The following is a 72,089-nucleotide window of genomic DNA, read 5'->3' on the forward strand; positions in this document are numbered from 1 at the left end:
GGAGCTCGCATGCTCGCGTGTGGTGCCAGGGGTGCCACCGTCTGTCAGGAGTTGCCCCAAGTGCTGGCAATCCATGCTACGCCACTGAGTTCCACCACCTCTTTTCCCAGAAAAGAAGCCCTGGCTGTGAGAGACTTTGTGTAGTGAGAAATGAATATAGTGATGAAATAGTCACAGATTTTCCCAGTGGCAATTACATTGCTGAGAGATTGTTCACACTATGTGTCCGGAAGCAAAACAGTAATCTCTCATGAAAAATCCAATAAAGATTTTCTACTAGTGCACAGTGCTCCAGTCACCCCCACCAGCACTGTTCTGCACACAGCCTCCGGTTCAGCTGGCTGAAGAGTTTACAAAATCTTGGGCAATGAATAGTCCCAGGTCTTCAAGCCAGTTAAAAGTGGAGAGAGATCTGTGCTCCCAAGTTCTCCCTGACTCAAGGAAGGAGGAGGAGGTGAAGCTGGGGACTCAGAGCCAAGCTACAAGTGATGAATTACACTTGCCTGGCAAGTGAACAGACTCATGTGCATTCCTCCCTGTTCACTTGCCCTCCACTTGATCAAGTGGAGCACAAGTGAATGGCAAGTGAACAGGGAGGAATACACGTGAGTCTGTTCACTTGCCAAGCAAGTGTAATTTGTCACTTGTAGCTTGGCTCTCGGGGCCAAGCTACACATGACGAATGACACTTGAACGGCAAGTGGATTGAGTGGAGGGCAAGTGAACAGGGAGAAATACACTTGCCATTCAAGTGTCATTCGTCATGTGTAGCTTGGCCCTCAGTGTCTCTTAAATAAGCCATTGGGAAACTCTGGCTTTTACTGACCAGTAGTTCTAAAAATGCAGTACTGATCTGGGTAACAAGGCTCTCGCTTAGTGTGCCTTGCCCCACCAATAACTGGAGACAGAAGTCAAAAATCTACTTCTTTGATGAAGGATGATGATAAAGAATAGCATTTGCCCCCTTAGTCGGAATGAGAGACAGACACAAAGTTCTGGGTTCTAAAATGGGCCGCTTTATTAAAATGTCAACAGCAAAAACATCAACTACGGCAAGGGCCTAACTAGCGGTACAGGTCAGGCCCTGGGGTCACTCTTGGACCCCGCCCTGCCCTGTCTGGGCGAGCACCCGCTGCCCCGGGTGCAAGCCATCCACTGAATGGCTGGGACCCGGCCTGGCCAGGCGGAGTGGTTCACCCCTGTAAAGCTCCCCCATCCAGCGGCAGCGGGGGGAGACTGGATTGTCCAGGGGTTCCCCACACAGGGCGTCTGACTTCGCAGCTGGGCTGTATGGCAGCCAGCCGCTCCTGAAAGACCCCGATTCCCCACCAATGGGGAGGTGCCAAGGGTGCTCACCGGCCCGCTACAGATTTTCCCTAACTGAAATCCTGCCACCGCAGAGGCCAAGCCTCTGCTTAGGCCTCGGCACCCCACAGATGGCTTAAAGCCAACCTAAGCCCTTGCCGCAGATCGTTCAGAAAAATGCTGTTACCTCTGGAAGAGAGGTGCATGCCATCCCCTCTGTAGAGGTCAACAGACTCGGCCCGAATCTGCAGATGGGGCAAGTAAATTCCTGACCCCCTCATCATCGCCTTGAAAAGGGCTCTGTTGGCCATCCATCTAGCCCTTTCTATAGCACTGTGGTCCAATGCCTCCCGCCACACCCGACGTGGAAGAATTGCCAACCAAAAGATCAAAGTGCTGGGCCACCTCTTCCGAATCTCTAGGAAGTCATCCCGCACTTGCCAAGAAAGGGCCATGCCCTTCATCAAACCTAGATCATTGCCCTCCAAGTGGACAACCAGGATGTGAGGCAGAGGGGCACTCCTCCCCTCAAACAAGAGCGGCAGCAACCCAGCCCAGCGCAGGCCTCTTCTGCCCTGCCACTCAACAGTAGCCCACCGGCTGAGTCCAAGCTGGGACCCGATCCGTGTCCTCTTCTCTTGGTGCGCAGCCCTGAAGACCATGCTATGGCCACAGATGAGGATCCGCACCCTCTCCTGACGAGCCACAGCACCTGCAAGAAAAACATGTCAGGACGATTGGCCGCCCCCCAGGGGCCTAATGAATGCTTTAAAAGCGCCAGAACGCCATCTTCCAACCCTCTGAATATCAGGTCCAGAGTAACCCATCGCTGCAGCCGTAGAGGCAGCACCAATTCTAAAAGAGTGGGTCCCGAACCTGACCCCGCCCAAACCCAGTTTCTGCAGAGCCCTGCCCGTGACTGTCCAAAACTGATATTTTGTCAACGGGGCACCATCACCGTGGCAAAAAAGAACACCAGGTGCTTCTCCACGTGCACTCACGTATCGCCTTAATGCTGCCACCGGGCATAAATCTATAAGAGCACATTGGCCTAAGACCACATCAACACCCTTCTGCTGCTGGTCCGTTTTGGAGCACCGTATCCTGAGGACCACCTTTTCCCCATCAAATTTAACATCCGCCATCGTAAGGGCATGGCCAGAGTCGTCCTTAAGGAACTGGGGAACAAGCTCGCTGACTCTGAGAGCTCCGAAAAATACAGTCAGGGATGCAGCGTGAAACAGCAGCTCCTCAAAAGGAGAGTGACAGACCACACACCACACAGATTTTAAACCCTGTAGGATGCCTGGTGAGATGGGCTGCCTATCATCCCTCGGGGTAGCCAATTCACGAGACCAACCCTCCAACATTTTCTGTATTCGGAAATCGCCAATGGTATCCAAAAACCCACGGGTTTTGGAGGCAAAAGCCAGGGCAGCAAGCTGGCTACGGATATACTTGACCCCGTGCCCCTTACCTTTCTGAGCTACACAGAAATGCGCTATGTGTTCAACGGGGATAGGCCACAATTACCGGAGACCTACCTCCAGCCTGAACGCAGCAAACTGCCTGACAGCCCAGTCGTATGCCCTCCCTGTACTAGGGGCAATGGCTAATTGGATGGCCCTGGAGGCCTCGGATTCCCAATCCTCCACATGTCCTCTGGCACCGGGGCTGGCAGCAAATCGGCCTCGGGGGCAAGCTGTTGAAACCGGTCCATCTGCAGACGAGATAAGGCATCTGCCATCTCATTGTTTACCCCAGGGATATGTGACAAAATGAGAAATACACGGGAGGAACAAAAATTACTGTTGTTGTAAACTCGATATCACAAGTATTTACAATGGCATTATGCTCCAAAGCTTATAAAGGTTACAATAAATCATGCATAACACAGTTACCACAGGCAGATCCTATCTGCAAATGAAATATATACAACAAAATACAATATGCTCCGTGGATTCTTAAAGGTACAGGATGTCTCAGAAATGAAAATATGCAAAGTGGATGTTCCACAGGTAGATTCTTCGATAGTTCAACAGGAATAATCAGATCACACACGATCCGGGGCCGGCTAATTACCGCAGATTTCGTGCCCTTGCTTCCTCAGGGGCGTGATTCTTGAAGATGACGTTAATTCTAAAAATAAAAATATCTCTCTAATAAGAACTCTCTCCCATTTTGCTACATGCCAGACGGCAGGTCTTGTATATTTGATACAATGTACATGCCCCCTTGAATATGTTGGCTGCACGAGTAGACCCCTTAAGACTCACATATCTGAACATTCATCACATATAAGGAGTAGAAACATTGAAGCTCCATTGGTTCAACATTTTTTGGAAAAAGATCATAATGACACTTCCTTTCGGGTGGCAGTTTTGGAAACTATGAAGCAGGAGAGATCTGATATAACTGCCTTATTCTAGAAATGTACGCTAAGGAATAACGCCATACATGCAACAGATGTTGGGGATAGGTTGCACTAGATTTCAGGTCAGTGCACATGTGTGCATATTGTTAAATTTTATTCTATATGAAGCTTTCCATGAGAGAGTTCTTATTAGAGAGATATTTTTATTTTTAGAATTAACGTCATCTTCAAGAATCACGCCCCTGAGGAAGCAAGGGCACGAAATCTGCGGTAATTAGCCGGCCCCGGATCGGGTGTGATCTTATTATTCCTGTTGAACTATCGAAGAATCTACCTGTGGAACATCCACTTTGCATGTTTTCATTTCTGAGACATCCTGTACCTTTAAGAATCCACGGAGCATATTGTACTTTGTTGTATATATTTCATTTGCAGATAGGATCTGCCTGTGGTAACTGTGTTATGCATGATTTATTGTAACCTTTATAAGCTTTGGAGCGTAATGCCATTGTAAATACTTGTGATATCGAGTTTACAACAACAGTAATTTTTGTTCCTCCCGTGTATTTCTCATTTTGTCACATACTGTTTCCAGGAGTTGCCTATTTTTGTTACATATGTACCCAGGGATATGCCTGGCTGAAAACAATATATTAAGGTGCAAGCACCTTAAGGTGAAGGTTCGGAGCAACTTCATGACACGGGGCTATTTCGAAGAAAGGGAGTTCACAACCTGAACCACTGCCAATTATCGCACCAAAAGTGCACAGAGTGGTTGGCGAGTTCCTCGCCCCAAAGGTAAACTGTCACTAAGATTGGGAAGAACTCCAGAAACATTAAATCCTTCTGGAGGCCTGCTTCCACCCGCTCTCTGGGCCAAGAGGCCGCACACCAGTGACCCCTGAAATCCCAAAACCTATGGAACCTGAAGCATCAGAGGAGACCTGAAGGTCCCCTTCCAATAACAGCTCCTGTCTCCAAAAGGAGACACCATTAAAGCCCCTCAATAATTGGAGCCAAATCTCTAGATCCTCCCGCATTTCATCAGAAATGCGCATCCTATGATGGGGAAGCCTCAGGGTCCCCATTGCATCACAGAGATGCCGGAGAAAGGCTCTGCCAGGAGCCACCACCTTGCAGGCAAAATTAAGGTGGCCAACTACCTGCTGGAGCTCTAACAAGGACACCTTGCGCTTCCCCAGTTGGGTCCGCAATCGTGCCTCCAACTCGAGGAGCTTATCAACTGGCAGCCTGGAAGTCTGCTGCACAGTATCTAATTCAACCCCTAGGAAGGTCAGGACAGTAGATGGGCCCTCCGTCTTCTCATGCGCAAGGGGAACTCCCAACTCATCCACTAGGCAAACAAAATCCGCCAAAAGCTGAGCACACTGACCCGTCCCAGTGGGCCCAACCAGGATAAAGTCATCTAAATAGTGGGCCGTGTCACGGCAGTGCTGCCGGTGCTGCAAAGCCCACTCCAAAAATGTGCTAAAGAGCTCGAAAACCGCGCACGAGATGGAGCACCCCATGGAGAGGACCCTGTCCATATAAAACTGACCCTCAAAGGCAAACCCGAGGAGCTCAAAGTCCTCTGGGTGAACAGGGAGAAGATGGAATGCCGACTTGATGTTGTATTTCGCCATCTCAGCTCCCTGGCCACAACGTCTAACAACCCTGACAGCTTGGTCAAAAGACGTGTAACGTACAGAGCACAAGTGCTCTGGAATCGTGTCATTCACGGAGCCACCCCTGGGGTAAGACAGATGGTGAATCAGCCTAAATTTGCCAGCTGCCTTTTTCGGCACTACCCCCACGGGGGAGACCCGCAAATGAGGCACTGGAGGGGAGGGGAAAGGGCCCAAAACCCTGCCCTCATCACATTCTACTACGTCCTCCATGCCAACCACAGAACGCAAATTGGATGACATGAAGGAAGTTCTAGGCCCCTGAAAAGGAATATGAAAACCCACCGTGAAACTCTCCAACAAAAACTGGGCGTCCGCCCGCCTAGGGTAACCTGCCAACATGGCTTCAAGTATCCTCACTTTTATTGGGCTGGGGCCCTTTTCCAGGACCTTGCTGCCCACCGGGACCACCCTCTTTCTTCCCAAACAGTTTCTGTCTCTTAAGAGCGTGTGGCCCCCTATAGATCGGGCATTCGTGTCCATAATGGCAGTTCTTTCGGCTGCAGGGACCCCGCGAGGTAAATTCAAAGCAAAGCAGCTGGGGCTGAACCGACTGCCCCGCAAAGGTGCTGGGGCCAGAAGCACCATAGGAAGAACCCAGCGAACCCGATGAGGATCGCTGCATGATGTGCCCGCTGTCTGAATGATCCCCGCCACTGGATTTTGCCGGCGTCATCAGCTGCAACCATAAGTGCTGATGAATTTGATCCCACAGTAATGCTGGGTTAAGGGTGGCTCTCATCCTGAACTCTTCGTCGTACTGCAGCCAAGCTGCACCGGCGAATTCAGTATGAGCTCTGTATATGATGTCCATATACTGAAACAGCGGGGCCGCCCTCCAAGGTTGTACCCTTGCTATTACTCCCGCATAGATTAGAAAACCTGGCAGCCAATTGGCCCAGGTCCTGTCTATCTTGCGGCGCTTAAGGTGCTCCTTAACCCTGTCTTCCATGTCCTCTTTATCCTTCTTCTCCAGGTCCCTGAAGAGAACGGTAAAGACATCTATGTATTCCCCACGCAAAATCTTCTCCCTTGTTGCTGGGGTAAAGTGTTCGCCGAGGGGCATGGCCGTATCACCAAATGGCAGGGCCCTGAAAGGCATCACCCCATAATTAGACCAAGATGTCCCAAAATAGGTTCCCCAAGGTGGCACAAGCCCCATTCCCATCTGGGACTGAGCAGGAGAAGAAACCCAACCTGGGGACCCGGGCACCTGCCCTGGTAACTGACCTGGCAATTGTGCCCAGTCAGCAGCTCTACCAATGGTCGCTGACCCTCCTGAGGGGCCCACTTGCGTATATGCGGAGTGTTGTGTAGCCTGGCTCGCTTGAGGCCAGGGCCACGAGCCAGTGTGTGGGAGCCAATTTAACTTACCCTCATTCTCAGGAGGCTGCACCACCAGAGCGACTTGCCCCGCCTCATCTGGCCAGTTCCCTTCCATCACAGGCGCTGATGACTCCTCTGTTTCTTCTTCAATGATGAGACCACTATCCGACGCTGTCTGAACCGAAGCACTGCCGCCGGAAGTCCCCTCCAAAGCAGCTAAACGAGAAAGAATATCATTAATGGATGCTGCTTTAGACGCTGCATGCACAGGCCTTTTATTCGCAGGACCAGCCACTGGGGCAGCCACAGCCCTAGCCTGTTCCAAAATGGCAATCCTGGCCAAAATATCACGCCTCATGGGGCCCCCCTCCTCCTCATCTGAAGACAGGGCTACCGCTGTCCTCTTGGGGGGGCGTGGGGCAGGCTGTTTGCCCTTAGAATTGCCTACACCCTTCTTCGGCCCCATCTTTCACTAGCTAACCACTAAGGCACACAATCACCTAATCCTAACCACAGACTAAAAACAACACCCCGTGACATGGGTGAGGCTGAGAGAGCTCTAGTGGGCTGTGGCCAATCCTAAGTCACCCAACTACCTCAAGAGGAGGAGTGGGAATCAAACTCGGCTCTCCAGATTAAGGTGCCACGCTTTCCAACCCCACACCCAATTGGCTATGCCGGGAACCCCAAGACTAAGACGAGCCTGTGTACCCTGAGCCAGCTCTCAATAGCAGAGCGATCGATTAAGACAGTAATCAATATAAGGGCCCAACCTGGCGGCAGCCCACCACACTGTCCACAACACAAAATGGCCGCCTCTGACTAACACCTAGGATGGCCGCCAATGCCCTCCAACGGCCAAATTATCCCCAGAGGCTGCTACCTACAATCACCCACCAGCTGCCTAATACCCCCCACTAGTGGCAAAAAAAGGGGGGATGGCTGAACGGGGGATATCCGGGCCAACAAGGTGGGGGGGGGGAACAGGCAAGCGAGCAGCGTCCCAACCAGGCTGTCAAGCCAGGCCCGCAGATGCGGCGCAGTAACGTCTGCAGAACAAACTGGCACAATGAAAAGCCCTCACTTAACACACCGCGCCACTAAAGCACCACGGTGTCAGGTGCCGTAGCGGCTGCCAGCAAATGGAACCCGGCCAGGGCTCAGTGCAGGTCCAGCAAATGCATCACACCAGCCGTGGGGCGGGAAACGCATGGGAATGAAACCCGCAGGGACATGCCCGCAAGCCAAGAACCGCTTGTGCGCCGGGGCCCAAGGGCCACGCATGGCACCCGTCCCCGGGCTGGAACCGGCACACTCTGAAGCCTCCCCCCTCCCGCAAACTATAACCACTTTGACCCCGGCCGACGCACGGCCGGGCAAAGGGGAAAACGGGCGGGAAAACAACTCCCCCCCCCTCGAAGCGAGCCTACACGGCTCGGTACAGAGGCGAAAATGTGCAGCCGCTCAAACAAAGTGGTGCGGTGCAAAAAGCGGCTCGGGAGATCGGCTGACCAATTCTCCTCACAAACCAAGACGAGCAGTCCTCCCTCGCAGAACCGAGCCCAACTCTCAAGCCCGAACAGGCTCAAATGCTAGAGTACTCCTGGGCCTCGTGCCGGGGAAGCAACACCTGGGTCTTGCTCCCACCGAGCACGAGGCGAGACTGAGCTCTGGGGGCGGAGAGGCGAGCTACCACCACGAAGCTCCGCCCCCAGCCGCTAAGCCCCATATGAAGGGCTCGTCACTCTGCCTCCATCCATCCAGGGAGGCAAACAACTGCCACCAGCCTAAGTGGCTTAAGCCACTGGCTGGGATGGCAGGATTCTCTTTGCAAAAGCTGCAACAGTTGTGGGGATAAACTCCTTTTAAGTTTGCTGTGCAATGCAGCCTCCCTTCCATGTATCCCTGGGCTTCATGGGAGAAGCTCATACTGGTTCTGCTCTCATGCTGGTGTGATCTCCTCCCCATTTGGTCCAAAGTTTACCCATTACTCAAAAGGAATCATGCTTCAGTGGCATCTGTGCCACAGATATAGAGTGAAAAGGGCAGTAATACATGGGTAAGCAAAACCTTGTCCTAAACTAGATGGCAAGGATAGATCTGTTCACTTTGAATATACTGCCAATCTCTGCTTTCACTGCACTGTGATCATTGCTTGGACCCATCTGTGATGGGGCAGGATGACTTTAATCAGCCACATGGAGATTGAAACCTCTTTGCCTGAATTACAGCAATGCATTAATCACTATATCACCATGCAGCTTGATAACAGAATGCTTCTTTAAAATGTCCATTCTTTGCAGGGCACGGTTCTCAGTCTCTGACAGCCAAAATAGACATTACTTTTTTTACAGGTTCGCCATGAAGCCAACTCATGTTCTGCACAGTCACACAGCAACTCTAGGGAATGGCTTCTATTTTTTTTTAAAAGGGGGCATCACAAACAGGCTTGGAAAGCTGCTGTTGAGGGAGAGAAAGCTCCAGCCTTTCCTCCAACCTTTTTTCTCTGTGCAAATCCAGCGTAGGGGAGGGGTAGGGGTGCCAGACCCCCGCCCTCACCCCCCACACCCCGGCCCCACTTACCTGGCCAACTGGGGGGGGTGCACACCCTCTGTGCGCGCTCCCCTGTGGATCTGCATGCACCCGCGGATCAGGCCCATTTTGAGGCGCTCCGCAGCGCCTCAAAATGGGCCCATTTTGGCCCAGAGTGGGCCAATTTTGAGCTGCTGTGGAACGCGGGAGCACTCCTGTGCGCCACAGCACCCCAAAACAGGCCCGATCCATGCCAAAACAGCTGTGAATCGGGCCCGTTTTGGCACGGATTGGGCCTGTTTTGGGGTGCTGTGGCGCGCAGGAGCACTCCTGCGCTCCACAGCAGCTCAAAATGGGCCCACTCTGTGCTAAAATGGGCCCGTTTTGAGGTGCTGCGGAGCGCAGGAGCACTCCTGCACTCTGCAGCGCCTCAAAATGGACCTGATCCGTGGGCACGTTTTGGGCCACTGCGGAGTGCAGGAGCATTCCTGTGCTCCACAGCAGCCCCCAACGCGAGCCCCTATGGAACGTGGGGGCACTGTGGGGGGCAGTGTGATGACATCACTTCCCAGAAGTGCCTTCATCGCGCTTTGTGGGAGCGTTCGCGCACACGCCCCCTCCCCATCAAAAGAGAGGTAAGAGCTAGCCCCCGATCCCGCACTGGGAGATTGAGGGGGCCTGGCAACCCTAGGGAGGGGGGAGGATTTTCCCATTTCTGCTGATGCACGTGCGTGCACACACAACCCCACAGGGAGCAGCAGAAATGGGGAATGTCTCCCCTCCACACTGTTTTTGCCTGGGGAAAAGGCAGGAGCTTTTAAGACGTCTATGCAGGGTAGCCCATCTCCATAACTAAATAGACCACAAAGGGAGTCTAGAGGCCTAGAATAAAACAACCTTGGAGAGGGGAATAAAATAATAGTTACACAGTTTGCCATCTGTAGATTAGAAGAGCCATCTAACACATACTAATGCATACAATATACCATGGCCCAGGTACAGGGAGTATCTGAGAATGGCAGGAATATATAACTTCACCGAGGTTGGCAACATTATTTGAGGATAGTTACACTGGAAGAAATTCAGATGTATGAGAAACTTGTAATCATTGATTCTACATAGACTTTGTTAATACAAAAAATAGCAAGAATGGACTAGCTATTGTTATATGTTTCAGGAAGATATTTCAAATGTGGATAATCTTGTTTGGTATATGAAAGCATAAAGATAAAATGTTAGCCAAGAATTTGAGTATCAGAAGCAGCTATTGTTAAGAAAAGGTTCTGAATAAATATGACAAGCTAAACTAATCATGAGCTTCTTCTTTGGAGACGCTCCTTGTCCATGACCCTCATATCTTCGGGTAAGATACTTTTTTGGACTCATGTAATTGCTCTTCTTTAATGATCTACTAAGTTATAATTGATGGTATAATTTTCTATTGTTTGAGTTGATATCAAGAATATTGAATACTTATTTTGTAATAATAAAGACTTAAAATGGAAGCAGAGACTCCATAATTGTATTACTTGTGTACAGTACTCGGTAATGAACCTAGGACGTTATCTGTGGTGTACCTCTTGCCAGGACTTAAATGATTTGCTACAAGAAAGCTAACTAGACACTCAAGGCTTCTTTTTGGCACACCTGTATCTAAATCAGGCCTGACCAGCCTCATCCAGATCACTGTCTAATGTTGTTTTTTAAAGCCACAGGGAAAAACCAATGCAAGTGAAAGTTACCCCTTCCAACTATGGAAGTGGATACAGGAGTTTCCCTGTCTGTAATCGGTGATGCCACTTATAACTGCTTATGGCCAAAGAGTACAGGGCCACAGTTCAGAGCAGTGAAAACGTTACAGATACAGGACAACAAGTCCCAGTGAGAAGTATTATCAATGTAGAAGCGATGTTGGAAACCAAAAATTATGTTTGCCTTTATTGATGATGAAAGGAAAGGGCCCTGGTCTTACAGCTATGACCCCTCCCCATGTTAATGTGAGAAGTATCATGTGTAAAAGTGAACACTTTTATGATTAGGATGTTTCCTGTGTTAGACCCTATGATATCAAGCTAAATGGCCAGGTGAATGCACATTGGAGTATTAGCCTATACCGGCAGCTAGTGGTGTTGAGAAATTAATAGCTTCACCAGAACTGTAGGCAATAATTGCAATAGATGCTCTTTCCAGCAAACCAGTCTTAAACAGTGAAGCTGGCAAATGGGGATATGAATGCTTGTTTAATTAGTACGATGCCCTTTCCTCATTCTGGCATGAAGGAGAATCACATCCTTTCACTGCAGGGCTTTTGTTCTATGTGCTCTCTCTACTAGGTAGGCCAATGGCCAGAAATAATGTTTGTTACATGGCTATCATTTCAGCTGTTTTTGCAGTAACATCAGGGCTTTTTTTCTGCCAGAACACAGTGGGACGCAGTTCTGGGACCTCTCGAAAGTAATCACGTGGTGCCTGGGGAGGGGCTGCCTCTACTGCCACTCCCTCAAGTGCTTATCCCCAGCTGGAGGCAGAAGGGAGCCTCCCCGCCTATGAGGGCACGCCGGGCAGCGAAGCAGCAGGCGTGGCCAGTTGGCACAGGAGATTTCGGCAGTTTCCACACGGCTTACCTTTGCTCGTAACGACCCGTAAGATAACGCAAAAAATGCGGAAGATCGTGTTTTCTCGCGCAAGATTTGCGCGACATCATGCGATGTCATGCAAAACTCGTGCGAGAAAATGCGATCTTCTGTGCTTTTTGCGCAATCTTAGGGGTCGTTATGAGCAAAGGTAAGCCGTGTGGAAACGGCCTTCCTGTCCTGGGCGTGGAGACCAGGCACGGGCGCTTCCCCTTCCCAGCGCTCCTCCACTCCAGCCCTGCACCCAGGCAACCCAAGCTCATGGGCTTCCTTGGACCAGAGCGCAACTGACAAGCGCCCTGTGCTTTGTGGGTCTCTCGTGGCTGCGCTGGGCTTTCCATTGTGTGTGGTCCTACCCTGGAGTCGAGCGGAGCATTGCCGTGGGGCAGTGTTGCACTTTTTGTACTCTTGGGCTCTTTGAAAGGGAAGGAAACACCCCTCAGTAATCTAGCACGGGTGGAAGTAGAAATGCTCCAAAGCAACGGATTTTTTAAAAAGCAGACAGCTTTTTACACAGCTGAGGAGGAGAGGGTTTTCATCAAAGTATCATGCCATAGAGTTAAGGTTGCCAGCTCCAGATTGGGAGATTCTTGGAGATATGGAGGGGAACCTGGAGAGGGTGGGATTTAGGGAGGACAGGGACTTCAGTAAGGTATAATGACATAGAGTTATGGTTGCCAGCTCCAGGTTGGGAAATTCCTGGAGATTTGAGGGGTGGAGCATGGAGAGGACAGAATTTGGGAAAGGAATGGACCACAGCAGGGTATAATGCCATGGAGTCCACCCTCCAAAACAGCCATTTTCTCCAGGGGAACTGATCTCTATGGCCTGGAGATCAGTTGTAATTCCAGGAGATCTCCAGCCACCACCTGGAGGCTGGCAACCCTACAAGGAGAGTCTGCACTGCATCCGTGGGAGGCCACCCATGTCATCTCCTATTTCTGGGCACTGAAAACAGCCACACTTGACCTCTTAGGCAGAAGGCAGGCACCTATTCATTTAATATGAGAGTAATTTCCAGTCTCATTTCCCGGAGGTTGTACCCATGTGCAACTTGTGACTCCAGACACAGGTTTGAATAAACCTGCAGATGACGGCCAATGACAGCCATCTTTACTGACCTTGCCGTGCTAAGAATAAACTGCACTTAAGAATTGTTTTGCCATTTCTGTTGAGGGACTTTGGTGGCTTTGACTGTGGCTCCTGATGAAATCATGGCTAGATGAAACAAGCTAAATGAATTAATCTTGCTGGCTGCTTGTTGGGCCGACCCGGGACCGGGCTGGTTCCTGGGATACATCTGCCTAAGATCCTCTCTACACCAGAACTGCTTTAGAAGACCACTGTCCACCTTATTGTTTTCACATTGTCTACTGCTACATAGCGGACGACTTCTGGACTACACGGACGTCTGAATTTTGGAAAGTACTTGAGAATTCACAGATTGATGGACTAACTATACTTTCAGCGCTGTGATTTTGGTCTTGGGAGGCTTGGTCTAGTGAAATTGACTAAGACTGGTCTCTGTGCTTTTTCCACTGAGATGGTTACTTGTAGTTATACTTAAAGCTATATTTCACTGTTTCATTGTTTAGAATTATACTATTTTTCATTTTTGGTATTTATAGTGGTTTCACTGAATTATTGGTCCCTGGGCTATTTGTGTGTTGGTTTGAGTTCACCGTGGATAGACAAAAAGTTCTATAACATCATTGCCCTGTGATTGTCCTTCTGTGCATATTCTGGTCACCTCTGATCAAAATGTTACTTTCATAGGTACATGTGAAAAACTTTTAAAGCAAGTTTTGCTAACTATTCCTGTTTCATTCTCTTCCAGAATATCTTTGTATATTGTTTCAAGCAGCAGTTTTTGATCAAATTGTGCAAATTACTTTGCACAAGTTTCTTGTTTTTTAGATATCTGTGAAGAGGGATCCCCAAGACTGGACTTTGAACTCTAGGCCGGTTTAATCACAAATTGCTTAATCTCTCTCTTGTTTCTATATACTTACCCAAGGGTCTTCTAATAACTGTGTCCCAGTTTTAACTACAACTTAGCAAATCACCTTCTCAGCATATAGACCTCTTCTTACATTTGGAAATCTTCCTCTTTCTTAAGAATAACCTCTGAGCTTTTACTTCCTTAACCGAGTTTTAATTTGGTTCCAGGATAGGATTCATAGGCTTTAAATTCAGAGGCTCCCATGCTTCATAGATCAGGCCAGAGCTGCTGGTATTCAAGCATGTCTTAAAGCTACATGATCTGCTGTCCCAGGTGCCCAAGGACAGACTGGAGAGATAATGGCAAGAGAAGGGCACTCTGCACAAGATGAGAAAAATTGCTCCAGCAAATGCAGGGTATGGGACACACAAGGGCCGATGCCCATTTTTGAATCAGGTTCCAGAAATGACACAAGAAAACTGTGGCTACTAATAGGCACTAGATCTCATGCCTCCATTTTCTTGGCTTTAAATGGATCAATTTTTTATAGTAGTGGTTTTGCATATTCATTTGCCTGGGCTTGTAAAGAATTACTTCCTGATGACCTGTACATTGGTTAGTCACGGTGACAAAGTCACACAACAGAGGCTTACCCACAAAACATTTCCTCGCCTATAGCTGTATTGACCTAAGATAGCAAACCACTTAACAAACAATGTTTTTTATGGCTGACCTGATGATTTTTTCTTTACCTTGTCTATGTTTGTCTCACAAGTGTGTTTGTCAAACAAAGGGCTTAACTGCCCTCTTGTATTTTTTGGCCTCCATGGATGCATATTTTAATAGCTGTACTTTCTAGTGATGGCTAGCACAAAACCTAATACAAAACCTATCAAAAACTCTTCACATTTTCTTGTCATATAGCAGAAGTGTTGTAGCATATAAATAAATACTGGGTAATCCTGCTTGTTGTCACAACAAAAAACTAACCTCACATAAATAAGTTTTGTACTTCCACTGAGAATCACCAAGAGGCTGTTACAATAAGTGATAACTGAAAATACTAGGTACCACCAGGGGTCATTTCATAGAAAAAGAGCTTGAGGAACTCATTAGCATAACTCATTAGCATACATATCCCCACGCCTTTTGCCATCACCGGAAGTGTGTCGTTGGTAAAACTGATTTTCATATGCCACACACCCTGGCATCACCTATTCTGGCTGTTTTGGACCCAATCCTGGCCATTCAGGGCCGAAATTGGGCTCAAAACGGCAAAAAGGGGCTGAAAATGGCTGAAAAGGGGCCCCAAATGGTCAGGCGGGGCCACCTGACATCTGACCTCTTTGGGGAACTGCCAAAACTGCGTTCCTGTGTGTTCCCCCTCGAAATGAGCCCTGGGTACCACAATAAAATTTTGGGGTACCATGGTACCCTAGAGCCAGGCATTTGCTGAGCCCTGGTTTAATATGACATCATAGGGGGCATTTCACAGTAGTCTTGGGCTAAAATCCATGTGTCACTGAAGTAAGAGGCAAGATTAATTTATTTCAGTGGTTTAGGGTTGCCCTGATCATCATAACTCAATAGTTAGTTATGGCATGCAATAACAGAGAGCCTCCTTCACTCTGATCTCCTCAAAGTAGTCCCCAAAGCTGTTGTGACTGATGAATAGATTTCTGTTTGCCTGGTAGGTAGTCCTCTCGCTTCACTCTGGCTCTGAACTCTTGAGATACCTGGAAGATGGCCCTGGCCTGGCCATCCTTGCAAGGAAAATAGATTTAGTGGACTTCAATTTAAAATTAGGAGGTTGATTTGTTGTTATTTAAGTGATGACTTTTACAGAAGGCAGCTCTGTCTGTGTCGTTCATATTAAATCTTGTTCTTCTTGCCAAAAGAGCTACTCTCATTAGTAAAACCAATCTTGCACAGGTTGTTAGATCTTCGGAAGCTGAAGTGTTTGCCCTTCACAAGGACTTTAATCAGTGCTGTTTAACTATCTCGTGAAAACTTGGACCATTGCCTTCCTATTTCATAAATTTTCAATCAGCCCACAGGGGAACTGTTAAAACACCCTGGAACATCCTATTCACAGATAGGGTGAGCATTATTCACCAAAGCCATCTGGAAAAGACACAGAAGGAAATTCAGGTCCGATTGCTGAATGTTTCCCCACAAGGGTGCCATAGATGCTGAGTTTTAAGAGGCGCCACTAGGCTCAGCAGGGCAAGCAGGTGCTCTGTTCCTTTGCTTGCATATATGCTACAGATGTTCAGTTCACTGGGCCAGAAAATAAGTGCTTAGGATGGGCTAGTAACAACGGTAACATTAGTGCCATGCTATAAAATAAGAAGCTACGCCAGTGTTGAAGGAAAGTTATATTATTAATATATCCAGCAGGTATTTTGGCATGTATGTTTAGGATTGATTATTCATTTGCCAAGACTCAGATTTAGAAAAGCGGAAGTGAGACAAACTCAAAGTTCAGTATGGCATTTAATTGATGGTACAGAGTAGGGTGTGCCCTGAGAAATTTTCTGTTTTGGTTTCATTCAGAGGGTTCCTAATCCGGACTAATTCCATCCCATTATTGGTTCGTTTTGCGTGGGCCGGTACTAGCTCAGATCTGATCCATTTGTGTGTGTTTGTTTTCATGAGTTTTGGCCCATTACATGAGTGCAAGGTGGGGGGGGGGCGTTAGCCACACATGCACAAATGCATGTTGTTCTTCTCAAGTGAGTTGGGGAAAATGAGGCTCTGGAGCAGCTGTTTTTGCACTTAATAGCATCAAAACCATTTGGAAAACACTCCTCCCTCCAAATCATTGACTGACCCATTGGGTTTGAGCAAACACATGACTGCAATGGGGATCAGTCATGGACCCTGGAGAATGCTTGGGGGTGGGAAAGGCATCAAGGCAAGTGTCGGGGCTGCGCATGCACACACTGTTTTTTACAGGGGAAGGGCTAGGGAAAAGAGGCTTTATTCATGTTTAATCAAGCAAAAGCTGCACATTCACCCCTCCTAGAACAAAGTCCAATGAGTTTCTCCTTCAGCTCAAAACACACGCAATAATAACGGATCCCAAAGGGTGTACACAATGGTGGGAAACTGGCTGGCAAGCAGTGGTGACAGCCTAGCAGCCCAGCACCCACGCAAGACAGTGCTTTATTGCCAACCAGCACAGTGAATTTTTTTTACTCCTGTTTTATGATATTGGCAATAAATCACCTTTGCGTCCTGCTGTTGCTTGCTGATGCCGTGGTTTCCTGTGCTTTGTAGTTGCATTCCTATGATAAGGAGTGTCCCCCCTCCAATGGAGTTAAATTGAATGGATGTTTCCAAAGCCTATGGGCATACAGGTGGGGTGTGTGTGTCAGTGCTCATCTCCTTCAATGACCCGATTGGCAGGGAAACTGCCTGGGACAAATGCACTCATGATGAGTCATGTGCACCACACACATCCCCATTTCTGCCAACAGGATTAACGCTAAGGGTGGCTCAGTCCCTCCTCTTGGGATGGCTGTGTGCAGACTTGCCATAAGGAAAACAAGATGCTGTGGGCTGCTACCCACACTGCCTGCCTGGCCTGCCTGTGCTGCTGCTGTAGGAACCGAAACGAAACACACAAACTTTTTGGTGTAGGGAATCATTGCAGTCTTGTTTCCTTATTTTGTTCTGCTGTTCCAGAAGCTGCTTTAAAGGACTGAACCAGTGATTCATGTGTGTATATTTGGCTCATTTGTTCTGTTATTCACAACCCTAGTACAGAGTTGGGTCATACTTGGACTCTTTAAATTGGGCCTAACATTTGAAAGCAAAAGGTAGAAGAGACTATTCTAATTCTGGCCATACATGTTTATGGGTTGTTGAGCAACAGTTGTGACACCATCCTCAACTGGTACTTATTTATACATCCTGGCACTAAATTAGTATGAGAAAGAAAAGGAGCAAGAAAAAGCCCATCATCATAATAAATCTCTGGAAAGAGAGAAAGGAAGAAACTAAAGATAGGAAAGTATAATGCGGTTTTCTTCCCTTCCATTTCATTCCCTTCTCCCTTTCCCATCTCTGCACTTTAGGCATCCTTTTATCTACCCCTATTCTTTATTATAAATATGTCTATTTCTCTACCTTTTTGCACTGCTGTGTCTATGGTGCTTCTCTGCTGTGTGTCACTGTGATATTTGTAATAAGAGGCCTATGAAAAGTTCTTTCAAACAGATCATAGAGAGGAAAAAGAATAAAAAGACTGTGGTGCTTATTCACCAGTGAAGGAGATGATATTGACAAGACCTCAAAGGAGAGAGGCATTCATCCCTCTGCAAAATTGATTTTGTGATATAATGCAAATTAAAAAACACTTTGATATTTTTATATCAGCCAGTCCAACCATGCAAACCCCTCCAGAAGCATTAAAGAGACAAGAGATGCTTCCTCCTGGGGATAAGTACTATGTAATTTTCTATTAATAAAATTCCTATTAATAAAACTGAAGATACTGGGGAAAAATCATCACATTACTGAGCTATGGGGTGATTTCAGTGTGATGCTAGCAAGGCAAAAGACCTCACCTGTGGTACTTCACATTTGCATAATGTTTTCTTTAAACTAGCTTGCTATCTGTGCCAAGCAGCTACACATGCTTAGTGAACACACCTGAAATCTGTGGTCTGGGCTGGTGCGGTGCTGTTGTGTTCATTCAGCACAAATGGCTGCTTTGCATGGGGAGCAGCCTAGTTAAAATGTGAATTTGCCAAGTCTATTGGGTATGATCTTTGACGAATAGGGAGCTTGTCTTCTGCTGTCCTGGCACAAATAAATTATCTATGATGAAGTCATTTGTTATTCATATAACAGGGAATGGCCCCGTCAGTCTCTATGAGTCTTGATAAAGACATCCCTTTTTCTTCACTGTGTTAGTCTAATATGATGCAGTAGACAGAGCAGTAATTCCCAAACTGTGTGCCAAAGCCAATGAATGCATAGTGAGAGGGGCTGAAGTCGTGTTTAAAAAAATTAAGCCACTATAGTGAATGCATATGCAAGCCATTTCCAGGATCAGGGAGTTCTGTGTAGCACTGATTCTTCCTCTCTCTGTTGGGGCATCGACAGTGAAATTGTACCGAGGGAAGGAGTTGAGACATACTGGGATTCCTTGATAATGCCCATGCCACAGCTGACAGCTAGACTGAAATCCCAGAAGCGTCACAATTGTCCAGAAAGCAGGGGCAAAAGGGAGGTTGGTGTGTCCAGAAACAATGTTAGCTGACTATCCCCACTGTGGCTTGGAGAATCTCTGCCCATTGTTGATCCAAACAATGCCTATATCTATTTGAATTCGGGATCATAAATATGCCTTCCAAGGAGGCACAGTTGCCAAAAGAGACCTCTTTTAAAAGGAAAAGTCAGTTATCTGGACTATTCGTGCTTAATCTGTTCTAGCAAAGAGAGGAACCATTCCAGATAGAATGCTTGTTCTGACATAAAAAAACTGGATTCAAGACAGACATTTTCAAAATATTTACTTGAAGGAATGTACATATGCATGTCTACAAAACACAGCAGCCAGAGTTCTCTCTTTATACATCTGTTTGCATCTTCCCCTCCCCTCAAGCCCCCACTAAGATTCCACTTCTTATACAGTCTTCATTTTAGAAGATTGTCTCAGTTTTTTTCAGTGTTATTCCATAACAACCAGACACTTCTAGCCTCGATTCTCCACAAAGAATATGTAATTAAAACAAAGAACGCTTCTTAGTGACATCCAGAAAGGAAAATAAAATAACATGCAAGCCACTCTGTTGTTCACAAGGATAGAAGTATCAGAAGAACCAAAATCAAAGGTCACTAAATTGGCATCTATCCATCACAAACTGGAGTATGCCTCCAATTTTAATCCAGAAAAAGATCTTCCCTAGGTATCAGTGTGGTGTAGTGGTTAGAGTATCAAGGAGACCCAGATTCAAACCCCCAGTTAGCCAAAAAGCTCCCTAGGTGTTCTTGGTCAGTTATTTCTCAGCATAATCTACCTCACAGAGTTGTTATGAGAATGAAAATAGTGAAAGGAGACTCATAGCACCTGGTGCATCTTGGAGGAAGGGTGAGATAAAATGTATATTTCAGACAAATAAAAAAAACAGGAAACAGTAGTGTTAGACAAGATCAGAGAGATTGTTATTCAAATCATTGCTCAGTCATGATCTCAGTGTATTGTTTTGGGCCAATATCCATCTCTTTAATTTCCGGCAGAGAGCTGCTATTATGATTTAAATGGGATAACCTGATGTATAGTGCTCATGTGATACTACGAGGTACAGCTGATGGTTAGAGTTGGCATTAAGGCCAAATTGATGGTGTCCCTGAGTCTTCCAATTTAAAGCGACTTAAAGTGTGAGGGCCACATCCTGATCAGGTCCACACAGCACAGTAGGCTGAGGCATTCTTATTCTCCCCTCTCATTACAACTGCTGAAATGGCTTGACATACACACACATGCTGTTGGTGTTTTGTTATTTGAAAAGGCAGTGAGGGGGAAGCAGGAATGTCAGCCTGGTGCTACAGGACCGATCAGAAACACTGTTTTTGTTTAACTGTAGTATTGGTTGACAGGAGAGGGGAATCATTATAATTCTGAAAGTACATTTCCAACCCGCTCTCTAGAGTACTCCTTTCAGCCCTAAGCAGATACCTGCAGTAACCAGTATGAAAGCTGCTACAAAAGGAAGAAAAGACTTATCATCATATCAGAACAGTTCATAAAAGCAGAATGAGAAAGTTATTAGTGGCAGGCAGCTGTGGTGGTGGCGCTGGCAGGGAGTAAGAAGAAATCACAGTCAAGATTCGGAATAAAATATCATTCAAGATAAGAGAGCTCCTTTAATGTGAAACTAAATTATAAGAAATATAGGCAACTCATATCTTAACAGTTCTGGTCTGCTATGGTTAATATAGATATTGATTGGTAAATGACAGAAATTTTGGGGGGGGGGTTACATTTATTGAAGACATGCTGATATATTTAAAAGTTACATCAAATTGATTGAGTCACAATCTATTTTTGACATTTATAAGCAAGCCATGATAAATACTGTTCTTTATTGGTAAATGATAAAATAATAAAATTTAGTCATTTACTGAGGGCAGTTAGTTAGTTAGCTTTGAGCTCTACTTATAAGTATCAGAAATTATTCCCCCTCCCACAGGGGTTGGAGTAGACACGTACATGCCAGTCATGTAAATGTTGCCCTATCATGATGAAGAATGAAAAGGAGGATGCAGTTTGTTCATTAATCAAGGAGCCTCCTCAGATTTACCAGGAAATGTCAGAAAATAATTATCTTAAAAATCTTTAAAATGTCAGTCTTAAAATGTCAGTGTAAATATCAATCTTCACTGTGTTTTGCCGTCAGAATTTTTAAAGAAAAAAATTCTAGCAAGGATTTTCCCCTTCCTAAAAATATGTTTCCCTCAGCTTTTTGTCTTTTTTTAAAAAAAGTTTTCCCTCAGTTTTTATTTTTCACAGCAGTGTATTTGATCCTAATAGAAAGTTTTCAAAATGGTAAATGTTGGAAAAGAAAAACCAGTAATTCAGCAACTTGGTTTCTCATATAACTGTCAAAGAGTTAAATATTCTGTAGGACAAGAAAATCAGACAAGGAGCTGCTGTTGTGGTGAATCAGCTCTGATGAAAGAGAAAGGCTTGCGATTTCTGTCTCAGGACAGTTACATGGAAGAGAGAGAACAGGAGCCAGCCAATACCATTAAGGAAAACAATAGTAAAGAATAATTCTGGTAGCAAGCCACATGCTTTAACAAATATGTACCACTCCCCCAGCTGAGCTTCAGAGAGAACCCAGGAATCTGGTCTGTAATCTCCCTGGTTCTTCTCTCTATATCAAGAGTGTTGTTTGTGAGCCTGTATACAAGGGAGATGGTGCTGGAATGAAAATATACACCGTTCGGATGGGCCGTCTAATGTACATTTGCTGCATCCTTGGTCCTCTCCCTCACACAGTTACAAACAGCATCCGTGAGAGCCAATCAGAGCTGCCTCTTCCACCTCTCATCATTAAGTTCGGCTTGCTCTGCTTGCCTAGTGTCTCTTCAGTGTTCAGAGCCCAGCATCAGTCATGGTGAGTCCTGAGATGCACTAAAGGAGGCTGGAGGAAAAGAAGGAGCTGGCACAGTAGCCCCTCCCTCTTCATGGCAGAAAGGTCAGCCTGGAAAGAAAGGGAAGAGTTCTCAGCATGTTGTGGAGTCAATAAGGAGGACTTTGTTCTGGCGCAAGGGGAAGATTCCAAAAGCCTTGGAAGACAAAAGATCACAATGGATATGGGATCATCACTGGCACAAAAGGTACTGTCCGGCTGGTCTACCAACCCCATCTCTGCTCCCACAGCAGCATCATTTGCTACTAAGGACAGAGGGAGCAGATAGTGGAGGAAGCAGTTTAATTGTCCTTTCTGTCAGTCCAAGTTTGTCTTAAGTCCTAAAGTCTATGGGGGATTGCCCCAAATTTGCCAGTCAGCTCAATTTCTACCAGGACTATAGAAGAGATTGCACACCCCTTGGGCATAAGTAGCTACAGCACCTTCCTACCAATTTTGTGTTTCTAAGACAGAGACTTTCCAGCCAGGCTTTTCAGAGGGACAGGTGGCACATTTCTGGCTGTTGACAGGAGATGCCTTGGTACTCCATTCAGAATGGATGCTGAGCCTTTGCATTCAGAGGCCTGGCCCAGCTGGACGGCAGATCCTACACCCTGGCCAGGCAGTGCCAAGCCCAGCACAGGTATCCTCGAGGGTGGGATGCACTTGTGGATCTTTAACAACAGTGGAGAGGATACCTCTCCCCCCTTTCTGACCGATGCATGGCTTGTGCCCCTCTTCTATGCCCTCATCATGCTGCTTGGTCTGGTTGGGAACTCATTGGTCATCTATGTCATCAGCAAGCACCGCCAGATGCGCACGGCTACCAACTTCTACATTGGTGAGTGAACCATCCACCTTTACCTGCCTCCTATCCTTATTTTTAGGGTTGCTCTGTAGCTTCTTACCTTTCTGACCATTGGCACTTCTGGTCCCCAAACTCTAAACTACAGCACCCATTAAACGGGTGAAAAGAGAACCAGATGTCTTCCAGCCCAGCTATTTTGTCCTGATCTGCAGCCCCCATCATTGATTTCCATCTTTGACTCTTACTAAATATGTCAGATTGTGCCCTTTGTTCCCAGTCAGGTTTTTTAATCATACAGTGTAATCCTAAATAGAGTTGTATCTATCTAAGTCAATGTGCTTAGAAAGGCGTAACTTGGCTTAGAATTTTATAGCAAAGTATTTCTATCCCTGGCATTTATAACCCTTTTCATTGTCACTGACAGTCATTTGTAATATACAACCCTGATGGAACAAAAGGTGATTGAAAACTAATATGATAGTGAATTGAGAGCATAATACCTGTTTCTTCAAGTTTATTTCATTCTTAAAGGATTCATGCTATGATATGCCGTTCAGTAGACAGTGTTTTCTAATATTGGAGCTGGCCGCTTATCTCTTAAGATTTGCCTTGATTGCATTTGTTGATCTTACAGACACCTGATTAAAACATACCTGTTCTATAATTGCTTCGTTATACAGGTATGGATGAATAACAGAAGCCCATAACTTCCTGCTAGCTCAGTCCCTGGGTTTATATCCTTTCATGCTAATTTGCTACAGCAAGGAGAGAATTTTAGTTTCCTGCATGTTCTCAGTTACCTGTCAGATAAAAACAGGCAAGTTTGTTTTAACTTCAAAGAAATGTAATTTTTTTCTGCCAACTAGAAGATACCACAAATATTAATGAATGTATTTCACATAGTATACATTGGTCAGAGTATCAGACTAGAATCTGGGAGACCCAGTTTCAAATCCCTGCTCTGCCACAGAAGCTTGACCTTGGGCCAATAACACACTTTCAACCTATCCTACCTCACAGGATTGTTGTGAGAGTATAATGGAGGAAGAAAGAACAATGCTGTTCTGACCTTCTTGGCAGAAGTGCAGGATAGAAATAACTAAATATATATTTGCAATTTTATTATATTTATATCCTGTCTGTCTTCCTAGAGTTTTTAATCATAAAAGATTTAACTGCATTATTACCATGTTCATAATCTCAGTACTCATAAAGTATTAGCAGTGATAGATTTTGTGCCTTTTTTTTTCAAAAGAGCAAATATTGTACACATCAAACAGTTAAAGATAGAGGCTGTGTTCCAGAAGTAGATATTACTTTAGCACTAATGGTACACAATGAGAATATCTACATGCATACTATCTCTTTGGTAGTGAGAGGATTCTCTCCCTTTTCTTCCTTGCCTGTGTACGAAATGAGCCCCATTCATTGAAATGTGTTAAGAAATTCTATCCAGCCTTGCTTGAATGGCACCACCTCTGAGCTTCAGCACTGCCTTTGTCTCCGTCAAGGGGAAAAGTTCTTGGAAAGCATCTCCAATTCATCGGCTGGAGCTGGACTGAACTACAGAGTTGCTTCCCTGAGGGGCCATCATGTTGTTGTCCAGTGGAGAGTCCCAAAGGGGAAGGCTTTACATGGTCACCCATTTTCCATTTCCTTGAGCAACCAAAATGTGCATAGCCAACTTTTGTGCTAAGTATAGCATACAGATGGAGGGATCTTTTCTTTCTGAAAGATAAGGCCAAATGTACATTATTCCGGTCACACCTCTGAGCATTTTCTCTTGCTTAATCAATCTCTGAATTTGTTTTGCCGAAAGCTGAATCTGGCTGCTTCGCAGTCCCATTGCAGGGTTCAGTTTTTTGTACATTGCATGAAATGTACTGGGATGTGCATGGGAACCTAGGTGCAATTGCACAAACAGTGTTATTTTATAAGAAACTTTTAAGTCCTTGAGTGCATAATGCAGAGAAAAGGAAGCACATACGTTTGTGAAATATACAAAGATTATTACCGGGATAGGAATGAAACTAAACTGAATTGTAATGCAACAAGAGTGCTGGTTTTACTTACATATTTTCCATCAAGTCACTCACAACCAATTTATGGAGGCTCCAGCAAGGGACTTTCAGGGCAAGTGAGAAGCAGAAATGGTTTGCCATTGCTTTCCTCTGCAGAGTCTTCTTTGGTGGTCTCCCATCCAAGTACCAACCCTGCTTAGCTTCCAATATCTGACAATATCAGGCTATGCCATGCCAACTTCCCTCCCATACTGATTTTAACCACATCGTTATTCTGTTGTATTCAGGACATATTGGGGAATATCCTACCCCTGTCCTCCTTACTCCACTGAGCAAAGTTGAAAGGCTTCTTCCAGGCTCAGGACTCAGAGCCTTCCTCCAACTTAAGGCTCTTAAGTAGTCTTAAGGCTACTTGGAGGATGGGTTGGATCCATCCTATTGCCACTCCAAGGTCTATGTTGGTTGGAATGCTAGATGATGCAATAGGACTCCATCTTTAAGCTGAGGAGTATGGCAGACAGCCAGCGTTAGTCTTATACTGATATAATCTCTATGTCTCTTGCAGCAAACCTGGCTACCACTGACATCATATTCTTAGTCTGCTGTGTCCCCTTCACTGCCACACTCTATCCCTTGCCCAGCTGGGTTTTTGGGGACTTCATGTGCAAATTTGTCAACTATTTGCAGCAGGTGAGCTTAAGTGGCGGAAGAATCTGTGTGATATTTCAGTGTACAGAGATGTGATTATATAAGTAGCTGTGGGTATGCCTTATGCAAATGTACTTATGTCTTATGGAAGGAGGGGCTGACTTCAAAGGTATACATAGCTAACTTGATTTCCAGCCCTTCACTATTGCCCTTGTTTTCTCAACAGGTGACAGTACAGGCCACCTGCATCACTCTGATGGCAATGAGTGTGGACCGTTGCTATGCTACGCTGTATCCACTGCAGTCCTTACGTTACCGAACCCCTCATGTAGCCATGGCTGTCAGTTTTGCGATCTGGATTGGTGAGTGTGCCCCGCAAGAGCTATGCATACATAGCTAGAGGGCTGAGACAGGAGTTTCATGTGAAGGAGCCAGAGTTGGACCTAAACCCTAACCTGTCCATCTTGCTTTCCAGGATTTGCCCCGTAAACCCATATAGAATCCTGTAATAAGTTCTCCACAATGTGTCGCTACTAATTCCTGGTCTTAACAGTAATATCACACAATATCGGAATGAAGACAGTTCTTCACTTTGCCCCCAAGTTCAGCTTTGGTTTTGACCTCTGCAGGTGACACAATGGTGCTTTGTCCTTGAGGGCTTTGAATTCTCTGTCTTTGACCTCCAGGTTCCTTCATTCTCTCACTGCCTATGGCTATATACCATCGCACTGAGGTTGGCTACTGGTATGGCCTGCGCACCTATTGTATTGAAGCCTTCACCAGCAAGAGCCAGGAGCGCAGTTTTATTCTGTATACTTTCCTGGCTGTATATCTATTGCCTCTGTTCACCATATGCCTCTGCTATTCCATCATGCTCAAGCGCATTGGGAATCCTGTGGTAGAGCCCATTGACCATGACTATCAGGTAGGTGGGAGTGCATCCTTCCATACTGCCCAGTCCAGCAGTTAAGAAGATCCTCTTCTCAAGCCCTGCTTTCTGAAGGTCAGGCAGGTGGTGAGTAGAGACAGGACTTTTTCAGTGGTGGTGCCTTGCCTTTACAGTGCTTTCCTTCTTGAGACTTGCGGGGAACCTACCTTTCTCTCCTTTGGGTACCAGGCAAAAATTTTATCCAGGCTTTTAACTGATAACTTTAATGATCTGCTTCTAGCCTAAGTACTGTTTAATGAATATCATTTCAGGCTGCTCATTGTTTGTTTTATATTGTTTTTATGCCTTAGCTTGCTATTAATGGTTTGTTTGGTTTTGTTGATTTAGTTATGAGTTTCCCTCAGCAAGTCTCTGGAGAGGTGACATATACATTTTCTCAGGGCTTTTTTTCTGGGAAAAGAGGTGGTGGAACTCAGTGGGTTGCCAGCACAGGGGGCAACCCTTGGTGGGAGGTGGTGCCTCGGTACCACATGTGCGCACGCAAAGTGTGTGCACATTCCCAGGGCCAATGACATCACTTTGGGTCAGCTGGAACAAGGGGGAATCGCCCTTGGTGAAAATGATCACATGGCTGGTGGCCCCGCCCCCTGATCTCCAGAGAGAGGGGAATTTAGATTGGCAATCTAAACTCCCCTCTTTCTGGAGATCAGGGGGCGGGGCCACCAGCCATGTGTTCATTTTCAAGAGGTTCTGGAACACCGTTCCACTGTGTTCCAGCCCTGCATTTTCTCAATAAATAAAAAAGTGGAGGACAGTTATGGAAGGTTGACCCTGTTCCATTCACGATTGAGCCTCTGCTTCAGCAGCCCAGATATGGTGTGCTTCTAGTGAAAAGAAGTTCTGTCAGGACTGGATGAGCAGAAATGTGTGTATTCAGGAAGGGCAATGAAAAGGATCAAGGTATGGGAGCACCTTCCCTGTGAGGAAAGGCTAAAGAAGTTAGAACTCTTCAGTCTTAAAAAAAGATGACTATGCAGGGGGAGAGATGACAGAGGTTTATAACATTATTAATGATGTGGGAAAGTGGATAGAGAGAACTTCTCTGCTCTCACCCAAAATATGAGAATTTGACACTGGATACTGAGATTTTGTGCTAATGTAGATCCAGAGGAGTTAGCCATGTCAGTCTGCAGTAGCAAAATAGCAAAGAGTCCAGTAGCACCTTTAACACTAACTTTATTGTAGCATAAGCTTTTGAGAGCCACAGATCTCTTCGTCAGATGCATGGAGGGTATGAAGAAGCTGGCCAGAGATATAAAGGTGGTGATGGGAGTGGGGAGAGGGTGCAGGGAACAAGGGTCATGTAAATGTAAATAAGTTCATGAAAGAGGTGGAATGCACAATCCAGACTGGGTATGACCCCTCCCCTCCATGGCAGAATCTGAATAGAATGCCTGAAGGCAGTTACTTTTAGTAACTGCCTTCATAGTCTCTATTCAATCCAAGTCTGAATGAGTCAAATTTACATATGAATTCCAGTTCAGCAGTAACATAGCAATTGCAATTGCCTTCTTCCTTAAACCCAGACTTCTGCTCTACCTGACTAGATTCTCTTTCTTACCCAAACTGGAGATGAATTGTGCTACCAGCCTGACCTACCTCACAGGGTTGTTGTAAGGGAAAAAATGGAGAAGTAAGGACATATGCACACCACCTGAGCTCTTCAGAAGGAGTGCAGGATAAGACATACCCTTCTTAACTCTGGGTAGGCCATGTATCCTCTTCTCTTCAATCTCAGCAGGTGCAACATCTGTCAGAGCGTTCAGCCGCCATGAGGGCCAAGATTTCCAAGATGGTTGTAGTGATTGTGCTGCTGTTCACCATTTGCTGGGGTCCCATCCAGTTCTACTTGCTCTTTCAGGGCTTCTATCATCACTTCCAGGCCAACTATGCGACCTACAAGATCAAGACATGGGCCAATTGCATGTCATATGCCAACTCTTCTCTCAACCCCATTGTCTATGCATTCATGGGAGACAGTTTCCGCAAATCCTTCAAGAAGGCATTCCCCTTCCTCTTCCGTCAGCGTGTACAGGACAATGGCACGCACTCAGGCTCCCATAACGCAGAGCTAAAATTTGTCACTTAACTTTGCCTTCACCTGCATGATTGAGAACTCTGCTTTGTGTGATTGCCAAAGGTCATGGAGACTAAGATGATGAAACTGGATGCCTGCTTATGGTGGTTATTCCTATACAACATACAATGACTGAAACATTAAGGATCCTCGTTCAAAATTAAATTCATTCAGTGTACATAAAGACATGTTAGTGACTGTGGATTTTAATTTTCAATTTTTCAGAAGCCTAAGCTAAACTGCTAAACCTCAAGAACAGGGTAGTGGGTAGGGTGAAGTCACTGAGTTGTGTGCTCCACCTGGAACTTTAATTCACTCCATCTGGGAATTTTGAGGGCTTTTAAATTTGTAAGATTTTAACATAAGGAATAAAGAGCTGCTTTTGAGAGGAGAAAAAATTCTGGTTAAAAAGAATTAGTGGCAGATAATGCCCTCATTCCCCCCCCGCCCCCCACCCCCCCAGTACTGCTCCAGACTTCACTCATCTGGTCCACATAGCGCTGCCTACCCCAAAATCTCTATCAACCATGCTTAAGTGATCTTCTCTTAGCTACTATGTATGCGAACATGGCACGGTGCTTAAAAAGGGTAAGAGAAAAAATTATGTATTCAAGGAGAGTATTAATTAAAGTGTGAAAACCTCTGAATCAACTCAGAGTATAACAGGATACAACTACCTTGGAAAAGCTAAGCAGAGTTAGCTAGAGAGCCAGTATGGTGTAAGAGTTAGAGTGCAGTCTTACACAAAGTTACACCCTTCTCAATCAAGTGACTTAAGGTTGCAGTGCCAGAGTACTAGACTAGGAATGTGCAAATCTCCTCTGCCAGAAAACTCACTGGATATCTCTGAGCCAGTCACGCTCCCTGAGTGTAACTTACCTCAGACGGTTGTTGTGAAGCTAAAATGGAGGAAAGAATAACCATATGTACCACCCTTAACTTCTAGGAGGAAGTGTGAGATAAAAATGAAATAGATAGATATGTCTGGGTGTGGTCTGTGTCTAAATTAGGAGATCTCTTGGGAACCTCATGTAATCTGCCTTTTGAATTTTATTTTTTTGTCATTTATACCCTGCCGTTCTTGCAATAGGGAACCAAAATGGCTTATTTCATCCTCCTCTTCTCTATTTTATCCTCCCAACAAACCTGTAAGTTAAGCTGAGACTCTGTGACTGGCCCAAGGTCACCCAATAAGCTTCCATAACAGAGCAGGGAATTGAACCTGGGTCTCCTAAATCCTAGTCCCGTACTCTAACCACTACACCACAGTGGCTGTCTGATAATCTTTGATAATCTACTTTGAGTTCTGTGATGGAAGAAAGGTGGATATAAATAAGTATTTTAATCAAAAAATTGAATAAAATACTTATTTATATCCACCTTTCTTCCATCTCAGAACTCAATTTTTTTTATGCTGGGAAGGGAAGAAGTCTCTTCAGACTGTCCTGAGGTATCCTGGATAGTGATAGAACCAAAATGAAGGATCTCTCTCCATCTCAAGCTGTTTGTTTGCTTGCTTGCTCAATCTCAATCAAAATGCATCTCTCTTTCTCTCTAGCTAGCAAAATTTAGCAACGCTGTCCATCAAAATGCCTAAGAAAATGCCAATCACTTGCTCTGTGAAACTAGCTCTCACCTTTTGACTGGCAACCAGTAGGAGATGATGTCACAAGGAAGAATTTGTCACAGCAATGTTGGTAACTTGTCTTAACATGAGATAGCATTCTTCTTGAGTCCTAATATTAGTTTTGGTTTTTAATGTTTTTTAAAATTAATGTTGAGCCCTAATATTAGTTTTGGTATTTATTTATTTATTTCAAATTTCTATTCCGCCCTCCCCGCGAGCGGGCTCAGGGCGGATAACAACATATTAAAATACAAAATACAATAAAAACAACATATTAAAATACAATCAAAATCCATACACATTTAAAACAGGATGGCGGACAGCCTTCACAGGGAGGGTTAAAATTTTATACATCCTTTTTTTGATGGTTGTTGTGGGTTTTCCGGGCTGTATTGCCATGGTCTTGGCATTGTAGTTCCTGATGTTTCGCTAGCAGCTGTGGCTGGCATCTTCAGAGGTGTAGCACCAAAAGACAGAGATCTCTCAGTGTCACAGTCCGGAAAACCCACAACAACCATCGTTCTCCGGCCGTGAAAGCCTTCGACAATACATCATCCTTTTTTTCTTCGTCTTTTTTTCATGTTTTTTAATGTTTTTTTAAAGTAATGTTGAGCTCTTTATGTATCATACAGGATAAATAAATGCTAGAGACACATTGATCATCAACCAAAAGTGAAGTGGTCTTTGCTCAACCACTTTCCCCCAAAATACAACACAGAGGCTTCATGAAAGGGAGAAACAGCACCAGCCGTACAAAACAATGGGCCCATTAGTCTGCAGTTGCTAGTAGGAGAGACTGTATTGGGACCTTGCTTCCTGATGGAGTAGCTGGCTTCCTTATGGAGTTGATGGCTCTCTCTTCTCCTAGTACTATAGCTTTTGTATCACTGTTTCCCTCATATCACATTGAAAGGGCTAATGTAGCATAGTGGTTAGGTGGTTGGGCTTGAATTAGTACTTTGACGCCCATTACTGCCATGAGGTTGGCAGGTAGCCTTAGTTAAGCCACTGTTCTCAGTCCTAGCTTCCCAGCAATATTGTGGGGATAATAACAATACTAACCAGCAATTCAGCATAATCTCATATTTTTGTTTAATTCTACTGATTTCCCAGGCTATGATATTTCTCCCAGTCAGATCCTTATAAAGGAGGAGCACAGAGCATTCCCAGCCAATCACCTTTGGAGAGAAACTACAGAAAGTGACAGGAGGAAGTGTTCCTTCTCTCCTTTGTGAGAGTGGAGCCCCTTTTTAGATGGATAGGGGCACCTTGTTCAGGGACCTGTAGATTTGCGCCCCTTGGTTCAATTCACTTGAAACTTGGGAGTTAGTGGACAGGCAGCATTAGCTCTGCTGTAATTTAGGTTGGTTGAAAAAACAGCCACTCTAGTTCCTTCACCCAAAAAGAGTCCCCATAATGGCAGACCTACAGGGCAGGATGACATGGAGATCGTCTTCAACAGAAGTCTTCCTCACATTGTGAAAGGAAATGAACAGGCTGCAACAAGGAAGGATGGGAAATGAAGCATTTTCAACAGAAAGATAACCACTTTTTATTGTTACTGTAAGAGTTGGAAAACAAAATGAATGCCAGTGGCAGGGTGGAGCCCTCCTGCTAGACTGCCACTTGACTGCCATTTTAGGATGTTAGAGAGAGGTGTGGCTACCCGGAGGCACCTACTCTGGGAGTCTGTAAAATTGAACCTCTTTGTTCAATCTATGTGAACATGATGTGAGCAGGTGTGTGAACTGGGGAGGAGCAGGAGCCACCCCCCACAATGCAAGGAGATGAGAGAGGAAGAAGTAGCCACCACTGCCCCCTCCATGAGCTGGCAATGGAGGCAGGCAGATGGCTGGGGAAAGAGGAAGAGCAGGAGATGGAACTGCTGCCACTGTGTTTGTATGGAGATGGCAGTAAAGCAGATAGGTTAGTGAGTGAGGCAATGCAGGTCGTAGGAGAGGAAGGAGCCACCCCCTCCCCCACAACCCGGTATGAAGCAGCATACCGTGATGGACATAGAACGGCTGACAAGGAGGCGAGTGAGATCTGGTGAGTGGGCAGCCCCATGATCACCCCGGCTAGCCTTGCAGAGTCCCTGCTTGTGTTGTTATAGTGTTTAAAAAGGAACCACAACAAATGCTCTTCAACAAGTTGTCCTCTATAGAGGCAGGAATAGGTTTTTAAACTTTGCCGTGAATCTTAGCTCCCTCTAATGAAATTTCCCCATCAACACCAACAACACACATGCATTCAGACATACATACTGAACTGTCTTATGGCACCCTTGACTAATTCTTATTGCCTTTAGTCAAACTGTCTGCAATACCAATCAGGTGTCAGGTAAGTTGCCATTAGCAAATACAACTGCTGACTTTTACGGTTTCTAAGGCAACAAAAGGTAGACTAGGTTCAGGAACAATGGCTGTCTGAGCATATTATAGAAAAACTAGGTCAAGAACATTAAGTGTCAAATGAAAGACTATATTCAAGACTGCCAGTAACAGTAACTGAGTAGAAAAGGTGACCATCTTCACTGAAGACCACCCTCAGGTTAAGTGCCATTATTTTATAGTAACTAAAGGCAACGGACATGAAGCCTGCAATTCACCTGGGGTTGTTCTTAGTATCATAGAATCACAGGGTTGGAAGGTACCTCTAGGGTCATCTAGTCCAACCCCCTGCATAATGCAGGAAATTCACAAATACCTCCCCCCACCCACGCATCCAGTGATCCTTACTCCATGCCCAGAAGATGGCAATACACCATCAGGATTCCTAGCCAAACTGGCCTGGGAAAAATTGCTTCCTGATCCCAAAGTGGCAATCGGCCTTACCTTGGGTATGTAAGAAGTGGAGATGAGAACTAAGCACTGATCTAACCCTTCCTGCCTCCCTCGCAGAATCAGCATTGTTGTCAGATGGCCTTCTAGCCTCTGTATAAAACCTCCAAAGAAGAGCTCACCACCTCTCGAGGAAGCCTGTTCCACTGAGGGACTGCTCTAACTGTCAAGAAATTCTTCCTAATGTTTAGCTGAAAACTCTTTTGATTTAATTTCAACCTGTTGGTTCTGGTCTGACCTTCTAGGGCAGCGGAAAACAACTCCACACCATCCTCTATATGATAGCCCTTCAAGCACTTGAAGATGGTTATCATATCACCTTTCAATCATCTCCTTTCCAGGATAAACATATTGAGCTCCTTCAACCTTTCCTCATAGGACTTGGTCTCCAGACCCCTCACCAACTTGGTTGCCCTTTTCTGGACACGTTTCAGCTTGCCTCTATTCTTCTGAAATTGTGGTGCCCAAAACTGAACACAATACTCTAGGTGAGGTCTAATCAGAGCAGAGTAGATCTGGACACTATGCTTCTGTTGATATAGCCCAAAATCATATTTGACTTTTAAGCTACCACATGACACTGCTGACTCATGTTCTACTAAGACCCCTAGATCCCTTTTGCACATACTACTGCCAAGACAAGTCTCTTCCGTCCTATAATTATGCATTTGATTTTTCCTACAGAAATGCAGAACTTTATATTTATCTCTGTTGAAATTCATTTTATTTGTTTTAGCCTAGTTTTCCAGCCTTTCAAGATCACCCTGTATCCTGACTCTGTCTTTTACACCTCCCAATTTAGTATCATCTGCAAATTCAATAAGCAATTCCTCTATTCCTTCATCCAAATCATTTATAAAAATGTTGAACAGAACAGGTCCCAGGACCGATCCCTGAGGCGCTCCACTTGTCACTCTTCTCCAAAAGAATGAGGATTGAGGAACTATTGACAAGCACTCTTTGGGTGTGATCTGTCATCCAGTTACAGATCCACCTAACAGTAATAGGATCCAAGCCACATTTTACCAACTTGTTGACAAGGATATTAAGTGGAACCTCATCAAAAGCCTTACTGAAGCTGAGAAAAAAACTATGTCTACAGCATTCCCTTGATCCAGCAAGGTAGTAACTTTCTAAAAAGAAAAGAAAAGAAATAATGTTAGTCTTGTTCATAATGCCATTAAAAATAAATCCAGTGTTATTCACAAATATACAATCAGATTGAAAGCGCATAGACAAAGCAGGCAGCAGATGTCCAGAGAGCAACCTGTGCCGCTTTCCTCCTCACAACTGCATCCCCACAGTTTCTCCTCCTGCGTTCAAAATCTCTTCCATTTTCTTTTAAACTTAATAGCCATCATAGCCTTCTGCAACTTTAATTGGACCCTGGCATAGGAGAAGCCAGTGTGTGTATAGATGTATGACTCCTATGTGGCTTTCCCCTGCAGAGCCAATAGTAGTTTAAGGGATGGGGAACTGAGCAGAAATAAAGAAGGGCTAAGGTGCAGCACAAAAGTGAAATTAAAACTACAAATCCGTAAGTGATGTGAGAACACAGAGCCCAGAGGCATACAGTTGACTTTCTTCCTCTCTTTCTTCCCCTCCAATGCCTGATTCCCCTGCAATTGCTAAAAGAATCCAGCTCACCATGTATGATAAATATGTATTAGCTGGCCTGTTTTTGCTGTTACAGTATTTCATTTCATGACAATATAACAGAAAATAAAGCAAACGAAGTACATATGGGTGGCATGCCATATATCCCAAGAGCCATGGTTATTTCAAGTCTTCCCAAACCCCTGACATACAGACATTTGTTAAATAAAAGAGGTCATTTACTAACATTATGCTGATGATACTAGGTTAGATATATTGTCGAAGGCTTTCACGGCCGGAGAACAATGGTTGTTGTGGATTTTCTGGGCTGTATAGCCGTGGTCTTGGCATTGTCAGGAACTACAATGCCAAGACCACGGCTATACAGCCCGGAAAATCCACAACAACCATACTAGGTTAGTTTTATGTCAGTTTGGGTTGCCACCCTCTGGATTAAAAAAATTCTGGCAAGGTGCCTCCCTGTATGCATGTTAAGCAACCCAGTTTCTCTCTTTCCCCTGCCTCTCTCCCGTCAAGAAGTTTCTTGATTTCAGTGCAAGAAAGTATGCGTTGCCATGTCAGTCTGCACTGTTGTAGCAAAAACATCAGAAACATCTGCTTCTGAGGATACACACATTACTTCTGCCTTGTTAAAATGACCCCAAAAAACCCTGCCTTGATTTAAGCAACAGATCCCAGCCAATAGAATATCCATGTTAGTTTATAACAAAGAAACCTCCATTTTTAGCAACAGCAGAGATGATAAACTAACCAATTAGTTTTAATTGTCGCTATTTGTGATGCTCTGACCCACCTAGTGCCTTTTACAGTTTTTAGTTAACTATCAGAGTAACGGTGAAAAGTTAAACCCTAAAGCACAGTTTTCCTGCCTTTTTATCATTCTGCTAAAGTAACTTGCTAAGAGAATGAAACACACTCATACATCCCCAGCGACTGGTGTTCTTGCCATGCTCAAAGACCGAGATAATGTGATAACTACCATCTGCAATACTCGGTCACTGCCAGCAAATCCCTTATCTGATGTGGGTGCCAGGAATCATTAGAAGAATACAAAAAGACACTCAATGAGCTGTGAAATGCTCGAAATCCAGTCTTCATTGCACTTACCATGTACATTTCTGCCAGAGTGTTTGCAATGGTAATTTGACCCATTTGGAAGGGAGACAGTCACTGTGAAACCAAGCAAAAATGCTATGATTACTTGCTGCTTTTGAAACACACTTTTTATTGTGGTGCTTTTATGAAAATGCAGGGAAATAGGCTTTTCAACATATATTTGGTTTTTCGTGCTATTGTTCCTAAGCTTTCTACACTTGCGACGTCTTTTCAATAAGATTATCTTAATTTTCTTCCTGCAATTTAAAATTTAAACCAATCTATTCTCAGTGGTAAGGTTCTCCACCTTCTTTCTGGTAGCCTTTTAAATATAAAAATGTCACATGTAGTATCAAGTTCTACTCTTATATTGTCTGGGTTGAACTCATTTATTTCGATTTCTCTGTCACATTTTCTTTCTTATATTTCTTGAATATCCTTAGAGTCTTAATCAGTGTAAGTCTTACTAATATGTCTCTCAAGATGTTGCCTCCAAAACTGGACATTGTTTTCTAGCTGAAACCCGGTCAATATCACAAAAAGGGGTATCCCTTATATCACTCTATAGTCAGAAGGCTAACTGTAAAGAAAGAATAGAGAAGAAAGGAAGAAGGAAAGGAGGAAGCAGAGATCCCTCAACAAGGGGACTGGAAGAATTAAGAGCCAAGAGAAAAGAATCTGGACAAAGCCTGCCGAGAATGTGGAACAGGCTGACACTGGCTCAGTCGGTCTTTTTAACTAGGCCGCAGTGTACTTATTTAAATGTATTTCAGTATGTTTACCCAGCTTTTCTCCTACTTGGGAGTTTCCAAGCCACTTACAAAATGAAGTACACAAAATCAGTATATGATTTAAATTAAGACATGTGACCCAACAAGATCCCTGGAATCCCCTTGAGGCAGATAATGAGTCAAGAGATTATCCGGGTTGGTGTTCCAAGCTAAGAGCTAAAGCCAAGAGTTTGGGGGCCCCTGACCTTTAGCTTGCACCAAAGGCTCATGTCTCTGGGTCTCACCAAACGAGACAAAAAACACTCGAATTACAATGGTAATTCGAGTGTATTTTATAATTCGAGTGTATTTGAGTGTAATTCGAGTGTAATTCAAGTGTATTTTGTCTCGTGTGGTTTGACCCTCTGGCCCAGACAAGGCTCCAAATACCTGCAAAAATGGGTGGGACAAATATTCAGCACAGGTCTTATTCAGTTCTCTATTCTCCTTAATATTCAGCTTGCTTAGTGGGAATCTCATTCATTTTCTGTATGTGTTTTTATAAATTGAAATGGTATTTGCACATTTGGCAACAGCAACTGAATGAAGAACCAGGACTTTCGCCATAAATCATTGGTCATTGTACTATCACTGCAGTGTAGTAATCATTTGCAATTGGATTGTCTTGTCTGCACAGGAAAAGACAATTGCAAATGATTGCTTTAGTGCAACAATTGTGCAATATCCATAGATGTGTGGTGCAGCCTAGATTTATTTCATGATGATCCACTCAAACTCTTTCATTCAAATCTCAGCAATCCTTTCTGTGTTACTAGTTAACAGCCATGGGGTATACGTGCAACTGTTTTTTGTTTCCACAGAATAATACTTGAGGTTTGTCATCAACAAGTCCTGTTTTTTTCCTGATCCCGTTTTTTTTCTGATTCTTGGTCTGAAAGACCAAGAAAAATGCCACCATTCTGCCTCCTCACAAAAGACTGTAGGATAATTTTGCTGGTTAGGGAACAGTAATTGTTCCTGACACATGTGTAAACATGTGCAGACTTCTAATAGGTATACACAATCACATGCAATTCTAAACAGGGTTAACACCCTGACTTTAGTGGGCTTAGAAGGGTATAAGTCTACTTAGGACTGCACTGTGACGTAGGCAGTCCATTGGATTGGAACTGTTGATTTTATGGATTCCAAAGCACCATTGATCTGTCCAGAAGTGTTGGTTATGAAGATATGTCCAATTTTCCCCATCAGCATGTCTGTGCACCCTATGTTATGATTCTGAGGTTGTCATCTACTGGCAGTTTCTCTGCTTAAGCCAGTCCACCTGACTGACTGACATCTACCAGAGTGTGCAGTTTTTCTGTAGTAGTTCCCACCCTACAGGTTCCCTGAGGAGCTGAGGGACATGCAATCTTCAGATGTTTTTAGGAAGGCCACAAAGCCATTTGATTCACTAGGGCTTTTAATGAGATGTAGGGTACAGGCATTGGCAGGGGGTTAGAGTGGGTAACTTGGGGTTTTATTGTACTTGTATTTAAATTTGGAATTGTAGCTGCCTTGAATCACAAAAGAAAGGGTGGGGGCATAAGTATTTAAATAAATAATAATGGTAGACAACACAATGAAAATTATTTCTAGAACAAATGCAATCTTCAGCTAGATCATTTCACTAAGCACCGTTAATAGGAGCCCAAAACAAAGACGTCATCTTTTTATTGTCCTAGAAGCATTTCCTTCTATTCCTCTCTCCAGATTCCTCTGACCCACTACTTATCCTGTCAGAGGAGAAGAAAAGCTGCTTGGTCAGAATTCATCCTTCAGTCCACATCAGCTATTACCTGCCAACCCAAAGTGTTCTAAAAATATAAATTGTTTCCCAGTTTGATTTAATAAAGTGTGTCTTTTCTGGTGTGTCATTCCTTGATAAGACTTTCCCTCCATTTAAAGGTGGGCATTATGCTATCCCTGAACTTTTTGTCTTTATGAATTCCCAAAGCCTTCACAGTTAATGATTCAAAGATTTTCTTCAGTAAGTTCTTTCCACTAGGTCTCCTGAGTTAATTGGAATCAAACAAATATTCTTTGAGATGGTGGTCTTTACCACTTGACGTATATCCTTAGTCTTTTTTTATTTTAGACATTTTGTGAATCATCTAGCCACACATCCTGTATTTGAGGAAGATTGAAGCAAAGCCATAACTGAACGATGTGCTCTTTCCCCCTTTACTTTTCCAATAACTGTGCACCTTGCCAATTGAGCAATGACGCAATTTCTCTAATTTTATTCCTAATGTTCTTATTATTTGCTTCTTTTTCTTGCGGAAATTCACTTTCAGAATTGTTTTTTACTTTGCCATTCTCATCTTCTCACTTCATACTTATGCTATTTATACTCATCCTTAATAGCTTCTCACTCCTTTCCATTTCCTGTACATTAGTTTTAATTTTTAAGTCAGTAAAACTCATGGACCAAATAGTCTGTATGCACTCTTTAGACGTGGTTGAAAAGCAGGGGGTTAGGTTATCCATTCCTGCCTCTGACTTGCCAATGGTGGGTGGAAGGCAAGATATGAGGTGCTGCTGCACATGCATGCACACGCACACGTGTAAGCCTGCCAAGTTAGACAGGCTTGTGGAAGTAGAGGAAAAAATGCCCTGTTCCTTTAACAGAGGATTAATGAAAAACCTTCTGCTGCCGATTTCCATGCTTTAAACCTGTATTTGGTGCCACTGGTCATAGAACAGCAAGATCATATATGGTCCCTTCACATACAATGGTCCCTTCACAAAGCTCATATCCTGAAAATCTTGTTGTTTTTTAAGGTGCCACTGGACTCAAATCCTACTGCAGACCAACCCACCCGAAACCGATAAACTAAGCAGTGTTAGGTATACAGAGTCAGAAAACAATGCAAACAAAAAACTGTCTAAGGCAGTGCAGAGAACCCAACCAATAGCGTTGCCTGGTCTCCTTACCTTCTTGGCGGGAGAGCAGGATCTGGGATTTACCTGGGGACAATCTTCTTGCGTGCGTGCTTTGTGCATGCGTGCTCCTGGCAGGCATGATGACATTACTTCAGGAAGTGACATCATCACACCTGGCAGCAGATACAATGACATCACTTAAGGAAGTGATGTCATCACAGTCAGTGGAAGCGTGCCCACTGAGCACTGGCTTGGGAGGATTTTGCCTCTCAGGCCCGTTCCCTGGGCCTTTCCCCCACACCAGTGGCAGGAGGCAGAGGCTGGGAGTGGGGGATCCCCCACCCCCACTGGGGGACCTGGCAGCCCTACCAACCATGTTCATGGGTCAGGGGGGAGCCAGCCCCAGGGCCCAACTGCCTAACAAAATGGTTGCTTGCCACCAGGGACCCTTCTAAGTCCTGGCACTGGGACAGAAACCATACCTCAGGGCTAACCAGAACCAGACTGGGAGACAGCAAGCTGAATCCTGAATCCAAAAGTTACAAAGGTAGCACAGGGCCAAACTGACCTAGACACTACATTCAGATTGAAGGTGATGAACCAAAAAGACACCACACAGAGATAAAATATTATTGACTTTTTAATGTGAATAAAATGATTATATTAGAAAGTGTGCATAAAAGGAGAGGGAAAACAAAGAAGTTAAATAACCTACATACTTGCCAGAGTAGTTCATTAGCAATATCAAATCCAGCATCAAAGGTTTCAGGCATCAAAGCAAGATTTTAAATCCATATAGCTATTAGCAAGGAGTGAAGTCCACATCCCAGGCTCCAAGATCAAAGTGGCAAACAGCAAGGCCTAGTCAGAGCCAATCCTAGAGCCCAAAATGGCCAAGGGCCAACACTCGAGGGCCAACGCTCAATGCCAGTCTAAGCACAATTGCATAGACAAGTGACCTAACCTTTATTCCCAAAAGCCCAGCATCACAGCAAGGGGAACTGACCAATCAGAATATGACAGTGACGTAAAGGTTTGATTCTCTGCAGCGGAACCAAGTCCTCACACCAGTGGCCCTCCAGCTATGAGAACAAAGCTGGATAATGAGATAGAATGTAACATAGCCATTAGAATTATTATTGAGAACTAGGCAAACTATGCATATTATACTACTATAATTATTTCATTTCTAAAAGAAATGAAAATACCAAGAACCTATAGTTGAAAGAAGATTGCTTGCTGGGCTATTTTTAAAAAATACTTTCAAATAATTCCATTAAATACTGTTATGATACTGAAGGTTCTGAATGGCCTGTCCTTGTTGCTCTCCTACTCAGTTAATAAACTATGTTGAATAACCATTCGAGGGCTTATTGTCTATTTTTTTGATTGTACTATACTATTATACTACTACTGTAGTCACTCCATTGTTAGCGGTTAGTTCCCAGTTTCAGTTCAAGGTTTTGACTATGCTCTATAAGGTTGCTGATCCCCAGGTGGGGGCAGGGGATCTCCCGCTCCCACCTTCTGCCCCCTGGGCCCCCTGGGGCATGCTCCCAGCATGGTCCAAACGTGTCACTTCCAGGAGTGATGTCCTTGCAGAAGCCTCGAGAGTGCTTCTGGGCTTTTCTCTGGGCTGATGTGGGCTTGGTGCGAAGTGCAGGAGCAGGCTCACAGCCTGCGTGATGACATCGCTCTCGGAACTGACATCTTCAGTTCCTTGTCAGGAGGAGCTCTGAGAGTGCCGGGTTCCCCACGTCTCCCACCAAGAGAGCAAGTGGACCTGGCAACCCTAATTCCCTACAGTGCCCTTCATGGCCTAGCACCCATAAATTGAAAGGACTGCCTCTCCTGATACACCTTTCTGCAACAGCTGTGCTTATCTGAGAAAAGTCTACTGAAGGAGCCGCCTTGCAAATGGGTAAGATCAGGACAGAGCCACCTGTATCCAAACATTCTTTCTTGTGATTCCCATTTTGTGGAATGGACTGCCGGAGGCAGTTACAAAAGCTCTCACACTTCTATCGTTCCCCAGAATAGGTAACACAGAATTGTTCAGGAGGACATTTTTATAAAAGGAATAAGGCTGCAGTGAAATGGAATTGTTCAGAAGGAAATATTTGTAAAGGGCAGGGCTCATTTAGAGGGGGAATGTGCAGGAACACAGTTCCAGCACTGACTCTCGGCCATTTTGGGCCAGTTTCAGCCTGGATTGGGGCCAAAACAGTCCAGATCGGGCCTCTGATGGGTGGTGGATCACTCTCCTGCTCAGCAGCGGCCCAATCCTGACCATTTTAGGCCCCTTTTCGGCCATTTTCAGTCACTTTTTGCTATTTTGGGCCCAATTTTGGCCCTGAATGGCCAGGATTGGGTCCAAAACAGCCAGGATAGGCGATGTCAGGGGGTGTGGCATATGCAAATCAGTTATGTTAATGACACACTTCCAGTGATGTCAAGGGGCATGACATATGCTAATGAGTTATGCTAATGAGATCCTCCAGCTCTTTTTCTGCGAAATGACCCCTGGTAAAGGGACAAGAGCTCTTGTTTATTGTATGCATTTCTTGTTTTTACTGCATTGCTTTCTAATTTCTGTAATCCACTTTCTGCATTTCTCATGCCATGTCTTATACTGTTTTTATTGCACTATTTTCAATATTATTACAATGTTTATTATGTGTCTTATGTGGTTCTTGTTGCATTGCTAAAATTCGTAATCTGCCTTGAGTCTCAGCAAGAAAGGAGGACTATAAACAAACATTCATGGCAGTGAAGCAGTGGACGTAACGGCTGCTGTCACTGGCCCCTGGGCAGGCCAGCTTGCAGCGCCCCCACTCCCATCCACAGTTAAATGTTCATATACTTAAAATAATTGATTCAATTAATTGAATAATGGAGGTTGGCAATTCTACATTCACCTCACCTCTGAAGACATGGGCTGAGAGAGCAGGGTTTGTGGGGCAAATCTTAACTGATGGTATGGATGATATCCAAGAGGAGATTGGGAGGGTGGAGGGTGCGAGGGGGTTGCAGGTACATATCACTTAATGTGCACACACCTCCACCATGATGACGTCACTTTCAGAGGTGACGTTGTCACATGGGAGGGTGAAAGCACATGTGTTTTGTGCCAGGGGTAATTCCTTAAGAATCAGCTCAAAATATGGTGTTTGGGGCCAATTTTTAAGGACTCAGCCTTGGTGCAAAGCATACTTGTGCTGCTGTGCCCCACACAATGATGTCACTTCCGGAAATAACATCATAGTGGTGGGTAATGGAGGCAGGCATGCCCATTGGTCCAGGATGCCTGCATGTGGCAGGTGATCGCCAGGTGGCTTGCCACCTTCTGGGCAAAGGGAAAATCCACCAGAAGTTTGACCACCACTGGGGAGAACCTGGCCAAGGTTGCAAGGTTTCAGTACCACCTATGGAGAGAAGCAAGATTAGAAAGTGAACAATAGCAGACTTTGGAAGAACAGAAACACCAACTGTAATGACCAGGAATTAGCAGAAAGAATTATGAGTTTTTGTTTTCAATCAGATTGACTACATTTAGGGTTAGTTCTCTGCATTTATACCAAACACTTTGTTACAGGCAAGTTGGGAATGGTTTACTCATTCCTTTGCTTCATTGATCACCACCAAATGTATGCTCATGTTATCACAGATCATCTCTGCACCTTGCCAGTTATGATGATTAATGGGAAAGTAGTGGTCTTGCGTCTAATTTTTTTAATATATATTTTATTGGTTTTTCCATAAAAGCAGAAATAGGAAAAGGGGAGTTGGAAAAGAAAAGTAGAAGAAAGAGAAAAAGTCATTTAGTCAGCTTACATCAGCATTCTACTTATCTATACATCATGTTTTATCCTACCAAGTGTTCAACTGTGATTACTGGTAACAAGTTACAATACAGCTCTTATATATTTACTACATTCTAGTCTATATATTTATTTTTAATCCAGTTGCAGAAGGGGGTCCATGGGACAGAAAAGTCTTCTTCCATTTGTCCTTTCATTAATGAGGTTAATTTGCCCATTTCCGTGTTTTCCATTATCTTCATTAACTCCTCTTGCAGGGGTATTGTTTGATGTTTCCAGTAAAATGCTAATAAAATTCTGGCCACTGTTGCTACATGTACTGTGAGATATTTCTGTTCTTTGTTCAATACATCTGGCATACAATTTAACAAAAATGTCTCTGGTTTAAAGGGAATTGAAACCTGTAAGATAGTTTGTAAAAATGTGTACCCTTGTCCAAAATCTATGCACCTTTTTACATGTCTACCACATATGATAAAATGTCCAGGTATGTTTCCCACATTTTCAGCAATTGTTTGACATGTTTTTATACATTTTGGCAAGCCTATCTGGTGTTAGATACCATCTATAAAACATCTTATATAAGTTCTCTTTAAATGCAACGGACTTAGTTATTTTAACATTCACTTTTCATATCTTATGCCATTGTGCTAGATCAATAGTATATCCTAAATTGTGCCTCATTTTTGAGTCTCATCTGGTTTTAGAAAAATAATAGATTTTTGTTGGCTTTGGTTTTTCATGTGAAGAAAAGCTCATTTATTGCTCAGGAGAAAACTGAGCAAAATGTGATACCAACATCACTTCAAATCTACATACTTGCCTAGCAGTTAGAACACTGGATTTAACAGGACTTAACATAATGATCCTTAATTCCTCTTCTATACTTTTTAAATTTTCTGGTAACGTCTCTCCTGATTAAAAAGCTGGAAGAACTTGAAAACTTGCATACTTCTTGTAGGGTAGCCAAATCTAGGTTGGGAAATTCCTGAAGATCTGGGTGTGAAACCTGGGGAGGTCAGGATTGGGGATATATGATATATAATGCCATAAAGTCCACCGGCCAAAGAAGCCATTTTGTCCTGGAGAAAGGATCTCTGTAATCTGGAATGGATCTCTGCAGTCTGGAGATGAGTTGAAATTCTAAGAACTCTCCAGGACCCACTGGAGGTTGGCAACTCTAGTTACATGCTATTTAGTTGATCTAATAAAAAAGTATTACATTGCAACAGAATAGCCGCGTTAGTCTACTGTAACAAAATAAAATAGAAGTCACTATTTATTCCAACATGACGTTTCAAGAGTCACAGCTCTGTTCTCCAGGGGCGTATTACTTACATTGCAACTGCATCGGTAATTACAAAGGCTTGCCACTGGAGGGAGCCAAAAACACACTAAATGTACATATGTGTGGCTCTCTCACACTCATCTGGTTATAAGTCTTCGCATAGTAAGCAATATGTTTTCACCATAAAGATGTTAAAGCCTAGAGAGATGCCACAGCGAGCTCATAGGGAATCATAGTCAATGGTGACCTTAAAGTTTTACAGAACGTTTTAAGCACGTTCTCTACCTACAAGCATATTAGGCTTTTTACTCGTTGCCATAGCGATCCTTCCGGGCTTCTGTCTCTTCCGTTAGGGTGTGTCTTCCCTTTTGCAACAGTCGTAAAGGGCGGAAGTGGGAGCTACAGCGTCATTATTTGGTACGTTGAGTGAACGTGAAAGGGGGGAATTGGTCTCTTGGGGTAGGGGAGGCGACGGGTTGTTTGAACATAAAAGTGTCGCAGAGCGGGGAAGGAAGCGAGCAAGTGGGTTGCCACCCCCCCCCCCCCCGTTCTGTGGATTCTGTACCAGCCTTGCTGGGAACGGCCGGATTCAATGGGAAAGTCCCCCTCCTGCCTTTTAAAAACCGCCCTGGTTCTGGGTATGGCTATTTTCCTTGGTGAGGGGAATCGTTTCTCACACCTACACGACGAGAGTAAGTGGGTTTGCTAAAGGAAAATATTAGGGAGATTGAAAAATCAAAAAGAGTCCAGTAGCACCTTTAAGACTAACCAATTTTATTGTAGCATAAGCTTTCGAGAATCAAGTTCTCTGATTCTCGAAAGCTTATGCTACAATAAAATTGGTTAGACTTAAAGGTGCCGCTGGACTCTTTTTGATTTTACTACCACAGACTAACACGGCTAACTCCTCTGCATTACGGAGATTGTAGTTTCATGGATGTGTGCGTGAGAATTCTTTGGTAATCTTTAACTCCTTCACAGAACTACAATTCCCACAGTTCCCAGGGAATAAAAGAAACTCAAAACAGGTTTATATCTATAGTGTAGAATATTTGGACTTGGAAGTTTGGCTGTGCTGTAAGCCTCTGCTACTATTTCTTACTAGGATAATTAATAATGAAGTGAGAGCCAGTGTGGTGGTGGTGGTAGAATGTTGGACTAGGATAATTATAAATGATGATGACAACGATGACAGCGCTTATATACCATTCTTCTAGACAGATTAGTGCCTCACCCAGAGTAGTGAACAAGATAGTGTTGTTATTAATACCACAGTGCAGCTAGAGAGCTGGGGCTGAGAGGAGTGGCTTACCCAAGGCCACCTGCTGAGCTCATGACAGTAGTGGGATTCGAACTAGTAGAGTGCTGATTCACAGCCAAATCACTTGACTGCCGTGCCACATGTGGGAGACCCAAGTTCAACTCCACACTAGGCCATGGAAACTTGCTAGGTGAGCTTTCACCAGTCATGAACTCTCAACTTACCTCACAGGGTTGTTGTGAGGATAATATGGAGGAGAGGGGAATGATGTGAGCCACTTTTAGTCCCCATAGAGAAGAAAAGTGGGGTATAAATGATTTAAGTGAATGAATTAATGAATAAAGAAAATAATTACAGGATTGTTTTGACCAGAATATTGAAAACTAAGTTGATCAAACATAATGATAAACATGGAGAAAATAAAACGTTTTGACTGGATTGACTAGTTTTACAACTTTGGCTTCTCTATCTGACTGATTTTGGGGGGGGGGATCTTGTTATATGATGCATTTGATTTATATCTCATGAAGTTAAGGTACATGTTAATGATTTGCCCAAGGTTACCTGGTGAGTTTTATAGCTAAACAGCTATTTGAGCCCAGGATTCTCCAGTCTCTGGGCTAGATCCAGCAATCTACCAGTGAAAGGCATTGGCTGTTGCGGAGTTTTCCTTCCGTCAGCAATCCCCTCTGACCCCAGGAAAGTCGGTTCCAGGGTTCTGGCACATACCTGCAATGGTAGCAGTGCAGGTCAGTGGGATGCACTCGAGCAAAAATCACTCTTCCCATCTGTTCCAACAGCAGAGTTGTGCTGCTGGACTGAGTGAAGGGAGTGATTTCACCCTCTTCCTTTCTCACTTCAGCCCACCAACCGATGTGGCAATTATGCCATGCAAGTCTCCTGACCCTGGGAAAGTGGGGTCAGAATGAACTGCTGTAGGGAGGGAAAGCAAGAAATATCCACAGTGCTTATTTGAGCAGATCTCTGAGTCCAATCCTGTGTCCAAAACTGCTACATTATAATAGCTTATAAGTTTGGCTTCCCTTACAAACTAGGTATCATTTAGAAGCTACTATATGAAATAATTCCTTGTTTAATGTACTGTTTTACCGATTCAGGCAAATGCTTCCAGTGTAAAAAACTTTTTCTTTTCTTGGTAGCACCATGGATGCACGCTTTACTCGTGGGAAGTCGGCTATCCTTGAGCGATCACTAACCCGACCAAAGACAGATGTCAGTCTCAGTGCCTTTTCACTGCTCTTCTCTGAGATTGTACAGTACTGCCAGAACCGGGTATACTCTGTCTCAGAGCTTCAGAACAAGCTTTCTGAACTTGGACAGCAGGTGGGAGCCCGCATCCTGGATGTTCTGGTGATGCGGGAGAAAAATGGTAAGCGAGAAACAAAAGTCATCAACATCCTGCTCTTCATCAAGGTGACTGTGTGGAAGGCACTCTTTGGGAAGGAGGCTGATAAGCTGGAGCAAGCCAATGACGATGACAAGACCTACTACATCATTGAAAAGGAGCCCCTCATCAACACATACATTTCTGTGCCCAAGGAGAATAGCACTCTCAACTGTGCCTCCTTCACAGCAGGCATCGTGGAGGCCATGCTCACCTGCAGTGGCTTCCCTGCTAAGGTCACAGCCCACTGGCACAAGGGCACCACCCTCATGATCAAATTTGATGAGTCTGTTATAGCGCGTGACAAAGCTCTGGATGGCCGCTGAGTACATGGTCTCTGAACTAATCTGAATTGTTCTTGTATATATGTACTGTGACAGGATTTTGAAATAGCTGCCCTGACCACGTTTGAACTGTGTGTAGTGTGGGAAAACCAGTTGTTACATCCCATACGCTAGTTATGACAGTGAACTTTTCTTCGGCATTGGTACTAATTACCCAGGACCATTTATTTTTCAGAAATCTTCCCGGATTCTATTCTTAATCTTTGCAAGATTGAAAGTTGGACAGGCAATGGAGATTATACATTTCCCTGCCACGGTGTAGCTTAGCCAGTGAGCAGGGCTTAGGTCAGTGGACATAACATAAGATGTAAGGCATTTTTCTCTCCTTTTAAGCTACATTTCTTTGTTGCTGCTCTACTGAAGTCATACCTAGAGAATAGTTCTGAAGCATGAATGTGGATGGTCTGTTTGCATTTAGAACGAGCTAGAAAGTTCTTGTGGCCATGTGTTGCTGCTTAGGTGGCCTCGATGAGTTCTCGTTGGGTGCTCTGTCTTACTTGCGCTCGTGTCTGTGGGAATGAGCTGGAACTGGTTTAGCAAAGTCATTTTATTCTGCAAACTCTTAATCATTATGTTCTGGCAGCCTTTAATGCTGGTCTGAAAACAGAAAGACAGCAGAGGTCTAAATCTAATACTTCTCCCCCCAGTCAGGCTTGGAATGTGCTGAGTAATGCATGTTTGGGAATGTTTGAGAGCTTGATCCCCAAGAACAGTCCACCCTTAACTGATAACATAGCAGAAAATGGCCATCTCTGACAAGGATTCCCATGGATGGGTGTGTGTGTGTGTGTGTGTTTCATTATTTCGTTTCTAAAAAAGAAAATACCAAGAACCTATAGTTGAAAGAAGATTGCTTGCTGGGCTATTTTTTAAAAATAGTTTCAAATTATTCCATTAAATACTAAAGGTTCTGAACAGTCTGTCCTTGTTGCTCTCCTACTCAGTTAATAAACTATGTTGAATAACCATTCTAGGGTTTATTGTCTCTCTTTTTGCTCTTAAGATACTCCAGTGTATGGGACTTACTCATTTTGTTCCTGTTCTGTATCCAGCTCCCTGTTAGAATCTGTTACAATCACATGATTGTAACAATATGCAGCAGCAAGTTCCATTAAACCACTACTTTACTTTCATATGTTTTAGTGGAAGAAAGTTTGGCGTATGATTTTCACGTGACTCTGAAGCAGTTCAGTGATGCTTTGTTATATATTCTTTGGGAGTGAGGCTTCTGCGGCTCTGAAAACCATAGATTGGATCCAAAGATGCCATTCCACACTCGGTGATGGTTCCCTGTGATACAAGGCATCTTCCTCTTGCAGAACACACCTCTTCTACATACCTCTCCTACCCGAGCAAGGTTCCTGGCAGTGGAGGAACTAGTGCCTTTAGTGGGCTGTGGAAGGCTTAATTTAGTATCTGTCCAAAACAGGTAAACATTGGAATTTGTCTGCAGACCATGGTATCTTCTTGAAACTTTTGTCTATTTTGGGAATTTTCAAATATATCCATCAAGCAGAAGGAAGCTTCAATTTGCAGATTTATCTTCAACTAGGACCTTGCTTATAGGTGCTGGCTGCTTTCAGTCCAGTAGGTACTTTATACAAATTGACTTCCATTGACTCTACCTAATGAAACTCCTTAAATTAATCTTCAACATTGTTAATACAGGGTCAACTACATTTTTCACCCTTAAAAGGTATCTGTACATCATAGCCACTTCTGGAGGAACATTTGACTAACTGCTACCAAAGAGGGACAAAATTGCTTTATTTCCTTCTTTCTCAGTAACTTGGTGCAACTTAAACTTGTTCCACGACCAGCACAGTCTAATCGGGTTAGTCTGCTGCACATCCTGTGTACCATTTTAAGACTACAACTACAGGCTTTAGGCTTTGCCTGCCATGCTTAGAAACACACACACACACGAATTTTTTTTGTACTTCACATTCAGCCTGATGAAGGGTTCAAAAAATTCAAACACTTGAACACTGTGTTGTGGTATTTGGTTAATCCCAGTAAAAGATACAATAGGACTTTTGTTTTCAGCACAGGTATAGGATCTCAGCATGAGGATTTGTTCCAAAATCAGTGAATTATATGCCAGGATCCTGTAGCATTTGTGTTAGCAAAATGTGTATAGTTTCTTGCACTAAGTTGAGCATCATGTACCCTATACTTTAACGTACAACAGACTAAACAACTTGCAGGTAATCTGCAGACTATGGGAATAGTATTTTGGGCTGCACCAGATTGCAGGTGAGACTTGCATTTTTGAGCTTTGTATTGTGTAAGCTGTCTGCAAAGAAAACTAAAACATGGGAGAGAACAGTTCTAATGCTCCTCTCTTGTGCCTTCACTTGCTACTTGCAAAGAGTCTTATATGAAGAGTCTTATATAAAGAGGCAGAAACACACAATGGAGAGATAAAATTCTCAAAAGATGTGATCTTGGATTCTGTTTAGCAGCGTGAGCAAATCTTGTTTATGATGAAAATAAACCTGGTGAATGACTACGCTCCCATACTTCCTCCTTTCTGTGTACATGGACTACAATCGAAGATTTCAGCAGTCTTCAATTTAACACAACTTTGTTGTGATGTCTTAATATGAGTGCTTGGAAAATTTGGATTTCATTTTCCCACCACAAACCAGAGTTCTAAAATAATAGTTTGTGGGAATGAATGGATTAGATTAAATGAATTAAATACTCCAAAAACCAGAAAGTCTTATCTTTATGTTTTAGCTATGAGGATGAATTTATGCAAGGTGAAAGAAAATTTAGACCTTTTACAAAGAGTTTTTGTGCCGGGTTCTACAAAAGGCAAGCAAAAAGGATATTGGGGCCATTCACAGATTTCCCACTTTCCCCTCACAGTAGGCTCCTGGAGGGCAGCAGATCCACAGAAACAGTATAAGGGACATAGTGAGGGTCTGCAGTGGGAGGGAATGAATTTTTTGTGAATGAATGAATAATAGTAAATCATAATAAGCTGTGTTCATATACTGTTCTTCTGGACAGTTTAATGCCCACTCAGAGCAGAGAAAAAAGTATTATTATTACAATCCCCACAATACAGCTGGGGAGCTGGGGTTGAGAGGCGTGGCTTACCCAAGGCCACCTGCTAAGATTGTGGCGCTAGTGGAATTTGAACCAGCAGAGTGCTGATTCTCTGTCCAAGCACTTAACCACTATGCTACAGCAGTCATTCTGTCACACCAACTGCACTACATCATACAGAGAAAGGTTTTTAAAAAACGTGGAAGTCATACCATAATGCAAATTCTTGGAAATGGCTGCTTTGGAGGGTAGCTTCTACAGCATCACTGGGGGATGCTAAACTCCCTTCCCAAATTCTGCCCTTCCCAGGCTCTGCCTCCAAAACTCCAGGCAAAATGATCAAATAAGAGGTGTATAAACTAAAGGCTATAATTATAACTGAACTGGAAGATGTATTGACATGTAAGGTACCAATCAAAATTACTATAAGGGACATAGTGGGGGGGTGCAGTGGAAGGAGGGAAACTGGGAAAGGTTGCTCCCTTTTTTGTGAATGAATAATAATAAATCATAATAAAATCCACTGGCACGTGCGCATTTATAATTTTTTGATATATTTCAGTATTGCAGTTTTTTTACATAATAGCCCCATTATAATAGGCTAATTAGTAATCATGTTCTGTGTTCTTTTGCAAATGATTTGGTCCTTGCAGCAGGCCTGTTCTGTCCTAGATTGGTCTCTGCTTTGGTTTGGTTTGGTTTTTTCTGCCAAATAAGCATGATGTTTCTCCTGAGAAATGAATAGTTTGGTGGCTTGTCAGACAGAAAGGAAGCTGGTTGTGATAAAAAGAGCAAGCATCCGGCTGCTAAATTATCTCTGTTCTGAGAACTCTTACGAGTGCAGTCTCACCTTACCATGGATGAAGAACACCAGAATGAAGAGTACCAAAATGACATTCCTGCAGAGAAATCCTGTTCTTCTGGAGAAGTGCACTCAGTATATGCAAACTCAGGTAATGGTGTGTGGGTGGGAAGAAATTTTCAGCAATGTGCTTGGTTAAAAGGTTTTGCACCCTCAAAACAGAAGAGAAACCAGTTTCCCTGAGAAAGTGTGCTAACTAGGCAAGCCTTTTTGTTGTTGATTGCCTATGCATGGCATCCACAAGTCAGTTGAGAGCCAGTTTGGTATAGTGGTTAAGAGCTCAGGACTCTAATCTGGAGAACTGGGTTTGATTCCCCCTCCTCCACTTGAAGCCAGCTGGGTGACCTTGGGTCAGTCACAGCTCTTCCAGAGCTCTCTCAGCTCTACCCACCTCACAGGGTGTTTGCTGTGGGGATAATAACAACATACTTTGTAAACTGCTCTGAGTGGTTGTCCCAAAGGGCAGTATATAATTTAAGTTGTCCCGAAGGGCAGTATATAATGTTGTTATTATTAAGCAGGGCTGGCTGAAATTTTTTTATTGCCTGAGGAGAGTAGTCAATCAGGTGTCTCATGCCTCCCCCCCACCCGCAAAGTGCTCCCCTGCACAAGGGTCATTTCCTCACTCCATCATGGGGCAGGGGGGCGGCGGGGGGAACGGGAAGCCAGGGAGTCCAAGGGCAGCAGCAGTATGGGCACCACTTCCAGTGGCAGGAGGCGGCTCTGGCTGCCTGCTGCCCAGATGCAGCAGAGGCATGGTGCCCACGGCTGCTGCTTGCTGCCGCGTGGAAGCCACTGCTCAGTACATAAGCACACTTTTTGTTGCTTAAGTGTGGAAATTGTCAGTTTAAGCTTTTTATGGCATAGAGGTAAATAACATCAACTGGTAAATAACATCTCTTTGAGCCTCTATTAAAGAGGCAGGGCATTTTTCTTCAGGCCTTGGCAGCCCTTGACTTGCGGGGGATCTGATACATGCAGAATGCCTTTGCACCAAAAAAGCATAATGTATGTTCTTCATTGCTCCAGGTCAGTACTGGTCCACTTCAGGCTCTTTGAAAATACCTTAAGGGAGTGATCTAGCCCACTAAGCAGCAAATGCAAGTAGACTGACATCAGCATTACTGAGTAGCTGCCTGCTGGTGACTCCTGACTGTTGTTGTTAAGCTATTTAATTTATAGCCCACCCTCCCTGAGAGCGGCCTCAGGGCAGGTTACAATAATAGGTAAAATATGAGTGAATGATAAAATCACAGATTCACAAACACGACATTTCAGTCTAGGACTCCAGCACTGGTCCCTGACCATCAGGGTGGACTTGAAGGAGTGTGCATTCTGCTGCCAACTCAGTGAGGGGCACTTTTTCCTATTGGAATAATAAAAAAACCCAGTGTGATAACTGAGCAATAACATTCGAAATTCTGTGAAACAAGAGAGCTAGTTTTGTTTTTTGTCCTGAAATCTCAGGGGGCATACTCCTCCATAAAACGTTTATCTTGGAATGACTAATACAGTAAAAGTGGTTAGTCAAAATTTGATTGCTTTTAATGTCTATGAACCTTTGAAGATTTGATCCGAACTTGATGGTTTTTCTCAGTTATTTCATATTCCAACCCACATTCTTTTTATCTTTCCTCTATTTCTTTTATATAAACAAAGAAATGTGACAACATCTGTATGTTTTAATTTGTTTGCCACATTAGAAGCCCTATGAGGGCAGAAAGCTGGGATACAAAACTTGTTAAACTTTTTTCTTTTTGAACTTTTTACTTGCCCCATTGTCGTCTACCAAAGAAGAGCTAGGAAGGAGTTAACCTTCCATACAATTCTCATCCCCAGCTACACAAGAGAATCACTGAAGAAACCCTACAAATGCATAATGATGTCAGCTGGGAGAAGTCTGGGTAAAGAAGGGGAAACAGTTACATGCCTCCATTCTATTTTTTTGTGTCTGCTGGTGGCAGCATAAGTCCTCATTGGCCCCTTTTTGAGGATTTTCAACTCCTTTTACCCTTCATCCCGACTTGAGGAGTAAACTATTCCCTGAGGGCAAGTGGAGGGCAAGTGAACAGGGAGGAATACACGTGAGTCTGTTCACTTGCCAGGCAAGTGTCATTCGTCACTTGTAGCTTGGCTCTGAGTTACCATAGCCCACTGGATCCAGATTGAGTGCATGACTTTAAAGGGAGAGTTAGCCTTTTCTGTGTGTTCCCTTTGTGCTGTTCACAAGTATCTTAATGTCTAGTTTGGCTTTTTATAAAAGTATTTTCTGTCCCTAGAACCAACAACTGCTGATCTGGAATATGAAAATGATAACCAGGAATATGAATATATCAAATTTTCTGAGATTCAAATGAGGAAGCTTCCAGCAGTAAAAACAAACTCAGGTGAAAAATCCAAAGCACTTTCAAAATAACATTAATAATTCTTTTGTTTTCCTGGTCTGTCTGGTGTTTTTTGTTTTTTAAAAAATATCTTTAAATCTGCAAGTAATATGGAAAATAACCATTTTAACTTCAGTTTATAGTCCCTTGAATTGTGGCTGTATGATTAAAATTATTTTGTAGCCATACTTCCTTACAAATGATTGTTGTCTTATAAATGCACCATTAGTTGCTTCATTATCCCCATTTTGATCATATATAAAATCTAGACTGATCGTCATAGGGCAAGGTATATGGTATTTAAAGGTAAAGGTAGTCCCCTGTGCAAGCACTGAGTTATTACTGACCCATGGTGGGACGTCGCATCACGATGTTTTCTTGGCAGACTTTTGTTACGGGGTGGTTTGCCATTGCCTTCCCCAGTCTTCTACACTTTACCCCCAGGAAACTGGGCACTCATCTCACTGACCTCGGAAGGATGGAAGGCTGAGTCAACCTAGAGCTGGCTACCTGAACCTGGCTTCCGCCAGGATTGAACTCGAGTCGTGAACAGAGCTTGGACTGCAGTACTGCAACTTACCACTCTGTGCCACGACTTTCTTTAGATATAATTTTCAAGATTTCTTATGAATCACTAAATAAGTTTTCCAGACATTTATAATAAAATGGTATGAAAATTCATTTGAGCTCTGGAATCCATAATTCATTGGAAATGAATAAAATGAATAAAGAAAGTTAGGAATAAGGAAAGTGATGCTTATGTTTGGGTGTGAGAAAGTGTGCAACCAGAGTGGTTTTCCTAGGGCTGATCAAGGCTCTGTCTTTAGAAAGGAGCTCTGTATATATCCTACTCCAGGACCTTGGTCTCCATGAACATGCGGTGCTGCTCAGGAACCCACTCCCCACAGAGCTTTTGGTACAGTTTTGTGACCAAGCATGAGCTAATGTTTTTGGGCTGTCCACACAATATTGTTTCCAAATTGTGCTCCAGTTGTCCTTTTTTCACTCACAGTATATGGTTCTCCAAATCTGCTTTTCTATTATTTTGGGGGGAAGGGGGGAGTTAGAACAAGTTTGCCCACTGCAAGGATAGAGAAGGGGCGGATTTCTGAACCTCTCCATGTACAATGATGCCATCTTTCTCAGCGTTCCCTTGTGCCTGCCATTTTGCCGCCTTCTTCACTGGAAGGTATTTAGCCAATATTTTTTTTAAAGTAGTTGTTATACACTATGGAAATATAGGTACCATGTTTTTTTGATAGCACAGGTGGCAGGTATGAGGAGATACTGGGGAAAATGTAGAGTATACTTCGGTGTAGATGCTCTGTTGCACAATAGAGACCACCTGTGGAAACAGCCTATAAATAGAGAAAAGATCAAATAGCTGACCTCTCCTGAGAAAACAGGATTATGGACAAACATTTTTGTGTTTGCTAGATGTTGTTTCTGAAGTCAGCAGTGAATGTGTTTAAGATTTTGTTATTTTATGAACAATCTTTATTTTTTCAAAATGATACCCTGCTGGGGCAAATGGGGGAAGAGGGATGGAAGAAGCTCCCTTGCAGTGAGCTACTTTTTCAACCTCTTTTGAATGTGATAGGGCAAATTTTGATATTTATCTTATTTGGAACAACAGCCTAAAAGAGGTAGTTGTTTCAGTGTGTGCCTGAGGTGAATTTACCTCACATCTATTTGTAATGTGCCTCACACAAAATGTGAGTAGTTAATAATTAAGCCCTACTAATGGCCCATACAAAGAAAAATTACCTTTTACCACTTTTATTGGTTTGCACACTTTTGATTTTTAACTGTAACCTTTGTGCCACTGACAGATTTGGGGGGAGGGAAGATGTAAAAATTGGACAGCTGGATCGGTCAATTGGTTTGTTTGTGAATATAATAATAGGAATAGAGGGATGCTCATTAAATTTGCGGGTGATACTTGTGCACCAGGAGGTTTTATTCTCTCCCTTTCGCTGCCCCTGGGCAAGTCACAGGGGCAGACCAGAGAGGCTTTTTCTGAGGGCTGCAGGAAGAAACCTTTCTGGCATTTTATTCCTCCAAGTCTCTGTCCCCCAACTCTCACCCCACACCTGGAAGGGTAAGCTTAGAGATGCCGTCCCCCACTCCCACCTCCACTCACCTGGGGGAAAGGTGGGGGAATGGGCCTTCCGAGCACACTCCCGGGGTGGCGTGTCATCTTTGTGCCACCCCAGAGAACACTCTTATGCTTCTTAGCAGGCTGATTTTGGCCCAAAATGGGCCGAATTGTGTCTATTTGGGGTACAAATTGGTCTGCTGAGAATCGTGCTCTCTCTCCTGCACTTGCACAATGATGTCACTTCCCAGAAGTGACATCATTGCACAGGTGTGGTAGTACTTGGGAAGTGATGAAAGGTAACCCCCCCCCTCCAATCAGGAGGTTAAGGGGACCTGGCATTTCTAGGTAAGCTATTAGCAGAAATTTTTCTGGTCACTCCTTTGTCTTCAGTCAGGTGAATAACTAAAGGCTCTGAGTGCAGCTTAAAAAACTTTTGTCCCCCACTCCCAACTGCTAAGAGGGAGGAAACACTTTTTAAAACTACAAGTTTGAAGATTTTGGAAAGTTAATATAAAAGCATTTCTCCACAGTGCCTATTTATTATGAATTTAATTATGAAGAATTTAGAAGAACACTAACTTGTCTTTCTCTGCAGCTTCCCTAGTTCTATTTTCTCACTAGCCATCCTCTTTTTACAACTATGGTGAAAGTTTTGCACAGCCTGAATTGCCAAATTACAGCATTTCTCCACATCTCACCATCCCTAGATTCAAGCTGAAAAGCACCCTTTTACAGAAAATTGATCTGCAGTAAATACACTTACATAGCACACACTATAGAATCTACATACAAGAGATCTGACCTGACACATAGGCCGTTTTCACATGCACCCATAAGATCGCGTGAAACTCACGGAATGAAGCATCTTTCTAGCGCAATTTCTTGGCACAATCCCCTTTAATGGCGTGATGATGTCAGAAATAGCACCATTAAATGGGATCGTGCTGGGAAATCAAGCTTCATCCCATGAGGTTCGTGCAATCTTCCGGAGGCTTTGGCTGTGTGAAAACGGCCATAGTCTGAAATAAAGTCTGCAGCCACATAGTTGTACACAGCAATGCGTTCAGTTTTTGTACTGAACTTCTGAATTTTCCAAGACCGCCCCTGAAGTTTGGTGTTTGAGTTTTTCATGGTTTACAGTCATTGAAAAGATAAGTGGTCTGCTAAGAGGGAGAATTCTTGCCTACACAAATGTTTGAGTTTGTCCAGTGTCCACAGAATCGCCTGATAATCATCTCCCTTTCTCATACATCTGAGTGGGTTCTTTGTCTGCCTTTTTAGCCACAAAAAGCACTGCTTGTAAAGTCCTTTGGCCATGCTATAACTTTTGTATTTGCTGTTGGTTATTTGCAGTTCTGTTTGCATCCCAAAGTGGACAATGGAGAGACATCTGCAGAAGATCTTTTATCGTCTTCTCTTTTCTGGTGTTCCTTTCTCTAATACTGGCAATAGCTGCTCTTGTGCTGGCATGTCTTAAATGTAAGTGGAGATCTGGTGCTTAAATCTTACATTACCTCTTTAGTGTCGTATTATAACTGCCCATTACATACCCCTGTCTTTGACAAGTGATACAATGCACATTCTGGTATTTGAACCTGCGCGCAAAGGGTTCACTGATAAGCCTGGCATGGCCAGGCAACCAGCGGTACATCAGGGAGGGGGCGTCAGAGGGGGAGTGATGTTACTTTCGGGAAAACTCAGAAGTCACATTATGCCTCTTTAGGAATTGCTGGAGATACTATGGTAAAACCGTAGATTTTCTAGTGATTCCTAGAGAAGACTGATGTCGCTGTTTTTCCTGGAAGTGATGTCATGCCATCGACTTGATGATCATTTAAACATTTTTTCTCCTGCTGTCACTTTGACCAGCAGGGGCTTGGGGCGGGGAACATGCTTTCACATTTCTTGTATTGCAGGTTTTTCAGAGTGCCCAAATGGCTGGACAACAATGGATGAGAAATGCTACAACATTTCTTCAGAAACTAGTAAGTTTGATCCAGCCCGAGAACACTGCAAAAAAGTGGGCGCAGATCTGGTGGTGATTAACAATGAACGAGAACAGGCAAGTGTTTCCTAACTCTTTTAAGATTGTTGCGAGGGGTGTTTCTCTCCTTGCTGCATGCCTTGGCTCTGCCTATGACAGAATCTGAAAAGCACAATTCCTGATTAGTATAGCTTCCTCCCCTGTCTTTCAGTGCAATCCTAAAGAGAGTTACTCCAGTCTAAGCCCAAATCTATGGGCTTAGACTGGAGTAACTCTTCTTAGAATTGTGCTGTTTGTTAGTTTTTCCATTTCCTTTACAGCCACCCTCTGTTCATTCCTTCTCCCTTATTGTTATGTACCCTTTGACCCTCCCCCCTTTCCTAATTTCCCTAAAAGAGCTTGTTCGGTTAAAAGTGTTTTGCTCCTTTTTGTCTTCCTCTGCTATATCCCCAGAGAGGTTATTGTGACTTTGTAAAGATTTAATATGCTTGTAAAGTATAATTAATAGATTCCTGCCTAATTAATACTGTGATGCTGTGCCCACTTCTTTGTGTGTTGTGTTATGTGTCATTGAGTCACTTCTGACTTATGATGGCCTTATGAATTAATGAACTACAAAATATCCTATCATTGACAGCCTTGCTCAGGTTTTGCAATTTGAAGGATAAGGCTTCTTTTATCATGTGAATCCATTTTATGTTAGGTCTTCCTCTTTTCCTGCTGCCTCCAACTTTTTCTAGCATTATTGTCTTTTATTATTTAATTTTTATTTATTTGTGCCATTTATAGTGTGAGATTAGTGTGAGATATAGTGTGATATAGTGTGAGATTAGTACAGTCAAAATTAAGGATGGCCGTTTCCACACGGCTTACCTTTCCCTCGGAACAACCCGGAACATTGCACAAAAAACACGGAAGATCGCATTTTCTCGCACGAGATTTGCGCAACATCGTGTGAGAAAATGCGATTTTCTGTGTTTTTTGCGTGATGTTCCAGGTCGTTCCGAGGGAAAGGTAAGCCATGTGGAAATGGCCGATGTTTCAATAAACAATGCCATAGGATAAATAAATGCAAGTTTACAAAGATATAACATTAGCAAAAATCTAATACTAAGTTGAAGCAATGCTGAAACAGAGCATAAGCAGTTCTAGGACTGACGTTAGACAGCATAAAACTACCCAGTAGGATCATACTTAAAGCAACAGGTAGTACAGGGGTATATATTTAAAGTTACAGATAGGACATTATGCAACATAGTGGTGAAGTCTGTGGTCTCTAACTTAGTAAAGCATCTTTTTGAGACCCCCTCCCTACAATACAGCCCTTCTATCTGAGTAAAAAAGCCCTTTTGAATAATTCAGTTTTGCATCATTTGCAGAAAACCAGGAGATGGGGCTCTCCTGACCTCCTCATGCAGGCTTTATCATAGGGCAGGGGCCACCATAAGGAATGCACGTTTTCGGGCAGCTGTTGATTTCACCCATGTGCAGGGTGGCACCTGCAGGAGAGCCTGTTCAGATGAGCAAAGCTGCCGTGGAGGAACATAAAGAGAGAGGCAGTCCTATAGGTATGCTGGACCAAGGCTGTGAAGAGCTTTGTATGTTATAGCCAATACCTTGAAATGAGCACCATAACTGATAGGTAGCCAATGCAGTGACTGCAGGATGGGAGTGATATTCATGCTCCTACTCACTCCTGATAACAGCCGAGCTGCAGCGTTTTGCACCAACTGGAATTTCCTAGTTAACTTAGATGGGAGACCTATGTATAGTGCATTACAATAGTGAAGTCTTGATGTTTCCATAGTATGTGTTGGAAGAGGAGGATTCAATGCTGTCCTTTTCCTCAGGTTTCAGAGGGGGACAAACCAAAGAGTTAGAAAGATAGAGAGGCCAGGGCACTCTGTTTACTGCTCTGACTGTCCTTTGATATGTAGATTGCTATTCTCAGGATTTCCTCCTCCTGACTTCCTCCTTCTCTTCCTGGCATTGTCCCAGGCAACACCTCTCTCCTTCTCCTCCCTCCATCTTGAAAGCATGCATGCAGGACTTATCCTGCCATCCATGCCCATCCTTAGAATAGATAGGTAGTTAGGATCTGTCTCTCCTCCTTTCCTGTCAGAGTATGGAGTTCCTACAATAAAGAACTATTTCTTTTTTAAATATATTTTTGTTATTTTCTCTCCTACATGCACACCAGCTAGCAGAACCAGCTCACAACCACTTATAACCACGTTTCCTCTGCTAAATGATAGACTCTGCTAACAGCCCAAACATGGAATCCTTTGATTAGGTTTCTGGGGCCAACATATGATTTATTTATCCAGATTGCCAGATTGGCCATGTCAAGGTAGGAAAACATCTTCCAGGCTAGAGTGAGGTTGTACAAAGCAGTTTTTCCAGTTGCCTTGATTTGCTTTTCTAGTAGTAGTGCTGGATCTAGTGTAACCTCTAGGCTCTCAACTGCATGAGTTCTGTTTTCTCATGATGTGACCAAAGCACAATAGCCTCAGTTTAGTCATTTTAGCATCCAGGGAGAATTCAGGCTTGATTTGATCTAGAACCAACTTTTTTGGCTATCCATGGTATCCATAAAACTCAACACCACATTTCAAATTAATCATTTTTCTTTGTCTCAGCTTTCTTCATTGGCCAATTTTCACATCCATACATGATAATGGGAAAAAACATAGTATGAATTATCTTGATCTTAGACCCCGGTGACACATCCTTATCCTTAAGGATCTTTTCTAGTTCCTTCACGGCTGCCCTTCCAAGTCTTGATCTCCTTCTGGTTTCTTGGTTGCAGTCCTCCATTTGGTTCATGTTTGAGCCAAGGAATAGAAAATCTTTAACAATTTCAGTTCGTTTATTATCAGTCTTAAAATTGTGTAATTCCTTGGTAGTCATTACTTTTGTCTTCTTGATGTTCATCTGTATTTTATTTTTATTTATTTATTTACATTATTTATAGTCCACCTGTCTCACTGAGACGCAGTATAATTCAATATGATCAACAGGTGGGACATTCAATAAACAATACAATGGGGTATAGATAGACTGCAGAGTTTTGAAAAACAAGCAGAAATCTGATATAGAGTTGAAACAATGTTGAAACAAAACATAAGCAATTTGGCATGACATAATAAATGACAGTAACAGGCAGGGCATAATAGTATAGTTTACAGTCCTTATCCCTTTACCAAAGCATCTCTTTGAACCATTTCTTACAATACAGTCCTATTACCTGAGTAAGAAAGCCCTCCTGAATCATTTGGTTTTGCACAGTTTGCAGAAAGCCAGGAGAATGGGAGCTTTCCTCCCCTCCTCAGGCAAACCATTCCATAAGGTGGGGGCCACTATAGAGAATGTGCGTGCATGGGTAACTGTTGGTTTTGCCAATTTGCCAGGTGGCACCTGCAGAAGGCCCTATTCAGATGACTAAAGCTGCTGTGGTGGAGCATAGAGAGAAAGACAGTCCCACAGATATGAGGGGTCAAGGCCATGAAGGGCTTTGTATGTGATAGTAAAAAACCTTGAACTAAGCCCAATAGTTGATGGGTAGCCTGTGAAGTTACTACAGAATGGGAGTAATATGCATGTTCTGCTTAGCTCTTTGTAATAATTGAGCTGTAGCATTCTGCACCAACTGGAGTCTCCACGTTGATTTTGAGGAGAGAAGTATGTAGCATCCATTACAGTAATCAAGTCTCAGTGTTACCATGCCATAGATCCAGATGGCCAGATTGGTCGTGTCAAGGTAGGGGGCCATCTTCCAGGTTAGAATGAATTTGTGGAAGGCATTTTTTTTGCAGCTGCATTAACTTTCTTCTCTAGCAGCAGCGCTGGGTCCAGTATAACCCATATGCTCTTAACTGTGTCTGCAAGGGTCAGTTGTACCCCACTGAAGCAGGGGAGCACAAGGTCTTTCAATATCTCTGCCTCTCCAAGCAGCATCACTTCTGTCTTGTCTGGGTTCAGTTTCAATTTGTTTGTTTTCAGCCATTTCACTACAGCTATATCAGGCAGCAATTTAAAACCTCTACTGCACTATCAGGGGATTTGGATAGAGAGATATAAAGCTGGATGTCATCTATATACTGAAGACATCCAATTTTATAACTACAAATTATTTCTCCTGAAGGCTTTACATAAAGGTTGAATAATATGGAGATAAGATTGCACCATGTGATACACAGCAAGATAACACTCATCTTGAAGATAGCTGGTTTCCAACAGCAACCATTTGAGGAAAGATTTAAACCAGTCCAAGGTACATCTCCTGATATCCACTTCTGCCTCCTGACACCTCAGCAGGAAAAGTGGGTCAAGATGGTCCATAAGTGGATCAGACAGTGTATTAAGCCTTTCTCCTTCCTCCCTTAAATTACAGTTGACATGAAGATCAGAATGTATTTGAGCTATTTTGTCAGGAAAGAAGTTTGCAAAGGTGTCACATCTAATTATCTGTTCCTGAGACAGTAAAGGTTCAGATTTAGGAGTGAGAAGGTGTTGAGATACCTTAAACAGTTGAGATGGTCATGAACTAGCAGATGCAATGGTTGCAGATAAATGTTTCTTTGCCACTATCACAGCTGCTACACAGGTCTTTCAGTAGGTTCTGAAACATGATGTACCTGATTCAGTGCTAGTTTTCTACCAGCGTCTTTCTAGACATCTTCCAGCCCTCTTTAGGTCACCCAGGTTCATGGTAAACTATAGGGCTGACTTCTGTCCCAAGTGCAGGAGAGGTCAGTGAGGAGCAATCTTATCACTGCAGCTTCACATTCACATTCCTCAAGCCGCTCCATGTTCTGAGCTCACACTGCAGCCTCAACAGAGGAACAGTTGGGAATTCGAAAATCTCCCAGAGCATTTTGGGATCCAGAAGGATCCATGAGCCTTGTGAGTGGACCATCTTAACAAGACCTCCTTTTGTGGGTGTCAGACCCATATTTACCTGTACTGCTTTGGCACTTTCTCCTTTAACCTTCATCAGTAGTCATTTCAAGTCTTCATTATTCTTTGCTGGTAATGTGATGTCATCTGCCTATTTCAAATTGCTAATGTTCCTTCCACCAATTTTTACTCCTTGTTCTTCTAAATTCAATCCAGCTTTTGTTATGATATGTTCTGCGTATAGGTAGAACAGATAGGGGGATGATATACATCATCTGACTTCTTTGCCAATTGGAAACCATTCTGTTCCCACATACGCTGTCCTAATACTCGACTCTTGTCCAGAGTAGGGGTGTGCACCCCTCCCTGCCCCCGCAACTTGTTTCGATCCAGGTATCAGGGATACCGTACAAATTTGATATCCATGAAATCTGGGTCAGATTCTCTAATCAGCATCAGTAAGATTAGAGAGTCCCAAATTTATCAGGCCAATATTCCTGTCATGAGCCAACCATGGCTCAGTGATAGCAAGGACTCCTCCAGAGAAGTGGAGCCCTGTGTAGTCTGCCCTGACTTAGTAGAAGCTGACCAGCAGGAAAATGAGCTGCAGGCTTGTCCGTATTCATAACCATCAGCTGGTGCAGAGCCACTGACACCTTCCAGCCCTGGTTCAGCAGGTGAAACTCAGTGGGTCATTCCCAGCCTTCCAGTATCACCTACACCCTTAAAGCCTGGCAGGTGGAGGCGGAGAACAGAGCTACAGGCAAGACAGCAAAGAGCACACCTCCTGGCCCAATGCCAGCTGCTTGCTGATGATGGAGATGAGTAGTTGCAGGATCCCTCATGAGCAACTGGCTGCAAGCATGGCCCTTTGGCATGCAGCTATAAAACCAGCCAAGAGAGGCTGTTTAGGCGTGGATGCAATGTGCGCGTTAGACCTGAATGGCTGATACTGCCTCGATTGATTACTGGAAGACCTGACTTAAGCCTGAATGTGAACTTTGGATACCCTCTTTGGCCTTGTTACCTTGGGAGACTGATTGCTGGAAGATCTGTCCTCAGTCTGGACTTTGGATACCTGCTTTGGCCTTGCTATTGGACCCATTGAAAGAGACACACTGTAACCTGACACTGGAAGCCAGCAAGCCTGTACAATTTCTTATGGAAAAAAATATGGGTGTGTGTGCATTTTTCATGCAAAATTCACCAAATATTCGGGGACCCTACTTCTTTCTGTCCACTAAAGACTACTCACATTTCAGTAATATTGGACTGAGAAGTCCAATTCTATGGGCCCCTGAACAAGGTGCCCCAAGGCACTCTCCATTGTTTTCTATGGGGAAAACATTTCCAGGGCTTTCCGGGCAAAGAGAAAACTTGGTCAAAGGCAACCCCTGGCCAAAAGCCAGGCACCAGGGATGGAGCAGCAGCAAGAGGGCAGTGGCACAAAGTGGGTCAGACTGCCAAGGCAAGCTCCACAGCAGGAGAATGGTGCAAGACCAGTGGGGTACAGGGGGCAGCAAGTAGAGAGGCTGGGAGAGGAGCCAGCTATGAGCATGGGGATCCGGGAGGGCACAGGTCAAGGGAGCCCATCTTGCCTCCCCCTCCTTCATGCTTGGGACAAAAAAGAAAAGCTTGGAGAAGTTAGCCTGCTTAATACGGCCCATCAGTATCCAGCTAACTGGACCTGATCTAGGATTCTCTCATTTGAACTGGTATATTTAGATTGTGCTGGATTGGCATAAATCCAGCTGTATAACCAGTTTAAGAATGCTGGATCACACATCCCTAGTCTAAAGTATAGAGTGCACATTTTAAAAATCAGATGTAGTGCACCCATTTCTTTTAACACCATCCATAGCTTTTCATGATCCACATAGTCAAAAGCTTTACTGTAATCTATAACGCACAGGCTGATTTTCTTCTGAAATTCTTTGATGTGCTCCATTTGTTAGAAGAGGGAGATTAATACTGTACCTTTCTCAGGTTTCAGAGGGAGACAAACCAGAATGCTAGAAAGACCAGAGAGGTTAGGGAATCTGTTTACTCTTTGCTCTTTACTGCCCTGGCACTATCCTTTGATGTGAAGATTGCTATTCCCAGGACTTCCTCCTCATGATATCTCCCTCTCTTTGTCAAAATCTCCATCTCTCCTCAGCATTTTGCACCATGGATCCAGGACACTTCCTACCATCTACTGGCATCCTTAGGCTAGATAGATAGAGATCTATCTCCTTTACTATCAAGTATGGAGTTCCTACACTAAAACACCATTAACAACCATAAATATACAATATGCTCTCTAGTGTCTCTTTGTTTTCTGAATCCAGCTTGAACATCTGGTATTCTCGTTCCAAATTTGGTAAAAGTCTTTGTTGTATAATATTGAGCAGCACTTTGATTTCATGGGAAATGGTCCACAGTGTTTACACTATTTGGCACCACATACATCTGTGAACAAACTTTTTCCAAGATGAAAATTGTGAAATCCAAGTGCAGGTCAAGACTTACAGATGAGCATTTACATGACATTTTAAGGATGTCTGTCACAAATTTTGTCTTGGACATTAATGCCTTAGCTAACAAAACAGCCATGGAAATCAACTGACTAGGTAAACATGTGTAGCTAAATAAAAGGATTCAACAGTAAAATATTGTTCCCAAATGGATTGCATTCAAGTCAACATTTCTTCATTGACCTCTGAATGTTTACTGTAGATCTAAATATGTAGATTTTTTTTTTACATTTTGATTTAAGATGCGGCCCTCCAGGCACTGGGCACTCTAATGCAGCCCCCCCCCCCCATGTGCCAAAAGGTTGGGGATACCTGCTTTAGATCAGTTCACAGTAGTTGGCTTTCAAATTAACAATACATTGTCTTAACTGACATAGAGAAGGATGTAGTTTTTATTCTCCTTTCCAATTGTCCAACAATTAATGAAAAAGAAAACCGAACTTGTTTCCTTACTTTCAGAATGAAATTCCGTTTTAGGGCATAACTAGAGAAGACAGCAGGAGAGATATATGGAGATACATATATGTGCCAGAATTTTTCCCTTGTAGGACAAAAAGCAGTTTTAGGGGTTTAAAAGGTTTTGCATTAGGGAAAATAGCTCTGCAGGAAAAGAATACCCAGTTCCAGGCCCAGTGCCCTGCTTCCCCATCCAGTTCTGCTTCCCTCAATATTTGCTTTTAAGGGTTTTTTTTAACAGTTGGGGATCAGAATATGGATCTCCTGCACTACCTACTTTTGCCCTTACATGTAGTTTTATTATGGCTAGATCTTATTGCAGTGTTGTAGTATAGCAAAGTCTTGTATACAAAGACAAAGAGAAGAAGATCCTGAAGGGGGCAGTAACTAAACAGGTCTCTAGAGGAAGTACCTTCTTTCTAATAAGGAGTTTTCTCCTTGTCTGTCTGTCAAATGCTACTGTCAGGTTAATTTCCTCCTCCTTCTGAGAACTTTCTCTACTATCAAGACACATAGGCTTATTCTTTCTCTTTCCTATCCAGTTTGTTAGTTAAATTAATAAAGCTTTTGTTATTCTTAACCAGTGCAGTGTCCTGATTGTTGCATAGGCACTCTTCCAACAGACATAATTAGGGTAAAGAAAGTTACATTTCCTTAAATTAAGCCATACCTTCATGTGAACCAGAGTATTATACTTTATACTTTTCCATTCTGCTTTACTTAAGGAACATTATCCTGCCTTAAAGTGTAGGGTTGCCAGCTCCAAGTTGGGAAATTCCGGGAGATCTGGGGGGTGAAACCTGGAGAAACCTGGAGAAAGTGGGGTTTGGGGAGGGAAAGGACCTTGGCGTGGCATAATTCCATAGAGTCCACCCCCAAAAGTATCCATTTTCTCCAGGTGAACTGATCTCTGTGGCCTGGAGACCAGTTGTAATTCCGGGAGATCTCCAACCACTACCTGGAGGCTGGCAACCTTTTAAAGTGCCTTTCATTTCTGTAAGACAATAGCAACTGTAACTAGATGTGATTTGCTCCACATGACAAACAATACAATACGGCTACAAATAAAAGTCCCCACCTCTCCTGTTTTGCTTTTTCCTAGGAGTTTCTGGATTATAAAATGGATACAAAAGAATTCTGGATTGGCTTGTTTTATGAAGAGCATAATAAAACATGGAAGTGGGTGAATGATAAAAATGAATTCTACTTGTGAGTAACAGTCTTTAGGGAAGGGGTTGTGTTTCCATAGCAGAGCACCTACTTCACACGCAGAAGGTTTGGGGCTCAATCCCTGGTATGTTTAGTTAAAATGTCCCAGGTTAATTGTATTCTGCTGTCTTAAAATACAAACAAGAAAAATACAATAAATATAAACATGACAAAAGAGGCTTCCAAGTACAGAGCAGGACTTCCTCTCTCTCTCTCTCTTAGCAGGTCTTCCTCCCAGCTCCAAGCTATGACTCTCAGGACCCTGACAGACGAGAGCCCTTTGGCTCATGCCAATGGCCTTGCGCCTCTGGGTATGGGCAGGCTTTAAATATCTGTGTAGGCAGGAAGAGGAAGAAAGTCAGCAAGATGTTCCTCAACTGCTGCTAGGACGAGCAGGTTCTTCTCCAAAGTCGGAGGGAACAACTCTCTGTCTGCCTTAGTAATTGGACAGTTGATATATTTTTAAAAGTGCAATTTTATACAGTTAGTCCAGTCCAAGCGCATTGAAATCAATAAGCGCAGTCTGAGGCCATTTCCATATGTCCTTAAAGGGATGGCCCACTCTCTGAACACTGCCAGCTTTCCCCCTTCACTACAGATGTCTCTGATTTCAAAACAGTAGCAGCTCTTGGGCTTCTGGGTTTTTTGGTGCCTTTGGTGCATTCTCTCACCAAAAAAACGGAAGCCAAACAGCCAAATTGGAGACATCTGGAATGAAGGGAGAAAGCTGGCAGCATTCAGTGAGTGGGCCGTCCCTTTAAGGATGTGTGGAAATAGGCTGAATTAGCTTTGGATAGGATTCCACTGCAAGATACCTATTCTTGTTCCGGACTGGTCTGGTAGGGTACTGATAATTCAGTGGTATTTCTATGTTCTCTGTTTATGTTTTTATTTACTCAGCAAGATAGTCATGAGCACAGATGGATTTAAAAGGAGATTAGACAGATATTGAGGGATAGGTCCATCAGTGGCTACTAGCCATAGTGACTAAAGGGAACTTCCGTGTTCACAGCCAGTAAACTTCAGAATACCAGTGCAAGGAGGCAACATCAGAAGAAGGTTTTGGCTTCTATGCCCTGTTTGTTGGCCCACCGGGGCAATTGTTTGGCTGCTGTGTGAAACAAGATGCTGGACTAGAACGATGATTCGCTGGTCTGATCCCACAGGACACCTCTTATCAGATTTAATTCTGAACCAGACCCTAGAGTGTGGCTCATGTTGTTCTAATTGTAAGCCACCTCAAGTAGGACTCTGAGGACATGGCATAAAAACATCCTAAATAAATAAATGAGAGACAGTAGAGACAAATAGGTGGTATTGTTTTCCAAGCCTGGGGGAAGCACCAGGTTTACAGGGAAATATGAAATGTAAAAAAAGAAAAAACCAAAATAAAGCTGGAGTTAGGAAAAACCCAAAATCATAGAAGCAATATCTTCTTTTTAAAGAAAATTGTGCCACTGAGATAGCACCAGACTATGTTGTGAAATGTCAGTGGCCATTTTGGGGGTTGCTAGGCAACCCCCAAACAACATTGCTATGGATTCCAATCCTTAGTGTCAATGTGTGAGGGATACTAAAAAAGGTAAAATATGGGAACGAAGGAAGGTAAAACTGCAGGGGGGAGGAACAAAAAATGGTAAAAAGGGGACGCTGAAGATGAGGGAGGGGAACAGAAAAAGGAGGGGGATGATGAAGGGGAAAAGAGAGGCAGAAGCTGCAGGGGGGGACAGTAAAAGGTAGGAGGGAAGGTGGGTGAGAGAGAATGGGAGAGGCTTCAAGCACTGCTGAGGAGGCAAAGAGGAAATGCAAGAGGGAAAGGAGGAGTGGGGGGTCTGGGGACATGAGATTTATTTATTTACAATCTAAACTTATTCCCAATGAGGACTCAAAGCAGATCACCTAGTTCTCCTCCCCTCCATTTTATCCTCACAACAAACCTGTGAGGTAGGTTAGGCTAAGAGGCTGTGACTGGCCCCAGGTTACCCAGGGAGCTTCCATGGCACAGAGAGTATTCAAACCGGGGACCCCCCTCACTCTAACCACTAGACAACACTGGCTCTCCCCAGGTCCCCCTAGCCCCTAGAAGTCCCTGTAGGTCCCCCTCTTGTATACTTATATTTTCAAAGAGAAATACTGTCTTTTACTTCTTCCCAGGAGCCTCAGATGCAGTTAGAAATCTGATTTGCAGCTAACAGTATATAATCCAATTAAGTCTTCAAAGGGTTTCTGTCAGTGGAATGGGATTTCCTTGCCTCCCCACTCTTGCTGTGGCTCAATATTGTCCCTTGAAATGCTGCTTCTGGGGGACAGGGAACCACTAGGAACAACATGGGGTGTGTGAGTTGGAGGTCTACAGGGGGTGGAGGGAATTGGTTGAAAATCACTCCACTTTCTCTTAGCAGAAATTTTCCACAGAATCCGTGAAGTTTTCAACCTGAACAACAATTGCTTGTGTTGTGTTTTCTCATTCCAAAGCAGTCACAGCCATTAGTTATTTTTACTCTATGTTCATGGCTGTTTGGTTATTTCTGCTGCTGGCATGGAACAGGATGAGGCTTTAATATTCACTGCAAATTAAATTGTCTACTCAGTGACTGACTCTGTGAAAGCAGTCCCATATCCTTTACACACAAGAGATTATTGCTTCATTCAGCATCTTTTCGATTTCTCAGAGTTTTCACTGAAGTCAAGAACAGTGGCTGCTTCTTCCCCAGTTGCATAACGTGCTTCCTTTTGCTAGATTTCCTGTTAGAATGTGACTCACAGCATGTATTGTTGATCTTTTTCAGAAAGTGGAATAGAAATATGGTGCCAGAGAAGGCTGGGGGGTATGACCAGAACTGCGTGGCTTCAGAGAAAAGCAAACCCAAGAAGTGGAACAACAAATCATGCCAGTCTCGCTCTCTCTTTATTTGTGAAAAGAACAGGCATGTTGCTTGTGTCTTGAAGTCTCCAATGTTGCCCCTTTGAAATTTTCCTTTCAGCAGCTTTGGTGTGTATAAAAAGACTGTTATAGATTGTTCTTAAGAAGGTCCATCTAATCTACCATTCTGTTTCCAGCCATAGCCACTCTGATGCTTTTGGTCAATTCAAAACGAGGCATTAAGGCAATCGTCTTCCTGACTTGTCTATCCCCAGAGTCTGGTTCTCAACTGTACTCTTCTCTTGAGTGTGGACTTCCATTCAGCTGTTGGGGCAATAAGCTTTTTAAAGGTAACACACAGCCAAACTACACGAGACGAATTACATGAGTTTCTGCGAGTTATCAGAATGAGTTTACTTTTCCCCTAGTTGGGCATGTGTCTTGTAACTGCAGTCTATGTGTGTAGCTGTGTTTGCGAGTGCCCATGGTCATAATCAGCGAGTCGCCGTTGAGTGGCCGGCTTCTTCTTCCCTCTCCCCTCTTTTTGCCCTTAGATCTGGCTTACCCCCAAACTGTTTTGCTCTTAATCTGGAATGTTTTAAATTCTCCCATGTTCTAGTTGGCACTGCCGTCTCCCTACTCCTCCTTCTTGTACCTTTCTTGCCCCTTAACTTCCTCCTCCTCCTCCTCTCCATGCTATACCTCCATGCAGCAAGTTACAGAGGAAGGTTTGAGCATGTGTAAAGAGAAGGTGTATGAGATACCATCCCTCATCTGGAAGAAAAGAGGAAGAAATCCATACCAGTCCAAGCATGGGATTGAGTGCAGTATAACCACGTTGTGCAAGTGAATAGGAATGTGTTGGTGCATTCACGTGCCATACACATGTAGTTCTTCTTGTGTAGTTTGACTGACAGTCGTTCATACTGGTTGCATTATATTTACTCAGCCACCACCAAGGTCAACTTCCTTGGTTCCAGCAAGGCACTCTGGAACCTTTCCAGGCTGGAATTAATATAACAAAACAAAAACCATCTTTATTCAAATGTATATGTTGCAATAGATTTGAGACACAGCATAATTTCTCAATAACTATACTTACTGAATTAATACTGCTGTCAGCATATTTAGAAACAAAATAAAAAGAGGAAAGGAAGAGAGAGAAAGTTTAAAAAATGGAGAAGGAATGAGCAAGATAAGTGGGGCATAATGCAGTATTTGTTGTTATACTTTTTGATTTGACAAATTAAATTTTTCACAGTTCTGACTCAGACATCTGTAAAAGCTAGCCAAATGACTTGAAAGAGGTCCACTGCTGTAATTTACATTGGTATACCCTGTTATAAGTGCAGTTGTTCACTGGTGGATGGATGGCAAATATATGTTTGCAATATTAACCATGTTTGCAATATTAACCTTTTGGCTATCATCAAAGATTGAAAAATTCTTTTTAACCTGTTTTAAGGTTCTATAGATTTGGAATATAGCCCATTATGGTACATATATCTGCAAATTCCAGTTGTCTCAAATACTATTTTTTTATACTTTTTATTTAATTTTCCAAATATTTATACAAACAACAATTTAAACAACTTATTAACAATTCAATAATCAGCCATAATAAATACAATATCCATTAAAGTATTGGAGAAGTACAGAGCTGAATTACACCTTACTAGTAAAGTACAAAGTCTGAGTATTTTTTGGTAAAGAAATAGATGATGATGCATAATTAGTTACATGATCGAAAAAAGGGAACCATTTTTCCAAGAAACAAGGTTGGAAGTTGAAGTTGACATTCAATATTAGCTGTTTAGATATCTATTACCATTATATCCCATATTTTTTGTATCCACTGTGTAATTGAGGGAACTTTATCAGATTTCCAGCTCAGTGCAATTAAAAATTTGACTGCATATAGTAGTAATGAAATGAGATTTCTTCTCAGTGGTGGGACAGGGAAAATTGTTCCAAAGATTTAATAAAATGAGTTCTGGATTTAGTGGTATGTTGTATCCTGTTATTTTTTCAATGTGACTTGTGACCTTTCTCCAGTAGGCTTGTATTTTACAACAGGACCACCAGCAGTGGATAAAAGAGCCATTCTCCTCACAGCCTTTCCAACATTTGGAAAGTTCAGAGGTGTTACATGCTATCTGTTTACTTGTGTAAAGGTTTGTATCCTAATGTTTAGTGATTTGGATGTGTAGAGACTAGACATGGGCACGAACGGGGAAAAAACCCGAACACGCTGTTCGTTGTTCGTTGCCATTCACAAACAACGAACATAGATGAACCTGACCTGTTACCGAACATGTTTGTTGTTTGTTGTTCGTGGCCCTTTAAAGATCCCT

At 43.5% G+C, this 72,089-nt stretch overlaps 2 protein-coding genes across 2 annotated transcripts; both read left to right on the forward strand.

Annotated features, from left to right (window-relative positions):
* The first annotated feature begins 22,502 nt into the window (after window positions 1-22,502).
* LOC129329260 (G-protein coupled receptor 54-like) lies at window positions 22,503-28,462 on the forward strand. Its single transcript, XM_054978743.1, has 5 exons — window positions 22,503-22,788; window positions 25,342-25,466; window positions 25,651-25,786; window positions 26,111-26,349; window positions 28,115-28,462. The coding sequence occupies exons 1-5, from the start codon at window positions 22,503-22,505 to the stop codon at window positions 28,460-28,462; spliced, it is 1,134 nt and encodes a 377-aa protein (XP_054834718.1).
* A 16,303-nt stretch (window positions 28,463-44,765) lies between these two features.
* LOC129328426 (trafficking protein particle complex subunit 5-like) lies at window positions 44,766-48,372 on the forward strand. Its single transcript, XM_054977489.1, has 2 exons — window positions 44,766-44,811; window positions 46,816-48,372. Exon 2 carries the CDS (start codon window positions 46,820-46,822, stop codon window positions 47,384-47,386), a length of 567 nt encoding a protein of 188 aa, XP_054833464.1. The 5' UTR covers window positions 44,766-44,811; window positions 46,816-46,819; the 3' UTR covers window positions 47,387-48,372.
* The last annotated feature ends 23,717 nt before the right edge of the window (window positions 48,373-72,089 follow it).

This window comes from Eublepharis macularius, chromosome 4 (genome assembly GCF_028583425.1).
Source record: "Eublepharis macularius isolate TG4126 chromosome 4, MPM_Emac_v1.0, whole genome shotgun sequence".
Classification (NCBI taxonomy): domain Eukaryota; kingdom Metazoa; phylum Chordata; class Lepidosauria; order Squamata; family Eublepharidae; genus Eublepharis; species Eublepharis macularius.

Coding starts and splice junctions, on each gene's coding strand:
- LOC129329260 (XM_054978743.1), top strand. CDS start 22,503: ATGGATGCTGAGCCTTTGCATTCAGAGGCCTGGCCCAGCTGGACGGCA. Junction 25,787..26,110: donor CAGTTTTGCGATCTGGATTG/GTGAGTGTGCCC, acceptor TTTGACCTCCAG/GTTCCTTCATTCTCTCACTG. Junction 26,350..28,114: donor CCATTGACCATGACTATCAG/GTAGGTGGGAGT, acceptor CAATCTCAGCAG/GTGCAACATCTGTCAGAGCG.
- LOC129328426 (XM_054977489.1), top strand. CDS start 46,820: ATGGATGCACGCTTTACTCGTGGGAAGTCGGCTATCCTTGAGCGATCA.